The sequence below is a fragment of the Muscardinus avellanarius genome (genome assembly GCF_963383645.1).
Source record: "Muscardinus avellanarius genome assembly, contig: SCAFFOLD_43, whole genome shotgun sequence".
NCBI lineage: Eukaryota > Metazoa > Chordata > Mammalia > Rodentia > Gliridae > Muscardinus > Muscardinus avellanarius.
In genome coordinates, this window is record NW_027664485.1 from 109,776 (window position 1) to 179,889 (window position 70,114).

Sequence of the window (70,114 nt, forward strand, 5' to 3'; positions counted from 1 at the left end):
AAGTTGGAGAATTTGTCATTTCTCTTTCCAAATGGAACAGAAATCAAGATTTAGCCTTCTTTTAGTGTCAGTATGGATCAGTAGTGAATGTTAAGGCCATGAGTGGTGCATGAAGACATTTGATGGTTTTCCATTTGAGATTTTATGTAATATTGTCTGCAGCCAAGTTGTCATGTTTGAAGTTATTCATCCATGCTATTAATATGTATAGAGTGGCCGGTTTCCGGGAATCAGGGCTGTTGTATGATTGCATCGCAGCCTTTAGATGGTGGGCTGATCTCTCTGTGTACCATAAGCACAGATTCAGGAACTGCATCTGATGCCTTTTCTGAGGCCTTTGGGTTGTAGCTCTTTTTTTTTTTTTTTTTTTTTTTTGGTGGTACTGGGGTTCCTGGAAGCCCTTCTACCTCCGGGCTACACTCCCAGACCTATTTTAACATTTTTATTTGGAAACAGGGTCTCCTAAGCCAGCGCGCGTGGCTGGCTTCGAACCTGCATGATCCTCCTGTCTCTGCCTCCCAAGCGCGGGGATTACAAGCGTGTGCCACCACGCCCGGCGGGTTGTAGCTCTTTTTAACCTTGACCGTTACTTAACTAGTAGGTCTTGGATTTCTCCTGTGAAAATAAAAAGCAAGTGCAGAATGAACCCAATGATTTTTAAGGTCTTTCTAGACCTAATAAAGTTGGCATACTTTTTTTTAAAAAAAAAAACTAAATAGATGGAGGGAAATGAAAAAAATGAGGTTTCTGGTTGTCTTGGTTTGTGTTCTCATTCCTACAATTCAAAACAAATGCCTCCCTAGCTTAGAGAAAGGAATATTTATTTGTTGATCGTTTTTAGATATTTCAGGGTCAGCCCATGTTGGGCCTGTTCTGTGGAGATCAGGGCGTGCTGGCAGGAAGAGGAGAGAGGGGAACCTGAGTCTGCACTGTTACGTTGTAGCAGCTGGAAAGGGAAAGACAGAGACAGCAGTGAGAGTAGTGGGAGGAGAGCCCTTATAGAGTCTCAGCCACCTCAACTCAGTGGCCACGTTCTTACATCGCTACCTTGTTTACGTGAGGCACTGTAAATCCAAACGGTGACACCGGTGATTTGTGAATATAGAGATGACGTCCTCTGAGGGTTTTGTCTTGCAGGTTTTATGGCAGAATTGTGGAGAAGCCCAGTAAGTACGATCCCGAGACTTTGGGAGTCATCGTGGAGAATGTGAAAGGCTTGGCCGGCCTCTCAGGAGAGTGAATACGGGTGGAATCGAAGAAAATTCTTGTTGGCTACCATGTGAATCATTTGGTTCATCTCATCTATGATCTTGACGTGGCTCTACACATAGGTGAGAGCAAGTTGTAATGTGTCAATATTTGGCAAGGGAGTATCTGGTTGCAAATTTGATAAGGAACCATGTTTGGAGGCACATGTCTATGATTGAAGTATGTCGAGATTTGAGACCGAAGGACGGTGGGTTGGAGGGCAGCCTCAGCAACTTAGCGGGACTCTGTTTCAAACTACAAGTTAAAAAGTCCAGGGCAGGGGTACAGGTTGGTGGTAGAATATCCTTGGATTTCAACAACCCCCCAAAAAAACAATAAATCATTTAGCTTCAGAATTTTGGGGGGGAGGATTGGAACTTTTTAATAAAATATTCCAAGATAAAGCTTGTCGTTAGGGATCGGGAACAACTCACATTTGGAAAGTGCATCATGAGTTTCATGAAGGTTTACCATGTGAATTTGTTTCTGATCAAAAAGCAGGTTCTCAAGGAATGACACCTATGTAATCCAGAGGCCGAGTCAGCGGTCATGTGTATGAAACAGTTTTAGAAGATTTATGCTTGAAAATGTTTTAATAAAAGTTGTGATTAATACAAAGAATAATGGAATTTTATGGTTTGTCACATTGTATGGAACTTGAGTCTCTTTCCAACAAGTTAATGAATGTGGAGGGGTGGATTGTAGGATTATAGGAACTTTGGGTGGTAGGTCAGGAGTTTGGAGAAAATGTCTTGTGTGAAATTGACATTAGTAAAAAGTTATGAGCAGGCAGTTCCATAAGTGATTGGTTGAGGATGTGAGTGTTGGGTATTTTTTCATCTACAGGTTTACCTGCTCATGCCACCTTGGAAGAATTCAACCAAGTTTGTAAAAATTTTGAAGGTTGCCGGGCGTGGTGGCACATGCTTGTAATCCCTGCGCTTGGGAGGCTGAGACAGGAGGATCACTTAGGTTCGAAGCCAGCCATGCTGTTCCCAAAAAAATAAGTATGAAAATAGTTCTGGGTGTGTAGCCAGGAGGTAGAAGGGTTTCCAGGAATCCCAGTACCACCAAAAATTTTTTTTAAAATGTTGAAGTTTCTTCTCCCAAGCCCATGACTCTCTTGGCTTCATTATTCAAAGCACAGATGTCATGAAATTGGATTTGAAGTTGAAGGTTTCCAAAGAAGAGAAGAACATTGCCTTATTTATTGTTAAAAGTAGGAAAGACTTATTGAAATTTTGACAGATAGTTGAGAGCCCTTGAAGCCCTATCAAGACTACATCATATATGTAAGTATGTAGCAGGCTTAGGCACTGCTTTGAAGAAATTACTGTACAACCAGTAATAAAGATGACTTATTTGTAGATCAAGCTACTGCTATGTAGTAGTAGTTTTAAAATAAAGAATAAAAAATAAGAGTGGAGTTGTAGGTCAGAGTTTGAATGTCCCTGGGTTCCTGCTGCGTTTCCAAAGAAGAAGAGCAAAGATATAATTTATTCAGTGGATTTGTGTTATATTTATTTATTTATTTATTTATTTATTTATTTATTGGTACTGGGGTTCCTGGAAACCCTTCTCTGGGCTACACTCCCAGACCTATTTTATATTTTTTTTATTGGAAACAGGGTCTCTTAAGCCAGCACTGCTGGCTTCGAACCTGCGTGATCCTCCTGTCTCCACCTCCCAAGCACAGGGATTACAAGCATGCGCCACCATGTTTGTAGTGATTACTTATCATGGGACTGGAGAATCTGTTCTCATAGGCTAATTAGCAAGGCCTTCTGCAACTTTCTGAGACTTTGTTTCAAAATAAAGAATCCAACTTATGGCTGGGGCTTTTTCTTGGAGGTAGAATGCCTCTGGATTCCATCCCCAGTAACTTTAAAACACACACACACACACACACACTTTTATTTCTCATGTGTCCATGGGTGTCCCTTCTGACAGACGTGTTCAAGAGTAGCCTTCTTGATTGTAGGCTTCGTCATGTCCTGTCCTGTAGAATAAAGGACTCTATGCTGGATTAAGGTCAGGGTATCATTGCCAGCTCTACTGTCTGTCATAGAGTGCACTGTGTTACAGACCTCTGCTGCAGTTTATATAAACTCTATGGCATACGTGACCATCGCAGTACAGTTCCTAGGGATACCCCCACATATGCACATGCCCTTTGTTTCATCTCCTTCCCCGGGCCTGCCTTAATCAGCTCTTGTTCCTGTGACAGTCTCTCTACCGATTTTCACGATATCTGCTTTGGTCATTCTCGGCATTTCTGTCTTCCTTCAAGCCCTCTCTCTCTGTCATTGCTTGTGTTTTTCTCCACAGGGAAGGAACTTTCTCCCGTGTTACTTGTAGATTGCTCATCCTCTGAGGCCCAGTGTCCAGCAACACATGTGGCCTGTTAGAGAGCCGAAGCATTTATCTCACCACCCTAGGCACAAGGCCATCCAGGGCAGGATGACCTTGTCATCTCATCTGTCTGAAGATGGTTCTATAGAAATGGGCGGCCACAGTGATATCCCAAGGCAGCCTGTGTCGGTCACTCGGCAGATAGACCAGGCCTTTGGGAGTAGAATTCATCACATAGGCATTGTGGAGTCTGGATATCACCCAAAACAGACCACCGTCTCAGAAGATGCAAAGTTAAAGGTCTTAGTTCATGGAAGCGAACTCTGGTGCACCAGGGCTACATTTGGAGTCTGAACCTTCAATACACAGCCCTGAGCTGTGGCAGGAGCAGGTTTTATAGGCCAAAACGGCAAATCATCTGGAAGGTTCACAGAGGCTCCTTGGCACTGGTGGGCAAGACTTACCAAAGAAACCAGTTTGCTTCAGCCTGAACGTATGTACATCCAGATAAGGCTGTCTTCCCCCAAATCATAAAAGCATTAAGTCATGCCTTTGTCTTTTCAAGGATTGTGAAATAATAAATCGTAACTTTGTGTTTGTGGCCCAGGAATCAGGTATGGTTATCTCACAGTTCTAATCTGGGCTGTAGGGGGTGGGGCTGGGTCTGATGGTATATTTCTTCTTTATATAAAAAACTTGAGCCATTTCTGTGCCCTATACCATTCTCCCTTTCTTCTTTGTAACTGAGTCACATCATTGACTCTGGATCTATGTCCACAAGACGTACATCATATGTGCGTAACCATGAGCTTAACTGTGCTTATTTTATTTTTAATGGACTTAAGTAAGGCATTGATAATGCATGGCCCAATGATCAATCTTGATAGCAACAAGGCTAGCGGTCTGGCTGGGGCTCTAGACAGACCCCTAGAGTTCCTTTACATATCCATGTTCGGTTATGGGATGTCCTTGCCTAGGGCTTCTGCCTTAAAGGGACATACTGTTTATTAGAGCAGAAGTTTCCATGGCTGCTGGTTGCACTGTTCCTGCTCCCACCAGTAAAGACCCACAGCAGAGTTGCTGTCCAGAATCTGAACCCAGTCTGTGATGAAGGTGTTTTCAGCTTTTGCCTCCCTGATAGAGATAGACTTGGGGATAACAAAGATGGGCACACAGAGAGTTGGTACATGTTGTAACTGGTCTAAGGAACACTTTTTCTCTATTACTGTTTTAGCTCTGTTTTTTTGGAGTTCCCATACTCACTTTTGCAAAGGGCCATAAATTTTTATAGAATTTGGAGCACTGAGTGATACTGTAAAAAACAGGCCTCCTGTCTGAGTCTTGTGTTTAGTGGATGTGGAGTTTGAGTTAACTCTCCATCCACTGTGCTACACTGAAGACATCTTTAGCTGGGTGTGGGATTCCAGTGACCTTCATTCCTGTGGAGATAGGGGAGAGGCTGATGGAATAGGGTCCTTTCCCTATTCCTGAAGTCCAGGAGGGCATCTGTTTTACCCAGGCCAGGTCTCCAGGATGGAAGGAGTGTACTCAGTCTCCAGCAGCGGAAAGGTAGGAGCCTTTCAGCCTGGTGTATGGCCTTTTTGGTTTGCCAGAATGCTTGTAAGGCTTTCAGAAGGGAGTGGTCAGAAATCTCAACCTCTGGCACATCTTGTGATTCAGGGAGGAGAGGTGAGGGTCTTATTTTTTACCTGTCATTTTTTTTTTTTTTTGGTGGGTCTGGGGATGGATCCTAGGGGCATTCGAACTCCAAGCTACACCCTTGGCCCTATTTTTTATTCTTTATTTTGAAACAGGGTCTCACTAGGTGGCAGAGAGCCTCACTAAGTAGCTGAAGTTGTCCACGAACCGCGATCCTCTTGTCTCCGCCTCCCAAATACTAGGATTACAAGTGTGCACCACCTTGCCTGCCTGTTTTCCCTGTCTTTAACTCTGAAGTGTGTATACACAATGTAATTTCCAATTAATATATAAAGCCTTTTTCCAAGTCTGAGAGATTTTGGCCATGAAGACCAGGCCATCGTCAGCCCACCCTGCAATGAGAAGGGCAACCGCAACCTAAAGAAGTAGTCCCTGTAGTCATTTCTTGGTGACCGTCAAAGCAGTCTCAGTCAACGTGGGGTAAGCTTCCACCCCTCCAGAAAATGTGTCTACAGGCAGAAGAAGGTACGTGTATTGGCTTGACCTCTGTAAAGTCAGTTCCCAGTGCTCGTCTGGCATGCTGCCCCCAAATTATATTTCTTCCAGAGGTTTCTTTTCTTCTTTTGGATTCACCGTGTGCATGCTTGGCCTCTGGACTCCAGGTCTTTTGCAGTCTGATTTAGCTTTGAGGTGTAGCACCTGGGTCTGAGAGGTTGGTGGAGTTTTGTTGCCCTTTGGTGAGAAGTCTGGTGGGGCTGGAATATTAATTTTCTTTCCATTTTTTCCATCCAGTTGCATCCCTCACCCTGTTTCATCCAGTATCACTCCTTCCCATCCGCCCCCCCCCCCCGTCTTTCTTTTTAGCTGCATTTATTAGCTTTTGTGGTAATTCTGGCTGAGGATATGAGACCAAGATGGACAGGGGGGCTGCCACAGAATCTAAGGTACTGGTCACTTCCCAGAGTCCAAGGTCTCAACAAAGTTTCCCTTAACAATGCCCCGATTTTATCCACGAACAAATGGCAGGGCTTAGTCAAATCAGGGAGCACCAGGGTTTCAAGAGCTTCTGAGCTTCTGGGAATCGGTGCGCCGCATGGTCAACTTGCACCAGCTGAGCCTGGACCACAACCTGCTGGACCACATCTCCGAGGGTACCTTTGCAGACCTGCAGAAACTGGCCCGGCTGGACCTCACCTCCAACAGGCTGCAGAAGCTGCCCCCGACCCCATCTTCGGCCGCTCCCAGGCCTCGGCGCTGACCGCCACGCCCTTCGCCCCGCCCCTGTCCTTCAGCTTCGGGGGGAACCCGCTGCACTGTAACTGTGAGCTGCTCTGGCTGCGCAGGCTGGAGCGCGAGGACGACCTGGAGACCTGCGGCTCCCCGGGGGCCCTCAAGGGCCGCTACTTCTGGCACGTGCGCGAGGAGGAGTTCGTGTGCGAGCCCCCGCTCATCACGCAGCACACGCACAAGCTGCTGGTCCTGGAGGGCCAGGCGGCCACGCTCAAGTGCAAAGCCATCGGGGACCCCAGCCCCCTCATCCACTGGGTGGCCCCCGACGACCGCCTGGTGGGGAACTCCTCCCGGACCGCCGCCTACGACAACGGCACCCTGGACATCCTCATCACCACGTCCCAGGACAGCGGGGCCTTCACCTGCATCGCCGCCAACGCCGCGGGGGAGGCCACGGCCACCGTGGAGGTGTCCATCGTCCAGCTGCCGCACCTCAGCAAAGGCTCCGGCTGTGCCGCGCCCCCCAAGTCCCGCCTCTCGGACATCACGGGCTCCAGCAAGAGCGGCCGGGGAGGTGGAGGCAGCGGGGGCGGGGAGCCCCCCAAAAGCGCCCCGGAGCGGGCCGTGCTGGTGTCGGACGTGACCACCACGTCGGCGCTGGGCAAGTGGTCGGTCAGCAAGTCCGCGCCGCGGGTGAAGATGTACCAGCTGCAGTACAACTGCTCCGACGGTGAGGTGCTCCGACTGATGAGGTGAGCCAGCCGGCGGCAGGGCGGCGGGGAGGTGTGTGGTGTTTCCGCCGCACCGGGGCCGCCCGCGGGGCTCCTGGGGCCGCCATGTTAAATGCACAGGGCAGGATAGACACTACCCACACATTTAAGAAGAGAAGGACCCAGGCAGGTGCAGCCTGAGAGAGGTGTCTGCAGGAGCAGCCTCCCAGGCGGTGGCTGTGAACCTCTGAAGTTCTACTGTGCGTGAGCCCAGCCAGACAAGGGCCACAGGCGGAAGGATCCCAGGCCGAAGGAGGAGGGCCCTGGCCCTGACTCCTTTGCCGTCCTGGAAACAGCTTGAAGCCAGAAGAGTGGGGTTTAGATCCTGGCTCTGCCCCTTGCCGATCCTTCAACTCCGCTGGCTGTGAAATGGCTAGAACCTATGCCAGACTTCATGTGGACAGTTGGCTGCCGGCAGTTAAATCATACTGGCTAAGGGGGGGAGAAGGGGGAAAAGGAAAAGAAGTCAGGTGTAGTTGAAGTCCTGCCGTTAAAAGGTTAGAAACCTCTTTAGTTTTGAGCCTGGCTGATCAAATCTCCCGCACATGTCCTACATACATACATACATACATACATACATACATATATAGTACTAGGGATGGAACCCAGGGGCATTCTACCTCCGAGCTATACCGCCAGCCCTAATTTTTATTCTTTATTTTGAAACAGGGTCTCACTGACTTGCAAAGAGCCTCACTAAGTAGCTGAGGCTGTCTTTGAACCATGACCCTCCTGTCTCAGCCTCCCAGATGCTGGATTACAAGCGTGCGCCACCATGCCCGGCTTTGTCCTTCATAATTTTCTACCTTCCTTCAGTTTCCTTTTCCCCTGCGTTGGCTTCATCTTTAGGCAGTCTCTCCCTCTGGGACGTCTCCGCCGGGTCTCCCTGCAGGCTGACGTGTGGGCCAGTTGGGAGGAGCCACCAGGGGCTTAGAGGGGCCATCCTGCTCACCTGTCTGATCCTTCTGGGCTCCAGTCTCCTCATGCAAGTGGAGACACCGATGTTGACCTTGCAAAGTTGCTATGAAGGTCAGTTCCTAGGCCTGGTAGAAAGGCAGAGGAAGACAGACAAGGTGTGATACAATTACATAGCTCATTTGTATTGTAGAGCGACAGACAGGGGCCGGGCACGGGCACAGACGACCCCAGCCAGCTCCCTTCCTGTGCCCGCCGCGGTGTCTGAAACCTGAGGGATGGGGCCGAGAATCTTTCTGCTCATGGGATGCATGACTTCCTTCGAGAGCCCATAGGCTGTGTTGCTTTCCACATGTAGAAGCGTGTAGGATGCTTAGCCTGAGATCTGGGAGCGGTGGGCACGCTTGTAATCCTAGCATTCAGGAGGCTGAGACAGGAGGATCGGGGTTTGCAGACAGCCTCAGCTACCTAGGGAGGCCCTTTGCAACTCAGTGAGACCCTGTTTCAAAACAAAGAATAAAAAGTAGGGCAGGGGGTGTAGCTTGGAGGTGGAATGCCCCTGGGCTCCATCCCCAGACCCTCAAAAAAAAATGTTATTTGTGCTCAAGTCATTCAACTTCGACCGGAAGCGTTCACAAAGTGGCTGTCTGTATCAATTCTCAATGATATTTATGGTCAGTTTAGTGTACGATTATCCCTGATCCTTTATACACAACACGATAGCTCGCTTAGCCCCCCCCCCCCCCCAGTATTTCACCACTTGTCTGTACTGTAGCTTTTTTAACCAATCTTCAATCCTTGGACATCCAGGTTGTTTCCAATTTTCAATGTTAAAAGTAGCACAGTGACGGATATTTTTATACATAATTATGTTGGTGCAACCTCAGTGATTTCCTTCACATATTTTCCTAGGAGCCGAATTGTTGATTTAACAAGTAAATGATAATATTCGCAGGCTCCATATCCATCTTTGCTTGCCCTCTCACCGGTGATTGGTGATCGCGCCCTTTGGACCGCACCTCCGCCGATACTGAATACAGGACGCCTTTCATCTTGGCCAATTCCAGAGGGGACAAACGGAACTTGTTTTTAAGTTACATTTCTTTGATAACTTGTGAGGTTGACGTTTTGAAAATAAGTCTATTTTTCCAGTTGTGAATTTATTATATGGTCTTGACTTTGATAAAAAGTATCGAGGGAGAAAACTGCCATCTTGTGCTGCTGGGAGAAGCTGAGGAGACGTGGGCATCCAGGCTGCTGCTCTTGAGGTCACGGAAACGAGGCTCCTCCCCGGGGCTCTCAGAAGTCCCGAGGGGCAGGGCCAGGCTTTGGGCGCTGCGCCTGTAGACCCTCAACTTGGGAGTCAAATTGCTTTTATATAGTGATTGAGGGTCCAGTCATACTAGGTTTATAAATGTAATGAAAATAAAACAGAAGCCTCTGAAACCTGAGGGGGGGAAATGCAAGTGGCAACCAGACACAGCAGTACTCACCTGTAATCCTAGTACTTGGGAGGCCGAGACAGGAGGATCCCAGGTTCAAGGCCAGCCTCTTCAACTTTAGTGAGACCTTCAGCATCTTAGCAAGACCCTGTTTCAAAATAAAACAATACATAAAAAGGGCTGGGGGTAGAGCCCAGAGGCAGAATACCCCTGGGTTTAATTCCTAGTACTACAAATTAAAAAAAAAAAAAAAACAGGAAAGGATGGTGACTTCTTCGGGCCAGTGATGCAGATGAGAGAACACACAGTGTAGAAAGCTGTTCGCGTGGTTGGGGCCGTGGTGCCTGAAGGAACACAGATCGTGAGTAGCGGTAGATGAGTATTTGTATTAGTGGGAGTCAGTAGTGTAAAGCAAGACTATTATCTCGTCTGCCATCCTGGGGAGGAAAATGGAAGACAATGTTTCGTTAGGCAACTTAGTCTTATTTTTAAGAAGACAGGTTTCCAACAATGTGGGGAACAATGTAGCTCCGAGCCTGGAGCCAGGTAACAGTAGGAGTCATCACTGGCCGGCACCATTGCGTCTTGCCATGGGTGATGATTACCCGCACAGGCTCGGTCTCATTCCATCCTCCCCAGTATACCAAGGTGGATAGAAGGCCAAGGGAATTGAACAAAACCCCTCCGAGCTTGCGACGCCGGAAAGAGCTGAGACTGAGCTTATGATATGGCTTGAGTGTGTCCCCAAGAGGGCTGACCACATGTAAACGTGGCCCCGGGGCGGTGGTCCCCAGGTGGTGAACTATCCCCAGAAGAGATTTCGAGTGTCTCCCTTTCTTGCTCTGGGCAGTTTGCTTGGACACAGCGTCCTGCTCTTGCCAACCGGCGCCCTAACCAGAAGCCCAGAGCAATAGGAGCCCTGACCTTAGACTTGAACCTCTGGACCATGTGCTAAAAATAAACTTTACTTTGTTATAAAGTTGGTTTCTTCGGGCATTCCCTTGCAATGACACACAGCCAACCACAAAGATGGCAGCTTCAGTGGCCTTCGTGGCCAGCCTCCTGCTGCGGTCAAGACGCCCACTGTCTCCAATCGGAGCATGGCTTGGAAGAAAATGCAGTGTTCCCATGAGACGAAGCCAGGACACAGACTCAGTTAGCTCTCCTGAAACCCGGGTAAAACCCGTCACTCACTGTACTATGAGAGCGTCCCCGAGGTGGTACACAGCGGGGACGCAGTGGAGTAGGATGAATCCAGGCAGCCTGGCTTTGCAGAGCCTCCGTCTGCGAGGGGTGAGCCCTGGACCACAGAGAGGGGTGCCCAAGCCCAGCGCGCACATGCAGGTGTCAACCCTGAGTGTGGGCCTCCGGGCCCCAGAGGGTCATGACCAGAACTAAGGGATGCCGACGGGGATTTGCACAGGTGGTGGTGGCCCTGAGGTAGCAAAGACAGAGAGGGCTGCCTGCGATGGGAGAGTGTGGGGATCCTCTGCTTTCCCAAGAATAAGCCCTGTGAAGCTTAGGGTGCTGGGCTGGTCGTGGCATCCCTAGAACATTCTACACAAATGTTCTTAATGGGTGGCTAGGAGCCTTGGCAAAGAATGCTGACCAGTACGGGTTTGTGAAGGGCAATCCTGCCCAGATTTTACATCGTGTCTCAGGAGACACTGTGTATTTCTCCGCCTTTTTATCTCCCCACGACATTTCTGAAGAATGTGTTCCCTGAGACATCCCTCTATGCACTGCGACTCTCTACGAGGCCCCACCCCAACAGGGGAAGGGGAAAGCAGCCTAGGAGTTCCCACTGCCTGTGAGTCGCTACATGCATGGAACATATCACAGTTGTATCGGCATCTCACAAACGCCCATGGCGTCTCAGGGAGACAATGGAGAGACGCAAACTGGTGCAATGGGCTAATGAGACTGGTCAGGTAACCGCACTGATTGATAATTGACGGGAACAGGCTAGAAAGCCTCTGGCTTGTGCCCCACATCGGCCCCACTTCCGTTCTGTTCAATATGTCCTGTCTTTGACATGGATAATGATAGAGAAAAGATGCTTGGCAAATTGCCCTGTCCACAAGCCCGCCCTTCCTTCCTTCCTTCCTTCCTCCCTCCCTCCCTCCCTTTCTTTGTTCCTTTGTTCCTTTCTTCATTCTATCCATCCATCCACTCATCTATTCTTTCTTGTATCCATCCATCCATCCATCCATCCTTTCTTCCATCCATCCATCCATCTATTCATCCATCCTTCCATCCATCCATTTTGGTTCAAGGAAACAAGTGCACCTGTACCCGTTTGAGGAAAGGCAGGCCTGCTCGCCTGGAGTCTTCTGTGCCTGGGACCAGTGCTGTGGTTGCTGCGAAGCACATCACAGTGGACGCAGAGGGCTGCAGGGGCTGCTGAAAGCTTCCTCCAGTTTTTAGTTGTGTTTATAGAAATCCATTGCTCGGATCATGGAAGGTGACGGCTCTGCGGAGTCACTCCAGCTGGCCAGAAGAGGGACTGTAAGAGGTTTCATCCAGCATGGTCCGGGTTTGGGAGTTAACATCTGCCATGCCGTATCACAAGGTGTCCAGAGGTCATTTGATGAGAATGGGACTCTGGGAGCTGGCCTGGGGGGGGGGGTTAAGTGGCTCTTGAAATGAGAGGGTTTGGAAAAGAAACCTTGGCTCCTTCAATTTTTTTTTTTAAGAACTTATGGGTGGCCAGGCGTGGTGGCACACACTTGTGATCCCAGCATTTGGGAGGCTGAGACTGGAGTATCACGGTTTGCAAAGAGCCTCAGCTACTTAGTGAGGCCCTCCGCAACCTAGTGAGACCCTGTCTCAAAATAAAGAATAAAAAATAGGACAAGGGCTGTAGCTCAGAGGTAGAATGCCCCTGGGTTCCATCCCCAGACCCACACACACACACACACAAGAGAACATATGGGTGGAAGAGGGGGCACACACACGGGAACGTAAGCACTGGCCCGTTCCATAAACAGATGTCCAGCAGTGCTCACTTTCCACGCCTCTGCCGCGGCCCTAGCGTGGCTTCGTCTACAGCACCGGGCCTCCGGAGACCGAGTGCATGGGGACCCTGCAGAAACAGTGTAAGCTGAATCTCTGGAGCCAAGCTATCCCCTGAGCAAGATGGGTGGCATCCGGGATGCCAGACATGGCCCCTCTCTTCCCTTGTCTGGGCCTGGGCTTCTTCTCTGCAGAGTGGAGACGTCAGTGCCTATCTGTCCGTCTCACCAGACCGTGGCGGAAGTGGAAGGAGGTGACTGGGAGCAGGAGGAGTGGCCTCCCCAGGGCTAAATGTTTCCAGTAGCAGAGACCTGAGGACAGCGGCTTATCCAGGTCCAGGGACCGCTCTGTCACGTAAACGGAGCACTTCTGCTGTTGACGGGGTGCACATCACTGCGGCCCCTGCGAGGCTCCTCAGATGAGCTACCAGATGACACAGCTCCCCACCCTGGGCACGTATCCCAGGGAGACGAAGTCAGCAACCGAGAGGCAGCGGCACGCCCATGCGTGTCGCAGCACTGGTCACAGGAGCCAACATGTGGATGTAGGCTGCGTGCCCACCAACACGTGAATGAATACAGAAAATATAGTGTGCAAAGCCAGGTGTGGTGGGCACGCTTGTGATCCCAGCACTGGGGAGGCTGAGACCGGAGGATCGTGGTTCTCAGCCAGACTCAGCTACTTAGTGAGGCCCTTTGCAACTCAGTGAGACCCGGTTTCAAAATAAGGAATAAAAAAATAGGGCAGGGGGTGTTGCTCAAAGGTAGAATGCCTCTGGGTTCCATCCCCAATACCACACGGAAAGAAATATGGTGTATATATACTCGGTGAAGTAGTACTCAGCCGTAAAGAATGGAAGGGGAGCGTCATGTTAGTGAAGTAAGCCGGACACAGACGGACAAATAGCACACGTTTCCTCCTACAGACGAAAACTAAAAATCAAAACACAAAGGTGACCCGGAAGTAGAAGAGGGTCTGTCAGGATTTGGAAGGGGGTTGGTGCGGGGGGCTGAGGAGGAGAAGGAGGACGTGATCACAGCTTGCTACTGCCTGTGTGGAAATGCCCCTGACTGATTTGTACCATCAGTGTGTGAATAGCAGTGAGATCCAGGGAGAGGAGTCAGGGTGCTTTGGGAACTCCATGGACTCGAGGCCGGGCAGGTCAGGGGCTTTGTCCTGAAGTGACACCCTGCTTTTGTGCTTTCTGGCACTTCCTGGGACTTTCTCTGGCATGTCAGCTCACAGGGAAGCTGAGGTCCCCAAGAGCAGCCCCAGCCTGTGTCAGAGACAGTTGGAGGACCATGAACCCCAGCTTCCTCCACCCGGGGGAGGGAGGGACGGCTCGGAGGCCTGTCCTCTGCTCTCTGAGGTTCCTGTAGGACCAATCACCATTGACTTCATTCCCATTCCCTTACCCGCGCACCCGGGGCCTGCCTCCCACACAAACCATGGCTCCTTAACTCCTGTTCCAGGCGCTGCATCCTGGGGACCCAATCTGAGGCAGGCAGCACCCTCTGGGTGAGCCCCGAGAGGATGTCTTGGTTCTTGCCAATTAGCCCACGGTCTGGCATGTGTGTGACGCGAGTGGGCACCCTGTGGGTAACAGAAGGTTCAGGATGAGATGTCAAATTAGTGCCCATCATGCTCAGGAGTGCAGAGAGGGGCAGTGACAGGATGCACCCCCCCACCCCCCCACCCCCCGTGGGCCCTGGAACTGTGGGGCGGAGATGAACAGGCCCGCCTCTATTCACTAAGGAGAGCTGGCCCTGCCTGCGGAGGGTCCCGAGGCGGGTTCCGGCTTGCTCTGCGGCCGTGGCTGGTCATACCTATCTAGACGTGGGGACTCCTTCTGCTGCCTAGCAGAGAAGCCGAAAGAAGATCCATTAAACACTTAACCCTCTAATGAGACCGTGCGCTAGCAAGGCAAGAGACGTGAAGGAGCGTTTCATAATTAGCCCCTTCAAAGGTGAACGTGCAGGCAGGTCGCCTGGCAAGGTCTGTCCCCTCCAGCTTTGGCCGCAGCTAATTGACGGCACCCGGGCTTGGGGCCAGGGGGATGTACCTGGGGATTCGGCAGGAAGAAGGGAGAGGGTAGATGTCTTAGATGAGCAAAGGGGCTGAGGCGGCAATGGCCAGGCTGAGCCAGGCCCGCAAGGCCCGGGTGCAGGTGTGGTGGGCAGTAAGCCCACCTGGCAGGCAGCCAATGTCGAGGTGGCCGTAACCACTGACTTACTTTCCCTGGTCATACTGGCCATGTGGGTTGTTTGGAGTGGAACTGGCCCAGTGTGTTGGACAGTATTTGGTCATCATGACCAAAGGGCTGAGAATAATGTAGAGGAAGAAAAGTTGATCTGGGTTCGTGGTTTCAAAGTTCAGTCCATGACTGAACTCCATTGCTCTGAGCCTAAGGAGAGGCGGGGTGTCATGGTGGATTGGTGTGGTGGAGGAGAGTTGCTCAGAACCACCAGCATGTGGAGAGAGGCGGGGGGAGGGGCTGCGGAGACCAATCCTTCCAGGGCATGCTCCGGTGACCTGCTTCCTCCTGGCAGTCCACACAGCATCCTGAAGAGGTCAGATGCCTCACCATCCCCGTGCCTCGCTGTGTGGGTGACCATGTGGTCAACAGAAAACTTTTGGGGACATCCCAGGGCTAGACCATAATAGCCGGGTTGTGCTTGGCTCCAACTCCAGATTGGGCTGGGATTTTTTTGTGTGTGGTACTGGGGATGGAACCCAGGGGCATTCTACCTCCTTCTATACCCCCAGCCCTATTTTTTATTCTTTATTTGGAAACAGGGTCTCATTGAATTGCAAGGGACCTCACTAAGTAGCTGAAGCTGTCTGGGAACAGTGATCCTCCTGTCTCAGCCTCCCAAATGCTGGGATAACAGGCCTGCACCATCATGCCTGGCTTGGTTATTTTATTTCATTTTTTATTTTTTGTGGTACTGGGGATGGAACCCAGGGGCACTCTACTTGATCACCTGCTCAATCAGCCGATCTGTTTGCAGTGTCTTGTCAAGACCCAGGGTTGGAACAAGATAGGCAGTCTTTGCCTTCAGGGAGCTTACAATTTTACTGAAGATAAAAAGACAAGATTAAGAATACGCACAAGTGGGGTGTGCTGGCACACTGTGATCCCAGTGCTTGGGAGGCTGAGACGGGAGGGTCACAGGTTTGAGGACAGCCTCAGCAACTTAGCGAGGCCCTATTTCAAAATAAAAAGAAAATAAGGTTGGGAATGTAGCTCGGAGGTCGAAGACACCCCTGGGTTCAATACCCAGCATCCCACAAACACACAAAAGAACGTGCAGGAGACAGAGACCTGGCTATTGATTTGTATGGTACTCAGGGATGGTCGCCAGTGTCTTTGAGTGACATTGGAGCAGAGGCCTGAGGGGACCAAGAGGCAGAGCCAGACTGAGGAATTAGCACATGCCAAGGCCCCGGGGTAGGAGACACTTGTCCTGTTGGAGAGGCAGCAAGGACGCCCGTGCCCCCGGAGGAAGCGTGGCCTGGGCAGGGCTCAGGAGGCTGCGCCAAGGCCTCGGATCTTACCCTGGAGGCGGTAGGACCAGAGGCCAGCTAGAGATGCGCAGGCCTCAGCCGTGTCTGGACCCGCTGCGTGGGGCACGCACATCCACTGCGCTGGCAGGGGCGCAGACGTGAGCAGGCCTTCCGGCGTGGGCTGGCCTCCCTGCTGGCATCCTCGGGTGGCCGCGTCAGGCTGGCCTGGGGACTCCTGGAGGCTCGCAGGCTGCTGCGCCCGGCTTCTCCGCAGTCGCCCGCCCCGGCCACCGCGTCCTCTTGCTGGGATGTGGAGCTATTGTTTATGTTCTTGTTTAATTACCTCATTAGCCATGCGCCGGTGTTTCTGATAATTAGTTGCCTCCTCCTCCAGCCGCTCCTGCGTGTGTGGGTGTCGGTGTGGCCGTGGTGTGGAGCAGCGGTGGTGGGTATGAAGGGGGCCGGGGTCAGAGGCCGGGTGCCCTGTGCTCTGTCTCTGAGTGGGGGTAGACGGGCGGGGAGGCGGCCGCCGCGCCCAGCGTGGAGACAGGAGCTCTGAGGCTGAGGCAGTGGTGGCAGCTGGCATCAAACAGCACGGAGATATTTTTACCACCCTCAAAAGGGCACAGCATGAGAGCCAGAGCCCTGGGCTGCTTCCTGCGCTCCCCTCCCTACCGCGGGCCTTGGCTTCCCTGGGAAGACACCTGAGCCAGAAGGGGCCTGGGAGTACCCGGCTGGCTGGCTAGGAGTCAGAGTGACTCACCCACCTACCCACACAGGAGGAAGCAGGTGGGTGCCAGGGAGGAACTGAAGTTACACAGGTGGGAGAACTCCAGGGAGTGCTGACCATGAAGGAGCGTGAAAGTCGCGTGGTCAGCCTGGACGCTCATTGTTGGGAGGGGAGGGGAAGCGGGGGGGGGGGGCAGGGCAGAAAGTACTGTGCGAGCGTATGTGTATGCCATCGCCAACGTGATCCACATTACAATGTGAAACAACGGTGTACCCATTAAAAATAAAAAACAGAGTCTTGGCTTAAAAGCAGTCCCCCACTGCATGGGGGACTCCACCCAAGGCTGGAGGACAGGCATGTGCCCTTTGCCCCTTCCCCATGCAGGGAAAGGAACACCCAAGCCCTCGGGCCTTCACATGTAATTGCTGGCATTGAGCCGTGCTGCGGCCGGCCGTGTGCAGGCTGAGATGCACCGGGTCCTGGCGGCACCAGTGACAGGCAACCCAAAGGAGAGACCGGAGATGCACGGCTGGCTTGGTCTCTGCCCTCCGAGAGCTCCTGCGGCCCCCAGCTCCCCGGCTGAGCGGCCAGGGAGAAGCCAAGGGCCAGAGGATGGCGCCATGAATCTCCGACAGCCGCGCGGCTCCCGGCCCGAGGGTGTCCAGCAGCCCATAGATCACCGCTGGGCTGCTGACCTTGAGTCTTGAGCGAAGTGAAGAACAGAGGTCATATTTATTCCATCAGAGCCACGGGAGGCGTGAAGCACTGGGATGTAAGGACGGAGGTAAATCACTGGCTCCCCAGGACGCGGCGCCTCTGCCTTCCCGCCCTGTCTTCCCCGGGCAGCCAGTTGCAGCTTGCGCAGGTGAGGAGGGCGGAGGGGCCCCGGGGTCTCCAGAGCTGCTCTCTCGGGACCCGGCAGTGCTGAGACCCAGCCGCTGGGCACCCACAGGTCTCTAGAACGTGAGGCGTCCCTCGCTGTCCCCGGCACCTGCTGGACGAGTGTGGTCCTGCCTCCCTTGAAGCCCAGCCCGCGCTGGCCCCACGCTCTCCATTCTCAGCCTGCTGCTTTTTCCCTTTTCCACAGCACAGTCCAGGGTCTAGCAATCTAAGTTCCTTGACCGCATTGTCTGGTTCTCTCCCCCCACATGGAGCGTCACTCCACGAGTTGGGGGCTTGGGTCAGTGTGGTTACTTCCATACCCAGAGCCCAGGGCAGCGCCCGGCGTGCAGAAGGGGCCCTGTGAACGTCCCCTGGAGAAATGACTGTCTGGAAATTACCGAAGAAATGCTCTAGGTCCACCCAGTACACCAGGAGAGACAGAGATGTGCAGAGGAGACAGGGTGGCCCGGCTCTCAGCCTGACCACTGGGGCATTCAGAACCAGGCTCCTAAGACAGGACAGACGTGGGGGCGCACGCTTGCTATCCCAGAATTCAGGAGGCTGAGACAGGAGGATCTGGGTTCACGGACAGCCTCAGCTACTTAGGGAGGCCCTTTGCAACTCAGTGAGACCCTGTTTCAGAATAAAGAATAAAAATAGGGCTGGGGGTATAGCTCAGAGATAGAATGCCCCTGGGTTCCATCTCCAGTACAGAAAAAAAAAAAAAAAAAAAAAAAAAAAGACCAGGACCAGGTTTGGCTCCCGGCCAGGGCTCCAGGTCCTGCGTGGCCCAGCTGTCCCTTGCCTGCAAGTGCACTGTGGTCTCGTTGTGTCCAGCATCTCAGGGACCCATGAGCCAAGCAGCCCAGGGCTTGGCTTGCTTCCTCCTTGATTAAAAAATGCTAATAAATTTACTGGCAACATGCTTCCTAACCCAAACGGGGCCCAAAATGTGGCTTCCATGACTGGGGAAAATTTCTTCCTGAGAACTTTTAAGGGGTGAGGTAGGAATGGGGAAGAAGAATCTATTATTCACCTCCCCCTGTGGCCCCCCTGTGCTAGAGCCTCCCACGAACCCCATCCAGCCTCACCTCCAAGCCGCAATGCCGAGTGACCATATCTGAAGCCACAGGCCAAGTGCAGTTCTCAGAACATATTTTTTGCAGTACTGGGGATGGAATCCAGGGGTATTTTACCTTTGAACTACACCCCCAGCTCTAATTTTTATTCTTTATTTTGAAACAGGGCCTCACTAAGTTGCTGAGGCTGGCCAAAACATTTAATCCTCCTGTCTCAGCCTCCCGAGTACGAGGGCTACCAGGTGCCTGGCTAGTTCTCACAACTTTTACATATCCATGCGCGGAATCAGTCCAGCCCTAGTAAGCGGAGAGCTCCTGTGAGCGCCAACACCACAGGAGACAGCGGGGCCGTGGATCCTGGGATAAGCTCTCGCGTTCTGAGCACTGGACGGTCAGCAGACAGGACAACAGGGATCCTGCCCCCGGGAGGAGCAGCAATGCGTGTTGGGAGGCCGGGTGGTCATACAGAAAGAAAGAGAGGGGCAGGGCGGGGCGGGGCGGGCGTGAGGGGCGGATCGCAGGGTAGATGGGTGGCCAGGGCAGGGCCCTGTGCTCACATGTCCGCCCCATGTTTACCCGCGCATAGCTGCTTACGGCCTTAGCCAACACCCTTCTCTCGCCTCTGCTGGCCCACCCGGGACACTGGCACTCTGCCCTCCCAGCCAGGACCGACCAGGACCCGGGGCCTCAGTCCCATTGTGGTGTGCCGCTGGACAGAGCGCTGGGCAGACTCCCCGGCATTCCTGACCAGAGCGACTCTGTGGCTGCCCCTCGTGCGGCTGACCCACGAGATGGCGTTCCACTAAAGGTACCAGATTCCGCACCGCACGGAGGTGTGTTAGTGCCTCGTGGTGGCCGGCTACGGTCAGGACACTGTTGCTCTTAGAGGTGCCTAGGCTGCACCAGGACCACCGGGCCCCCTCACCTGGGCGCCTCGCCCGGACACTCCCAGTTGTTCATCCGCCCACCCTGCATGCAGGACTGTGCCAGGCTCCCCGCGCCCTTTGTCACCATGGAGCTCGCTCCTGCTGGGGTAGGGCGGTGGCGCCAGAGTTGTTTGTGGAACAGATAGATAGGTCGATAGGTAGAAAGAAACAATCAAGGGCAGATGACAGATGGAGCGGGGAAGCACTAGGTGGGTGGGTGTGAGCTCCTGTGCGCAGCCCAGGTCGCGGGCTGGGACCTGTCCTCCTGCACACGCGCACGGGCGCGCACACACACACACACACGCACACGCCGCCCCTCTTCCAGTGATGTCCTTGTGAATTCTAGAATGCCAGAGGGGTACACATGCACAGGGAAGGAAAGTGACGTGCCCTGGTCAGGAGCAGCTGTGCCAGGGCTGTTGAAACGGGCTGTAGGAAGGCAAAGGCGGAGATTCCTGCTGCCAGCTTCTTCCCTTGGGTGCCTGGGTGTGAATTCCACCCTGGCTTCTGCTTGGCCGCCTCTCCCTGTGCCTCTTTCCTTCCCGCCAGCTGCTTGGTAGAGATGGCGCTGTCTGGGAGGGGGAAAGGCACCGTGGCGCAGGACGATGCAGCGCTGTGCAGACACCATCCTGGGTCCACCTCCAGCACAGAGACAGTGCCAGCCCCGCGCACTCACGCCGACGGCTCCTCAGAGAGAATGGCAGCCTGCAGGAGTGAACGCCTGCCCGCAGGCGGTGCCCAAGCAGGCTCGCATCCCGTGGGTCCCCAGCATCCCGCAGGGAAGCCGGTGCTGTCTGTTGCTGTCCGACAGATGCTGAGGCCGAGGAGGACAGCGCTAACTCCTCAGACTCTGCTGGCCAATGGCAGTGACTTTTTTTTTTTTTTTTTGCAGTACTGGAGATGAAACCCAGGGGCCAGGGGCATTCTACCTCTGAACTACACCCCCAGCCCTATTTTTTATTCTTTATTCTGAAACAGGGTCTCAAACTGAGTTGCCAAGGGCCTCACAAGTAGCTGAGGCTGTCCGTGAACTGCGATCCTCCTGTCTCAGCCTCCCACCACGCCTAGCTGGGAACATCCTTTTCTCAAGGGCAGTCGCAAAAGCACCTTCCGCCCTCTCTCTGGGCCATGGTTAAGCCAGGTCAGCATTTGGCACCGGGACCCAGCAGAGGGAACTTTGTAACAGCGTAAACCCGTAATTCTGATCACTCTAACTAGTGGGCTCCCTCCCTGGACCAGGAACGCCAACTATGAGACACTGGTTTTTCCAGACACCTAGAACTCTGTCCCACCGACTTTGAAAACAGCCTCGGTGCCTTAACACTGGCGCCTGGTGAATCCTGAGTTGGAACCCAAGCGTGAGCATCCTGTGTGCCCTCCAGAGCCCGCTCCCTGGTTGGTTGCTTCCCGACTGCCAGGAGCGTGAGCGGCTGTGGTCGCCCTCTAAGCCCGGTCCGTGCCCCAGTGGGCTGTGTGAGCCGAGGGCAGTGCAGTCTGTCACGGACTCACGCTGAGAACATGTGATACTCTGGCTTGAATCCGGCTGAGCACAAACCCCTCTGTGAGACCGAAGGCGGTGCGTGTCACCCACCGAGCCTCAGCCTCCTCAGCTGTGCGGTGGATGTAACACCCTCATCAGGTCGCAGTGGGAATTAAACTGTTAATACCTGTAAACTCTTCAGAACTACTGCTCAATAAACATTAGCTGTTGCTGCAAAATAGCATATATATATATATATATTTTTTTCTTTGTTAATTGCTGCCCAACAGTCGTCCTCAATCAGAGGTTGCTTCCTGTTTACGTCTGGTTCTGCTCAATTCAGTTGAAGGGCATGCAGCACCATCAGCCCTTGGTGTCGGAGAGCTGGTTCCAGGACCCCTGCGGTGCCCCACCCAAGGATGTTCAAGGCCCTTCTGAGAAATGGCGTAGTATTTGCATGAGTCCTCTGGCACACTTAGAATACTCCAGATTACTCCTGATTCGTATTTGCATGAGTCCTCCGCACACTTAGAATACTCCAGATTACTCCTGATTAGTATTTGCATGAGTCCTCCGCACACTTAGAATACTCCAGATTACTCCTGATTAGTATTTGCATGAGTCCTCCGCACACTTAGAATACTCCAGATTACTCCTGATTAGTATTTGCATGAGTCCTCCGCACACTTAGAATACTCCAGATTACTCCTGATTCGTATTTGCATGAGTCCTCCGCACACTTAGAATACTCCAGATTACTCCTGATTAGTATTTGTATGAGTCCTCCGCACACTTAGAATACTCCAGATTACTCCTGATTCGTATTTGCATGAGTCCTCCCGCACACTTAGAATACTCCAGATTACTCCTGATTCGTATTTGCATGAGTCCTCCGCACACTTAGAATACTCCAGATTACTCCTGATTCGTATTTGCATGAGTCCTCCGCACACTTAGAATACTCCAGATTACTCCTGATTAGTATTTTCATGAGTCCTCCGCACACTTAGAATACTCCAGATTACTCCTGATACCTAGAGCCATGCAAATGCTATGAAGAGTGGGTGTCCGGTCTTGTTTGGAGACCCTGGAGCCCTGTGAGGGGGCAGACACCTACGTCAATGGCAAAAAGGTCACCGAGCCCAGCATCCTGCCGTCAGGTATGGCCGGGGCCATGAGAGGAAGCCCTAGTCCCTATGACCAAGCCACCCCTTCTACGGGTGAGGCCCCGGGGCTCAGTCCACTCCCAGCAGGCAGAAGCTCTGGAGGATTCTGGACAGTGGACCCGTTCTGGGCACCCAGGCCCAGGTAGAAAAGGATCTAGTCAGAGCGCTGGGACTCTACAGCGGGCAGATAAGGGACGGGGAGCCGAGGGTGGGACCCATCCAGGGAAAGACTTCCCCCAGGCTCAGAATGGCCATCCTGGTGGGGCTGGGCTCCAGGGCCAGGGCCGAGGGCCAGATGCTGGGCCAAAAGGAGGCATGCAGAGTGGCTGTAGGGCTGGGCTGGCCCAGCATCAAAGCACTGGTGTCCTGGGCTTTGGCCTTTCTCGGGCACCAGGGTGCACTTGATGTTGAAGGGGCCAGACACACAGAGCACCCTGAATTCGTGGGTGCTTTGCATGGAAGTGTGGGCGGACAGTTGTTCCCGGGTTGATCCTGCTGCCCCTGAGGCTCGAGGCAGAGCCGGGGCCAAGGGGGACACCTCGGCTTGTATGTCCCTCCCGGTGCTGAGCGTGGCTGCTTGTGGGGCTGAGGCTGGGGGTGCAGAGGGGCCAGTGAGTGGGCTGAGGAGGCCTGGGAAGCCCCCACCTGCAAACACTGGAGCTGGGTGGGGATGGGCAGACTGGAGAAAGCTGGGAGACTAGACCATCCAAAGAGAGCCTGTGCAGGCAGAACGCCCAAAGGCGAGGTGCTGCCCTGGGGGTCCAGCAGGGTTGCTGGGGTGGGTGGGGTGGACTAGTATCTTGTGCCCTGGGAAAAGGCAGCCCGCCCTGCTTCCGGCCCAGTGGGGTAGCGGGTGGGAAGGGGACCCCCGCAGTAGTGTTCTGCGGAGAGCCCTGCTCGGCCCTCAGTGTGCACACTACCCAGACCCTGCATGTCTGGGGGAGGGAGCGGATGTGAGCCAGGGGTGGGTGAGTGCCCACATCTCACAGGGACACTGGAGGTTACAGTGGGGAACCCCGGACCTGTGGGTGGCAGGATGTCGCCGGCTCCTGAGTGGGGCCTAAGGGATTGGATTCAGGAGAGGAGGTCGGCAGAGGGCTTGTGGCTGGCTCCTGGTGGTGGTGGCTGTCCCCAAGGTCGGGGGCGCTGGGAGGCCCAGGTGCAGGAAGTACTGCGCTCCTTCCTTCCCGGCCAGAGGGCACCTGAGACCTGGTCCCACGAGGCCGGCCTCACTTCTTCCCCCAGGAAACCGCATCATCATGGGGAAAAGCCATGTGTTCCGCTTCAACCACCCGGAGCAGGCCCGCCAGGAGCGTGAGCGTACGCCCTGCGCAGAGACGCCCGCCGAGCCCGTGGACTGGGCCTTTGCCCAGCGCGAGCTGCTGGAGAAGCAGGGAATCGACATGAAGCAGGAGATGGAGGAGAGGTAAGGCCCGGCTCTGCCCGCCCGGTGGAGGAGATGGACAGAGGTAAGGCCCAGCTCTGCCCGCCCACCCCGCCTCAGCGCCCCTCACCTGCCCCTGCAGGCTCCAGGAGCTGGAGGACCAGTACCGCCGGGAGCGGGAGGAGGCCACCTACCTGCTGGAGCAGCAGAGGCTGGTGAGCACCCCACCGGCCTGCTGGCTCTCCCCGCATTCTGCCAGGCCCCTCCACAGTGAGCCCACGGCCTTGGACTCTCTCCGTAGGACTATGAAAGCAAGCTGGAGGCCCTGCAGAAGCAGATGGACTCCAGGTACTACCCCGAGGTGAACGAGGAAGAGGAGGAGCCGGAGGACGAAGGTGAGGTGCCTCTGGGGCTCTTGTGCCAGGAGGACTGAGCAAGGCGGTGGCAGGGCTGGGCACTCCTGGAGGCCAGCTGGCAGAGTCCTCTAAGGATGCCCTCTTCCTGGAGCAGGCTGGAGCTGGGGTAGAGTGCACGGGTCAGCCCTACCTGTGCTGAGGGTCCCAGCCCCACGGCTGGCCTGTCACTGGCAGGGCTGGCCTCTCAGGGGAGCTCGTGTGTGGGGAGCCCAGGACCCTTTATCTTTGGGGCCCGAAGGACCTTTACACGCTGCCCGCTTGGCAGATCTTTCTGCTGGTGTCTTCTGTCTTCGCACACAGAACAGTAGTGTGAAATCCCGGACCCAGGCACAGAGAGGGAGCTGTCCAGAGCTCAGTACTAGGGAGGGCCCCACCTCAGAGCTTAGTCTTCATCCACCGGTGGGGGCTGCAAAGTGCACCAGGCACAGGATGGCCTGGGCAGTCCCAGGTGGGACCCAGCTGGGCTGGCTTCCTGGTGATCAGGCGTGGTGGTAACATGGCTGCTTCCCTTTGCTGACCCGTGTGGCCCTTCACACAGTCCAGTGGACGGAGCGGGAGTTCGAGCTGGCACTGTGGGCCTTCAGGAAGTGGAAGTGGTACCAGTTCACGTCGCTGCGGGACCAGCTGTGGGGCAACGCCATCTTCCTCAAGGAAGCCAACGCCATCAGCGTCGAGCTGAAGAAGAAGGTGCGGGACGCGCCTGGCTATGTGGGCGAGGGATGCGTCCACGCGCGGTGGGACACCTGCCTGTGGCAGGGCTTGGCTCGGCCCCTCCGGGGGGCAGTGGAGAGGGGCGTGGGCCATGGTGGACACCATGCCTTCCTGCCCGCGGAGATGCTGGCCAGGTGGGCAGGCTGCAGGTCTCTTTAGAGGCTGGCTAGGCAGTTCCAGTAAGCCGCGGCGGCCTGTGCAGTCAAGGTCTGAGCCTTCTGGGGCTGGGCCTGGCTCACCCGGAGGCTCATGACTGGTGTCTTCGCCCTTCTCAGGTCCAGTTCCAGTTTGTCCTCCTCACAGACACCCTGTACTCTCCGCTGCCGCCAGACCTGCTGCCCCCTGAGGCCGCCAAGGACCGCGAGACCCGCCCCTTCCCCCGCACCATCGTGGCCGTTGAGGTCCAGGACCAGAAGAACGGGGCCACCCACTACTGGACGCTGGAGAAGCTCAGGTGTGGCTGGTGGGCCCCGAGGTGGACAGCAGGGTGGGGCGGGCCTCCCGCGGGGTCACGCCGGGGAGGGGTCCCGCTCTCATAGACGGCACACATGGGATCTGTGTTAGCCCCCTAATGCTGCCTCAAGCATAAAAAACAAGTGTTAGTATTATCTTTAGGGGGGCAGGTGAGGTGGGGTGCCTGAACCCTTAAAGAGCACTGCTCGAAGTGGAGGGCAACTCCCTCCTGGGGTCTGAGGCCCAGGGGCACCCTGGGAGGAATGCGGGAGGGCCTGGAGGGTGGGCGGGACTGAAGTGCCAGAGCCCTTCCCCGCCCAGCGCACTCACTGGATGGTGTCAGGTCTCAGTGTATGAACGCAACAGCATGAAGACACAGGGTGGGCTCCACTGAGGGGAGAGAGGGGTGGCACTCCATGGCCCCTGGAAACGGGCCACATCACAGCCTGTGGGCCACGGCAGGGCCCCGGGCACCAGGGCAGGTCAGGAGCAGGAGGGTGGGCCCTGGGCTGTCCTTACGCTGCACGCTGGGTGCTCAGGGATTGGCATAGGAGGAGTTACGAAGGCAGGGCAGCCAGGGTTGTTGTTGGTTCGTATGTGAAAGGCAGGCTCACTGTCTTGTGGTTGGCTGTCTCAAGGAACTAGGTAGTCTTGGGAAGGGCTATCCAACCAGCAAGGGCCCCAAAGATGTCAGAACATCAGAAATATGGAGAACAGAAATAAAATGAGCGCACACTCAGATATGCTTTCATTTCCTATAGAGTCCCCATCCACAGGCAGGCACGTAGGTAGGCACACTTGGAGGCTCCGGGTTCCCTCTCTGCCCCCAGGCAGCAGCAGGCTGGCTTTGGGAAGGAGGAGTAGCCACCCTGTGTCCTGGTCCTGTAACACCTGAGCCCTGAGGGACAGCGGCGGCATCTTCTTCTTTCCACAGTATTGTCTGACCTAGGGATGTATGTTTGAAAACATTTTCCCAAGCTGGCCGTGGTGGCCCATGCTTGTAATCCCCGCATTTGGGAAGCCGAGACAGGAGGATCGTGTTTCTCAGATAGCCGCAGCTACGTAGTGAGGCCTTTGTAACTCAGTAAGACCCTCTTTCAAAATAAAGAATAAAAAAATAGGTCACCATAGCCAAACTATGGAACCAGCCAAGATGTCCATCAACAGATGAATGGATTACAAAACTGTGGGATATGTACACAATGGAATTTTACTCAGCCATTAAAAAAAAACTCAATTACATCATTTTCAGGGAAATGGATGGAACTGGAGGACATTATGCTAAGTGAGATTAGTCAGTCACAAAAAATAAGAAATCAGATGCTTTCCCTAATATGTGAGAGCTAGGGAGAATTGGGTCATAGGAGGAACTCTAGATGAAAAAGGAAATCCTATGGAGGAGCAAACAAGACAACCTAAAGGAGGAGAAAGGCGGGGGGGGGGATTCTCTAAAACACACAATGTACTTAAACATATCGAAGTCAGCCACTAAGCCGAGCAAGGGAAGGAGGAGGGAATGGGGTGGGAATTGGGTAGGGGTTAAATCAGTGATGTGTACATGTATGTACACACACAAGTTCTTTACCCCAATATGATGTATGAATATAATGCACCAATAAAAATTTTAAAAAATCGGGCTCGGGGTGTAGCTCAGAGGTAGAATGCTCCTGGGTTCCATCTCCAGTACTGCCAAAAAAAAAAAAAAAAAAAAAAAAAAAAAGCAAGAAAACCTTTTCTCAGTTTCCCACATCCCTGTCTCCACTCGTTCCCAGAGAGTTCAGGACTCTGGGACCTGAACCTCATGCCCAGCTTCGGTGGAGGCCCCTCCTCCCTGCTCCTCCAGGTTCCCAGCTGCACATGCCGCACCAGGTGCCACTGTTGCTTGATGGGCTCGGGGGACTGGGGCAAACTCACATATTTAACCGCAAACACGTCTCTCGTGCTTGGCCAGTCCGGGGGTCTGGAGGGCTTCTGTCCAGCTGACCCCTGAACCTGGGCGACCCTGAGCAGAACCCGTGGGCAGAGCTGGGTGGAGCCTGCTGTCCTGATGGAGGAGGCGCCCGCCTGAGCCCATGCTGGTCCTGTGCCCTGCAGGCAGCGCCTGGACCTGATGTGGGAGATGTACGACAGGGCGGCAGAGGTGCCCTCCAGCGTCGTCGAGGACTGCGACAACGTGGTGACCGGAGGGGACCCCTTCTACGACCGCTTTCCCTGGTTCCGGCTGGTGGGCAGGTGGGCGCTTTCTTCCTTCCCTGGTGGGTTGCGCCGTTGGGCCACTTGTCCACCCTTGTCAATGTGCGGGCTCCCAAGCAGTGGGGCCTTGGCCATGTGTCCAGCTCTCTGCTGGCCTCGGGGATGGCATGAGGTGGGTGGCACCCGAGCCCTGGAGGCCCTGGGGACCACCGCCTTCCTCCCTGGTCTCCCATCTGGGTCTTTGCCCAGCCCCTGGCCCACAGGCCTGTGGGGTGCGGAGACGTCACGTGGCCCAACTCAGGAGGCCTCACGGTGGCCGAGGCTGTGCCTGGCCATGACCCCAGTTCTGTCACAGCTGTCGGTGCCTTCTGGAACCTTCCAGAGCCTCCGGCTGACCACATATGTGGTTTTGTCCAAACCTGGGGACAGGGTGCATTTCTGGTTCTCTGGTCTCTTAAAGCTGCGTCCTGGAGGGGTGTGTGTGGTTGGGGTTCTAAACAGGAGTCCCCCTCACCATCTGCCCACCCCCTGCCAGTAGCTGGTGTTAACTTCTCTCTGTCTTGTCGTACTAACTCAGTTCAGTCATCTCTGGCTGCAACAGCTACCCTCTTCTCAACACATGCATGAGCGAACGCATGGCTGCTCTCACCCCCTCCCCCACCTCCTCGAGCCCCGACTCTGAAGCCACCGAGCCTGCCGAGGAGCAGAACGTGGGGGAGGAGGAGGAGGAGGAGGAGGAGGAGGAGGAGGAGGAGGAGGACCACCTGGAGGATGACGTCTTTCCGGAGCACTCGCTGTGCGATGGCCGGGACCCGTTTTACGACCGCCCCCCCCCCCCGTTCAGTTTAGTAGGAAGGTTGGTGAGGTCGAGGAGAGCATGCTGGGAAGGAACCAGCTCTTTTGCACAGGAGCACTGCTGTGGGCAAATCGAGAGTCAGGGTGGGACCTCGGGCCCTCCCGGCCAAGGCAGATGGAGAGGCTGGCCTCCTGAGGAGGGCCTGAGGAACTGGGGCTCCCCCACCCCGGAGATGGCTCTGGCCCAGCAGGGGAGAGTCCAGTCCAGTTATAGAGGCAGTGCTCGGGGAACAGAGCTGTGGCCTAGGGCTCAGTGCGCCAGGTGCTGGGCAGTGGGCTGCTGTATAGGGAGGCCATGGGGGCCCTGGGCATAGCCAGACTCAGGTACTCGATGGCCCATGAGCTTGTGCAGGGCCAGAGGGGTGTTGAGACGTGAGAACGGGCTGCCCAAGCTGGGTGCCCAGCTCCTTGTCCTGAGAATCAGCTCCCTCCACCGTTGCCCAGGAGAGAGAGGCTCCAGTGTGTGCTCAGAGCCACTCCATTTTGAGGAAAGGAGCAAGACTCTGGTCCAGCTCAAGGCAGGCAAGGGCTCGCCGCCTTCCTTGACACCGGGAGCCTGGAAGCCTCCCTCTGTGTGAAGGTGAGGGTGGCTCCATCTCTCCTGACCTTCCAGGTCATTATGACGAGGGATGGGGCATGGGCCCAGGGCCCTCATGGAGGGAAAGGTCCTCTTTGCAGAAAAGTGAGGGAGGTCAACGTTGAGAGATCACACAGTGGCCCTAGGGAAGCCCAGACCTGGGGCAGGAGTCTGCCCTGCAGGCGGACTTGGTGTTTGCAGCCACCATTCGTGCTTTTACTATTACGGAAGGGAATAAAGACGGGAAGGAAGCTGGGGCCTACCAGGCGTAGCAGCAGGACGCCAGCTCCTGAGCAGCAGTCTCCCTTGGTGGAAGGGTGCAGGTCAGTTGGATGGCAGCCATTCTTGGAGTCTGAGAGTGCGTGCTTGGTCTAGCAGACCTTGAGGCAGCAGCACTGAGAGCCACAGGCCGCGAGTCGGCTCCTGCGGTTCAGGGGTTTGGCCGGCTCTCCATCCTGGGTGGAGGGAGTGCCGGGAGGACCCATCCCCCCTTGGGAGGCAGCAGGTTGCTGTGGCACATGCCGGGGACTTAATCGGACCAGTTTTCCCTAACTATCATCAGGCTGGCACTGGTGTGATGAGCTGGCTTGCTGGATACTTGGGTGGCACCTTTCTCCAAGATGCCCTGGGTCTGGATTCCACTCTGCTGGGCCTGAGTGGGACATGTAGACCCCCAGGCCGGCTCCGGGCAGGCTTCCTCTGCCAGGCCTCAGGTTGCAGGGCCAGGCCTCCTGCACCTGCACGGCTCCGGGAGTGGCTCCGGGTGTCAGTTTGGCCAGGGGTCAGGGTGTGCAGGGGACGAGGACATCGGGAGAAACGGGGTGTGGGCTCTGCAGTCTCAGCCGGAAAGAGCTGGGTCCTTCCAATGTTTTTTTTTTCTTCTTCTTGTTCTTGTGGACTTGAGATTTAACCAAACTACCAAATGGAACAAAAGTCACCCATGAGAGGCCTGGCCCCACACTGCGGGGAGGCCTGTGCAGGGCTTCATTTGGAATTGGCCTCATCTTTTTGGTTTGGCAAGAATTGGCTTCTCCTGTGCAGCAGCTATGTACGCAGGCCGGCCCGGGCCCCGGCCCCAGCGCTGATTTTCCATTTATCCTCTGGTAGCCGCTGGCTCTCTCTCCAAAGCTTCAGCAAAATTGGGGCGCCCACTCTTGTCCCTCTGGAAAGGCTTTCCTGGGTCCCAGCATGCATCTCTGCACCTCACCAATCTGTGGTTAGCGCCGCCTCCTCCTCCTGCTCGCCACGCTCACCGCTCTGCCCGCCTCTGCTCCGCTTTGCTCTCCTCGGGCATTTCAGTCTGCTTCAAGGTGCCCTCGCCTCTTGACAAGGTGCCACGGGCAGAGCCAGAGCCAGGCCCCCGGGCAGGCGGGTGGGTTGATGCCTGCTGTCCAGTTTCCCCACCTGGACAAGACGGTTCCAGGAGGTGGACGACTCAGACAGAGTGGGAGCCACAAGCACTGCAGAGAGGGGGCGAGAACTGAGTGCCAGCGTCGAGGGGCCCAGGGGCAGGTAGGAGCTGGTGGAGGAGAGGAGGTGCCCGCCCAAGGGCAGGGTCCATGTCTGGCACTGCGTGGGCAAATGCTGACCCAGCAGGAGGCTGTGCCCAGTGTCCACTCTGTGCTGCCTGGGCTGCCTCGGCCTCCAAGCCAGGTCACTGTGCCCAGGTGCGCAGCCTGTCTTGCCAGAGTGTCTGTGATTTTGTTTCTCAGGCCCGGAGGGCAGCAGGGTTTGTGGGTGGCCAGGTTGGGCTGTGCTCTGCTCCCACAGTGGCCTGCACTGATGTTGGCTTGTCTCTGGCACCTTGGGGGGCAAGTGAAATGAGGTCCAGAGGACTGTCCCCCCTGGGCAGGAGCAGGAGGCCTGGCCCTGGTTGGGCTCCTCAGGGGCGTCTTCCCATCTTGCTTTGCACCTCCTTTGAGGCTGGTGTGGACACAGGGCGTGGGGGGGGGTGGCTAGATCACAGAAGTCCTTCTGGCTGAGTCCTTACCATCACCCAAGTGGACTGGGGAGGGGCCCCAGGGGGAGGGGCCCCAGGGGGAGGGTAGCCTTTGCCTTCTTCAGCACCGGCACCAGGTGCATGGTGGCAGTTAGCTCCATGGATCCTGCCCAGGGCTGGATCCCTGCGAAAGTCTTGCTGAAGTCCCTTGGCTGGTCATGCCTGTGCCCCAGGTTCAGAGATGGGGGAGGCTTACACCACAGACCCCAGGGGTCTTTTGATTGTGTAGCCACCAGTCTCCACCCAAGAGTCCCTGGGAGCCAGGCATTGTGGCACATGCCTGTAATCCCAGTGCTTGGAGGGCTGAGACAGGAGGGTCGTGGGTTTAAGGCCAGCCTTAGTCACTTAGCAAGATCCTAGCAGTGAGACCCTGTTTCAAAATAAAACGTCAAATAGTGTTGAGAGTGTAGCTCAGAGATAGACAGCCCCTGGGTTGGATCCCCAGTTACCCCCCAAAGATGCCCCACCCACGGGCCCCTCCTCTGAGGGAGCATCGTGGGCCGCATGGCATGGCGCCTGCTGGCTGAATGTGGGCCCAGGCCGTCTTGGCGCTAGGAGGCCCTGAAAGGCCAAGACAGAACACGGACTTCGTCGATTAGCTGTGTTAACCAAGAAGACAGGCAGTGGGGTTTGGAGCATAGGGGGCTGAGAGCTGGCTCTCTTGCCTCAGTTTCTCCGCCTGTGAAAGGGCCCTGGAGCCACACTGCGTCAGGTCTGAGGGCACCTCCCTACATCTGTGTGGCACCCTAGAGGGAGGGTCCATGCTGAGCTAAGGTGCTGCTGTGTGCGACGCCCCTGCCTCCCAGCTGTGAGGAGCAGCGTCCAGCCCCACCGTGGCCCCTGAGCCCAGCTGCGGACTTCCTCTCGGTCATTCAGTCTCATGATCTTCCAGGTCACAGTGGGATCATCTGAGCCAGGCGGACAAGAGGGGCCGGACTTGTTCATGAGCCCAGCCTCTCTGGTTGTGGGAGCCTGAGCCGACAGGTTGGCCGTGCAGGCAGCACCCACCCCAGGCTGCCGTGGTCTCCAGTGTGTTTGCCAGGGAGGGCCTGTGTTGCCACCTGCCATGCAGCTTCTCCATACCCCGCTTGAGGCCCCTGGAACCCGGCCTGGGAATAACGGGGAGGGCTGGGCCCTGGGTGGCTGTGGGCCTGTGAGCTCCACAGATGGAGGTCTCCTCCACTCACATTTGGGAGGCCCCGAAGCCCAACTCTGAGGACTCCAAGCAGCCTTGTGGAATTGCCCCTTGACCTTCCAGGGAGGTGGCCAGGGGCCTTTGAGGTGGCAGAGGTGAAATCCAGTCCTGGCCAGGTGGCCCTGGACAGCTGCTAGACCTCACCTGGCCCACAGCAGGAGGTGGCCTCAGAATCCCCCAGTGTTCTCTGCATCCGCTGTGGGGCAGCTCCCATGTGGCTCCTGAATGCCCTGTGGGCTAAGGGCTGGCTTCAGCAAGACTCCTGAGGTGGAGTCAATGCCTTTGACTAGGAAGAGGAGGGCGCTGGTGCACGGGCTCCCAGCTCCCTGCCCTGGTGCCCAGATCTGCACCCATCTGTCCAGCATGGGGTGTCCTTCAGGAACATGGGTGCAGGGCAAGGCCAGGGCACAGTGCGATGGTGTCTGGCCACCGGATGAGCAGAGTGGGCACAGGTGACCCACCCCTTGCCCATGCTCCTGCCCAGTGCCCACCAGGCCAGCAGAGTGACCTTCCCTCTCTGCATCACCTGTACCCCACCCCGGCTAAGACACCCACCCTTTCCTTCCCTGCCTCCATTTACCTCCTCCTACATCCATGCCCAAACCCTGCCCATCTCCACCCAAGCAGCGCCCTCACCAGGACCTCCTCGCCCCTCTGGCTGCCTGGAGAGGAGGCAGGTGGTGGTTGAGCTGAGCTGCCAGTTCCCACCACAGTGCTGCTCACCTGGGAGGCCCTTCCTGTGCCAGGTGGCTTCAAGCCCTGCAAAGCACCCCACTCCCAGAAGGAGCCCCATTCCTAGGAGGATGTTCTGCCCCCAGGAGGAGCCCCACCCTCAGGAGAATGCTCCCATCACTAGGAGGGCGCCCCACCCCCAGGAGGAGCCCATCCCTAGGAGCGCCTCCCACCCAGGAGGGGCCTTCAGTGGTGGGGGGTTGTGCTCTCTGCTGCCACCTGGCTGGGTGGCACAGCATCTTCCAGGGTCTGTCTGTCTTGGCTGCCTGTGTGACCTGGCTCATCTGCCAGCTCAAGGCATGCAGAAGTCTCTCCTGTGACCATGGGTGCTGCCCAGGCAGTCCTGGGTGGCTTGGGAAATGGGGCTCTGGGGGCCTGATGGGCTGGCTTAGGGGTCTTGGTGGGGTGCCTGCCTGGGTGACACAGGCTGCAGCCCCCACCCCATGTTTCTGCACCTTGCTCATGGAGGGGCTTAGAATGAGGGCACCCAGGGAGGCCGTGAGCTCAGGGTTCACTGGGAAATGGATATCAGTGCAGCCGAGGGTAGGGGCTCAGCACACCTGGTCAGCCAGGTCCTCCAGTCCTTGAAGCAGGCTGAAACCCTCAGCTGTTCTCAGACGGCTGTGCCCTCTGCCCACCGAGGTGCACTCCCGGGTTCTCCTCTACTCCGCCTCCTCCTGTGTCCTGAGCACCGAAGGCCCTCCCTGCTTCCCCCGCCGCCTGGCTCTGCTCCTGCCTCTGCCCGGCTGTCCTGCAGCTTTGCTCAGCTCTGCAGCTTCTGTGTCTCCGCAGCCGCTCAGGGCACCTGTGGGACAGCCTGTGACGCAGCCTCTGCTCCCCAGGGCCTTCGTGTACCTCAGCAACCTGCTGTACCCTGTGCCCCTGGTGCACCGCGTGGCCATCGTCAGCGAGAAGGGCAAGGTGAAGGGCTTCCTCCGCGTGGCCGTGCAGGCCATCTCAGGTGCGTGCGCCGGGTGGGGTGCGCTCCCGGGCCCCGGCCCACCGCGGACACAGGCTGAGGACGGGACAGAGCTCTGTGCAGTGGGCACTGTGCGGTTGTCTAAGACCCTCTCTCAGGTCCTTGGTCTCGCAGCCTCAGGCCTGTTCTGGAGAAGGCTTCAGAACCCCCCTCTCATGTATGGGCTGGAGGACACACGGCCTCCCCTGCCCAGCTCCTTCCCAAAGCCAGGCGGTAGCAGGAAGGGCCAGCTACAGAAGCCCCTGGCCTCGTTGGCCCACTGAAGGCGGGATTGTGTTCGACTGCACCCCGCCTGGTGGGCATGTTGCTAGATCAGTGGGGAGCATGGCTGACAATATGTGGCTGACCAGGAGTCTTCAGGGCAGGGTGGTGCTCCCTCTGTGATTGCAGTGGCAAGCTCCTGGTCCCTCCACCAAGGGCTTCATCCTCAGAGACTCCTTGTCTGCCCACAGCGCAGGGAGAGTGTGGTCAGAAAGACAGATGAGAGAGTTGTGTGTACTGCAGGGTAGCCCCTCGCTAGACAGGACTGCAGCTGGTTCCCAATGTGACAACTGGAGAAACAGAGGCCTGGCACCCCTGCCCACATGCCATCGTACCGACACCAGGGCCCATTTCTTGTCTCCCAAGGATTCTCATATATCCACGTTTCTCATATTCCTAGATTCTCACACCCCTTCCTGGCAGGTGTCTCCATCCCCCCTGAGGTGTCTAATCCCCTCTGCCTGGATAGCGTGGCCACCTCATTCTGCTTCATGAGTTAATTAGTAACTTGCTGCAATTAGCAGATTCTCATCACCACCTAATTTCTAAATGTTCTTGAAGCACCTCTCACCAGCCAGATCCCCCAGTCTCTGTGCCTCCCTCTATGCTGAGACTGAGGCCCCATCTGAGGGGGACTCAGGGAGAGGCCCAGACAACAGGCCCCACATTCCAAGCCCCCAGCTCAGGAATGCTGGGAGTATCACCTGCATCCCTCCACAGTAGTCCCCTGTCTGCCCGTGCTCCGCCCTGCTCCAGCAGCTCCAGCTCTTACTGGGCATCGCTAAGCCACCATGGCCACTTCTTCACACTGCCCCACTGAGGTGGGGCCATGCCAGAGACCGCGGGGCTGGCCCACCAACCTCTGGAGAGCACCACTGCCCTACTCTGCCCTGGGTGCGAGGGGTCTATAGGTGGCCTCCTGGATTTTGGTGAAGAACTCGAGCCCGTTTATGCCCTAAGAGGTATTCTTCCAGGGTCACTGATCTGTACCTTGTGAGGTCAAGGGGAGTCCCCTCACTTTTCAGATGAAGGTTGACTGTTAGGAAGCTCAGGTCTGTAAGCAGCTGCAGCCCTGCCCTCCCAGATTATAGTCAGGAAATGAGACTAGAATGCTACCCAGGACACAGTCCTGACCAGTGCTAGGTCCCCAGGCAAAAGATCCTCTTGCTGGACTGTTGTATTTTGGGTGACATTTCCCTGTCCATAGCTGCAAACAAGGGAACTTAGGGTAGCCATGAACTTACCTGAGTAGTCATAGAAGTCACCCTGCTCCTCCTGCAGCCATGGGCTGAGACCAGCTTATCTGTTGAGCCTTCTTAGGGGCAGGCTCTGGCCAGCACTGGCATGCAGAACAGGCCTTGGGTAGTGGGTGGAAGGGATGGCAGTGTGACAAATCTGGTTGGGGGGTGGGTTAAGGTTGGATGGTGAGGGTTTGTGGTGACAAAGACTCAGCCAGGCCCAGGCCCTGAGGCCACCCAGGTGGGTGGTCAGTGTGCTGGGGTGCTACTCCAAGTGTCACTGAACCATGGCTGGTGATGCTGGTTGTGTTAGAGTCTGGCCACCTGTCCCAGTTCCCATAAGCTCTAGGCCGGGTTCTGCCCATCTCGGGGACAAGCTGGATCTGACCACCTGCTTGTCTCTTCTTGCAGCTGATGAAGAGGCCCCTGACTACGGCTCTGGTGTTCGCCAGTCGGGAACTGCTAAAATCTCCTTCGATGATCAGCATTTTGAAAAGGTGTGCACGGTACCCACACAGTCGGGGCGCGGTACCCACAGTCGGGGCGCAGTACCCACACAGTCGGGGTGCAGTACCCACAGTCGGGCGCGGTACCCACACAGTCGTGTGCGGTACCCACACAGTCGGGCGCCGTACCCACACAGTCGGGCGCGGTATCCACAAAGTCGGGCGCGCAGTACCCACATAGTCGGGGCGCGGTACCCACAGTCGGGGCGCAATACCCACACAGTCGGGGCGCGGTACCCACACAGTCGGGCGCGGTACCCACACAGTCGGGGCGCAGTACCCACACAGTCGGGGCATGGTACCCACACAGTCGGGGCGTGGTACCCACACAGTCGGGGCACGGTACCCACACAGTCGGGCGCGGTACCCACACAGTCGGGGCGCGGTACCCACACAGTCAGGCACGGTACCCACACAGTCGGGGCGTGGTACCCACACAGTCGGGGCATGGTACCCACACAGTCGGGGCACAGTACCCACACAGTCGGGGCGCGGTACCCACACAGTCGGGGCGCGGTACCCACACAGTCGGGCGCGCGGTACCCACACAGTCGGGGCGCGGTACCCACACAGTTGGGTGCGCGATACCCACAGTCGGGGCGCGGTACCCACACAGTCGGGGTGTGGTACCCACACAGTCGGGGCGCGGTACCCACACAGTCGGGCGCCCCTCCCACTAGAGCCCAGGCCTCAGATACCAGCTGCTGGGGGTCCCAAGGGCTGCGCTCCCAGCGCGTCCATCCTTCCCATGGGCCCTCCTGGGCTCTTCCTCTGGTCCATGGGCACTGGCCTGCCCCATCCCTCCATGCCCTCCCCTGGCTTGGCCTAACCTGCAGGCCTCTCCATCTCCTTGGGGCTCACGTAGCAGGAGGATCTCTGGAGGCCATGCCCAGCCTCCTGTCTTTGACCTGGCTCTCCTCTAGGTGCCCACAGGACGTATCTCCAACCCTCTTCTTGCCTCTCTCTCCACCCCAGCACCTGTGAGAACCATGAAGGCCCTGCTAAGGCCACCCATGGTTGCCCTCATGGGACCAGACGTGGGCTCCCTGTGCTCTCGGGGAGTGCCATGCAGTGGCCCTAAACTGGCTCTAGGCTCCAGCCTCTCAGGGCCTCTTCTAACCTGTGCTCCTTTACCGGGGACCTCGGCTCAGTACGCTGGGCGAGGGCGTGTCTGTGCCCAGCTGTTCCCTCTCTTGGAGAAGGTTGTCAGTGCTGGGGGTGCACAGCAGGGGGCCTTGCCCTGCCCACAGGGGTTCCTGGCAGGTGAGGCAGAACTGCAGACCACAGCCATTGCCTGCCTTGGGAATACAGACCAGAGTCAAAAGTGGCCTGCTCATGGTTGGGCAGACTGGGGCCTAGTGAAATGGGGCCTACCTGAGGCCCCCAGGCTGCAGACCTGCAGGGGCACTGCAATAGGGCATCGGCCCCCTGGCTTCCAGCTTCCCTGACACTGTGCCCTGTACAGTTCCAGTCTGAGTCCTGCCCTGTAGTGAGTATGTCTCGCTCGGGCACCTCCCAGGAAGAGCTGTGCATCGTGGAGGGCCAGGGCCAGGGTGCAGATGCTGGGCCCTCGGCCGACGAGGTCAACAACAACACCTGCTCAGGTAGGTTTCCTGAGATCAGGGCTTCCAACCCCCGCCCATGGTACCCAGAGGTATGGCCTAGACCCCCTGCTCTCCCAGCCCTGCCCATGGTGCCTGAGGGTGTGGCCTAGACACCCTGGTCTCTCAGGCCCACCCATGGTGCCCAGGGGGTGTGGCCTAGACCCCCTACTCTCCCAGCCCCACTCCTGGTGCCCAAGGGTGTGGCCTAGATCTCCTGCTCTCCCAGCCCTGCCCACAGTGCCCAGGGGTGTGGCCTGGACCCCCCATCTCCCGGCCCCACCCATGGTGCCTGGGAGTATGGCCTAGACCCCCTGCTCTCCCCTCTGCTCCCAGCAGTGATGCCTCCGGAGGGCCTCCTCCTGGACAGCCCTGATAAGGCCGTGATCGACGGGCCCCTGGATGCAACCCTGGACCACCTCCGCCTGGGCAGCACCTTCACCTTCCGTGTGACTGTCCTGCAGGCATCCAGCATCTCTGCGGAATATGCCGACATCTTCTGCCAGTTCAAGAGAGCGGCTGCCCTCCCCGGCTGTGGGGAGGTGGGGCTGCGGAGGCGGGCCTGCAGGTCACAGGGCCAGCCTGGTCAGTGTCCCCTGGTGAGGTCACAGAGTGCCCGCACTGAGCGCCTGCTCTGCTTTGCAGCTTCATCCACCGGCACGACGAGGCCTTCTCCACGGAGCCCCTGAAGAACACGGGCAGGGGCCCCCCACTCGGCTTCTACCACGTCCAGAACGTAGGTCCAGAGCTGCTCTGCCCTCCCTCCCTGCTCAGCCCTTCTGGTCCTCTCAAACAGTGTCTTCCGCTGTCTCCAGCATCCACCCTCCCTGTCCTGAAACAGCCCGAGCCAGACACTGCCTGGCACGAGGGCACGGGCCTCGAGTGCCATGCGGGGACGCGGGCTTCAGCTAGGTAGCCGGTCCCTGACAGGCTCTGATAGGGTTGCGTAAATAACCTGCCCAAGAGCTCCCTCAGCCAGCCTTGGGCAAATATGGACAGCGTGCCCGGGAGGTCCTGGCTGGGACACAAGTCAAACCCTAACTTGGTGGGTGGGTGAGGGCCAAGGCTGGGACTGTAGAGGCACCACTCCCCAAGTCTCCTCCAGCCAGCCTGTGTCCTTGTGTGCCCTGGGGGAGAGGCCACAGCCTGCCCTGTGTTTGACCGGGGCCTGTCTATGGACGGAGGCTGAGCTGGGCAGGTGTAGGTGAGGAGCGCTGTCCCCCTGGTAGGTGAACGTGGGCCCGGCAGGGCTCCCTGACCTGGGCCTGGGGCACTCCGTTCTACATGGAGAATGGGTGCTTTCTGGTGAGATGCTTCTCCCTGCTGAACTGGGCATGGCCCTGCTTGTCCCAGATTGCGGTGGAGGTGACCAAGTCCTTCGTGGAGTACATCAGGAGCCAGCCCATTGTGTTCGAGGTGTTCGGCCACTACCAGCAGCACCCCTTCCCGCCCCTCTGCAAGGATGTGCTCAGGTGAGCTGCCCACGCCCCGTCTCTAGACTGCAGCACCTGTCGCCTTTGGACACCCTCCCGCCTGCCCAACAGGCTGCTAACGAGGCCTGCAGGACTCAGATGGCTCAGTGCCCTGCGCCTGTACCCAGCTTCCCTTTTAGAACTGAGGAGGCTGTTTCTAAACGACTGTCAGTTTCAGAACCCTGACCCCCAGCTGGACGTGGGAGCGTCCAGGGCTGTCTAGGGTATGGCCTGAGGGGCCCCAGGGCAGCTTGTGCGGCCCATTGGTGGCTCCCCCACCCATGAAGCCACCCAGGGGGCTCAGAGAGAGGGAGCTGGCGGAGGGCGCTCAGCAGGTCTTGAAGGCCTCTGGTGTGAGGTGGGAACCCTCCACCCCCAGCCACCTCTCCCTGGGCCCCGAGGGCGAGAAGACGTGTCTGCTTTGGGCCAGCTGACTCTTCCCAGGTGCCCAAGGGCAAGGGGGGTATGAAAAGGCCCTGGCCCTGCATCTTCTCCAGCTCCAGCAGGATGCAGGCCTACGGAAAGAGAAGGGCAGGGCCAGGCATTTGGGGTGGTGCTGGGCCCCAGGATCCCAGTCGGCCCAGGGAGTACAGAGAGTCTGGGACCCTCCTCTCCCACTGAGCTGGTCCAGGGCCTGTAATCAAGGCCTCTCCTGGGCCCGATGAGAGGCGGGAACGGGCCTGGGGTCATAAGGGTCCCTCATCCCGGGCCATCTTTCTGTCTTTCTCCGCAGCCCCCTGAGGCCCTCCCGCCGTCACTTCCCTCAGGTCATGCCGTTGTCTAAGCCAGGTAGGCAGGGTTCCCGGAGTCCACGGGGTGGTGAGGAGCACGGCTGTCAGCTGCAAGACGGAGTCTGGGGTGGAGGATGCTGTGGGGTGCCTTGCAGCTGCTCTGTCCCTGACCCAAGACCTCAGCTCCGTGGGGTTTCCCAGCTGTGTGCTCCTGTGTTGCGCGGTCTTCCCCGCTCTCTGCAAGGGAGGCACATACGGGGCACTGCAGAGAGGGCTGGTGGGGCTGGGTATGGGTGCTGATGAGACATTTCGGCCCAGGGTAGCAGGCTTGTGTACTAGAGCTCAGGACGGGCCAGGCAGCGTGCGGCAGCATCAGTGCAGCCAGTGGGCCTGTGAGCATGTACCTGGGCTGCCCTCTGGTCCTTGGGGGTCTCTAGCCCAGGTCTGTAGGGTCATATGCTCCTCCTGCCTGGAGGGGAGAGAAAGTGGGCAGTCACCTGGGCTCTCACACAGGGTGTGCGTTACGAGGCTGTGTGCAGGGGCATGGATAGGGTGCCTCACGGCCTTTGACCCCCCGAAAGTGTGCCATCATGTTATGGGCCAGGTCTCCACCGTCGCCCTCTCCCTCCTGTCCCCCAGTGCCTGCCACCAAGCTGAGCACGCTCACGCGGCCCTCCCCCGGGCCCTGCCACTGCAAGTACGACCTGCTGGTCTACTTCGAGATCTGCGAGCTGGAGGCCAATGGCGAGTGAGTGCCCTGCTGGGGTGAGGAAAGGGAGGAGGGCAGAGTGCAGAGCTGCGCCTGGGTGCTCGCATCACGGCACCTGGTGTGGGCCGGCCCTGTGGGTGCCGGGCAGGAGCGGGCCAGTGGCCCTGCCAGTGCTGGGCACCAGGTCCGTGAGGGCGGAGGTGGCATGAGGGCATTGCATGTGCTCAGATCAAGGACATTTGAGCAGACGGAGGTGGGAGGGAGGAGATGAGCCCGGGCTCCGGCCACAGTGTGAGGCCCCAGGAGGGACCACCCTGAGCAGACCTGGGCCCTGCCCTGAGCGGGGCAGGAGACTTGGGAGTGAGCAGGACCTCACCCTGGACCTCTGGCTGGGGGTTGTGGATTTGTACAGGGTGGGGGGACACCGGGAGACCTTGGGGCTGTCGCAAAGAGCCTCCCAGTGTCCCCAGTGGACACTTCCCATGCAGTGCCAGGGCTTGGTGGCCTGTCCAGGAGGCATAGCCGGGTTCTGAGCCAGCTCGCCCTGGCCCTGTGCCAGGCTGCCCGCTCTCCATCCGAGAGGTGGATGCCTTTCCCTGCCCCTCCCCTGCCCACTGGGCCTCGGGGACTGTGCTGGGGGAGGCTGGGCAGAACAGCTACCATGCCTCACCCTCCTCTCTCTTCCAGTTACATCCCTGCTGTGGTGGACCACCGCGGGGGCATGCCGTGTATGGGGACCTTCCTCCTCCACCAGGTCGGGAGCCCTCCCTGCCCAGCCAGCCCCCTAGCCCCCCACCGCGTGGCCCAGGGCTAGCTGACCCGTCCTCCCCTTCGCGCCCTGCAGGGCATCCAGAGACGCATAACCGTGACCCTGCTACACGAGTCAGGCAGCCACATCCGCTGGAAGGAAGTTCGAGAGCTGGTCGTGGGTGAGTGGGGCTGGTGGGGCTGCACTGGGCTGGTGGCCCTGCATTCGTGATACAACCTCTCTGTGCTCGGCCCTCTTGTGAACAGGAGAGCCTAGGGCTGGGGCGATGGCTGTCAGTGTTCCATTTACTCTGTGTTAGTTTTCTGGGGTTTCCATAGCAAAGCACCACAAACTGGTGGCTTAAAACAGCAGGGGCTTATCATGGCATAGTACTCGAGGCCACAAGCCTGAAAACGAGGTGTCAGTGAGAGCCACGTTCTCCCCGAAGCCTGGGGGCCCAGCCCTCCTCTCCCAGCTGTGGCCACATCTGGGCGCTCTGACTGTGAAAGTGTCAGGACGCCTCTGAGCCTCTCATTGCCACCTGCTGGGGACATCAGCCCTCTGGCAGGGCCCACCCCTGCAGCCGCCCCAACCTAACTGTGCCTCTGCGGTGCCCTGTCTCCACACAAGGGCGGAGTCCCAGGTGCTGGGCGGCGTCTGATGCCAACTTACCAGTTTTGGGGAGCGTGAGTCAGCCCCTAATCACCAACAGGATCTTAGGGCTTTCCCTCCTCAGCTCCCTGCCTTGAGCCCTGGCTATTACCTGCTTCCTTTGCTAAGCTGTAAGGATTTGTTCTTGAATTCCATTCTGGGACACAGACACAAGTCCACCCCAGCGTGTGTGGGAGTGAGGCGGCCGCCTGCCTGAGAGACAGAAGCCGTCTGCAGGGTGGGGCTCGGGGACTCTATCTAGGAGGCCCCCGGCACCAGGACAAATGCTTACTTTGCTAGTTGTGTGTCCAGTTTCACGAGAATCAGAGAAAGCACAAAACAGGCACAAACCCTCATATCTGAGAGCCAAAAATGGCGAGCCAGCTCAAAGGTGGAGACCTGGCAGGACGCAGCTGCTCCTGAGCAGGCTGTACCTCGGATGTCCTCTACCCCAAGGGGAACGCGGAGGTCTACACTAGCCGGGGCCGCCTCTGCTCAGAGTGCCCCAAGGCTGCCCCACAGCCCACCGTCTTTGCCCCTCCCCCTTCTCCCTTTCTTAAAATGAAAACATTTGCATCTGTCTGTGTGGAGGAGTGGGAATCTGAAGGGACTGGGGGTCCTGGTGTGACCACCGAGAGCCTCCCCACCCAGGATACAGGTTTGGTTCTGCCTTCTGGGCGTCATAAGCAGCAGGCCTATGATTGGACCCAGCCCCAGCCGGCTTCCTTCCAGGGAGGCAGTGTCTCTCTGCAGCCTGTCCACAGCCTTGCCTGGATCCAGGTCCCTCCCCAGGGGCTGTGGGATCGTCAGCCCTGGGGGGTGGGCGGTATTGTGGGACTGGCTTAGCAAAAGGGCTGAAGGGAAGGAGAAGCCCTGGGCATCCCTGAGCTGTGGGTGGGTGGGTGGGCTCTGGGGCAAGGTGCAAATGACAGTTAAGGGAGCCAGGCCCCTGCCCAGCCCCCACCATCTCTCTCCCTTATTGGTGGTAAAAGGCACCAGTACGCATAATAGTCATTGTGTCCTGAGGTGCTCCACGCAGGCAGAGAGCGCTCGAAGGCCTGTCTGCAGGCTCAGGTCCTGCTCTGAGCAGACTTCCTCATCGTGGGCACCCCGAGTCCTGGAGGACCCTGGGAGTGGCACACTGCAGGAGCCCAAACCTGCCTCTTCTCTGACCCGGATCCTTCAAAGCCCTGTCAAAGTTCCAGGGACAGGGCCTGCGGGCGAGAGCGCACCAACTCAAAATCTTGGCGGGAAAGGGAGCTGAGTAGAACGTCACTACCATTGCAAAGCCTCACTAGATGGAGGCCCCGTCACACCGATAGGCAGGCAGACCACGCCCAGAGCAGGTGTCCTGGAGGCCCGGTTAGAATGCCAGCCCATGGGGAGAGTTTATGGAACGGACAGTGGTCTTTCTTTCTTTGTTACTATTCTTTGTATTAAAAAGAAGTGGAAATGTTCCCTCCTTCTTGCCTGAAGGGCTCCTTTTCGAGCAGGGAGGTGGCCTGTGCTCTCTGGGCTGGGTGGTTAGAATCTCGCAGAAGGTGTTGATTGATTATGGTTTGCAGGGAAGAGACAGTAGGGGAGGGGCTGGCCACAGGCCTCCCCGTCCACCGCAGCCCTGTGGGGCCCATTTGCTCACAGGCCCCTGCCCAGCCTGAGCTGCCAGTGGGCCCTGCCACCCGCAGGGCTTCCTGGGAGGTGACAGGGCGATGGCCCTTCCCGCAGGTCGCATCCGAAACACCCCAGAAACCGACGAGTCCCTGATCGACCCCAACATCTTGTCTCTCAACATCCTCTCATCTGGATACGTCCGCCCAGCGCAGGATGACCGGTAAGTCCCCGAGGGACAACGGTGGGTGCTGGCCCCAACTTCCTCGGAACCAACACCGGCACCCAGTCCCACAGCCTTGCTGACCCAGCCTCAAGAGCTCCCGCGCTCCACTCTGAGGCCCGAGGGGATGGGGCAGCCACTGGAGGCAGGCCCCTGGACTCGCTTGACTAGTGTGTCTTTCTGTTCTGGAGCTCCAAGCCCGGGCTTCTGGGGCCACACTGCTGAGGACGGTCTGTGGCTGTCACGTCCTGGGTGTGGGGTCCTGCAGGTGGGCAGGAGGGCAGCACCTGCTTCTCATCATGGGGCTCTTCGCAAGCTCTTGAGTGGTGGCCAAGACCCGTGCAGCCTGGGCAGGCCCAGCTCCCAGAGTGGGCATTGGAGGGGGCGGAGCCCCAGGATGTCCCTGGCAGCCCTGCGGGGTTCTTTAGGAGTGGGGGGATGTGAGAGAGGCCACATCACATCTGGGGACCTCTCACTGGGGGAGGATTGTGGGAGCCATCCTGCCCTGGGGAAGATATCCAGCCGATGTGACTGTGTCTGAGAGCTGCTCTCGGTGGGGGGATTTGTTCGGGGTTCTGAGCCCCAGCTGAGCTGCTCCCTGGAGGCTTGACCTGGCCCAGCATGCAGGAGCCAGGATGTGTTTGTAGGGAAAATGTCTTCAGGGGTTGGGTGAGTTTGGAGATGGGTGGGGAGTGGCACCCCGTAAGGGAAAGCCAGGTCCACAGGACAGGGCCCTGGAGAGATGTCTCCTGATCTTCCATCTCCTTCACAGACACCCAGGAGGGACGGGAAGGGCGCATCCTCTGCACCAGAGTCACATGGGCAGCAGCTAGGGGAGCCGGGTGGGGCAGAGTAGTGCTGGGCAGCAGCAAGGGCAGTGGACCAGGTGGGGACAGAGGTGGCTCTGCGCGCCCTCAATGCTGCCCAGGAGGGTCTGGGTTGCTGGGATGCCCCTCACAGAGGTAACACCAGGAGAGGCAGGCTGGGGGAAGATGGTGGGTGATCTGGGGTCTCCTCTGGCCTTGTGTCTCCTGGCCAGCCATGGAGAAGGCTGCTGCCCCCGTGTGGGAGCTGCCTGAGGGTGTGGGCCACCGTGCCTGTCTTGAGGGATCAGGACCCCAGAGGGAACTGCAAGGGCCAGGAAGGCCTGCCTTTTGCTGAGCAAGCTCTGGGGCCTGGGAGGTGACCTCATTTTTCCCTGACCTCTGACCCCTCCTTTGCACAGGAGGCCCCTGGGTTTGGGGGGAGGGGGCGGCAGGATGAGGAGGTGGGGGCATCTTCTGAGCCTCCCTCCTTCGCTGTCTCCCTGTGCTGAGGGCCATGTTTCTGGGGTCTCCTCCTCTCCTGGCCAGCCTAGCTGCTAAGGGGCACCCTGGGGCAGGGGCTTGGCCCTGGCTAAGCACGGGGGACATCGGAGGAGTCTGGGGGTCTGGCTACACAGGTTGGGCTCTTTTCCTGGGGCTCAAGAACCCATCACTGAAGGGGTTTGGTTCCCCAAGGGCTGTAAGATGGGAGGGAGCGTCCAGCTCTGTGCCTGGGGTCAAGGCCATGGGTCCAGGGTGGAGGGAGGTGCTTCTGAGGTGGAGCTTAGACTGGCCTGGATGCTTTGGCCCTGCTTGGCTCCCTCCCCTGCTGGTCACCCTCCCCCTCAGCCCCCCCTCCCCCCTCCTCCTTGAGGGCCCTTGTGGGCTGTGGACCATGGCTGACGATGGGATCCCATCAGGGCCCGCACCGCTCCCAGGCCCGCTGCCCACAGAGGCGGCGGGCCCAGGCTGCCCACACGCTTCACCTGGGCCTAGGCCTCCTCCCGCTCCCAGGCCCCGCTTTCTCCCTCCCGCTGTGCCCGCCCGGCCCTGGCCTCACTAACTTCTGACCCTTTGTGTTTTCGCAGGCAGTTTCTTGATTCGGACATACCTAGGTACTATCTGTGTCCCTTGGTTTTATTTCGGCCCCTCTCCTTCCCTCCTCCTTCCCTGGTCACCCACACAACCCTGAACATTTAATTTCCAGCTTTTTGGTCCTTCTAAACTTGCTCACCACCCTCCTGTTTCTCCCTCTTTATCATTCATTTCCTTGGACTTTATTCTGGTTTTATCGATTCATTTGTTTTGCCTCCCCACCCGTCCTCTTGGCTGAGTCCCTCCCGCCACTCCTTGGTTTGGGCTGCTTCTGTAGTTTCTTGCCTCTAGAAACTGACCCAGAAACTAGGAGCTGGCTGGCCTCCCGCTCCTCCCACCCCTAGCCTGGCTGGCGTGGGCACAGGCGTCCCTGCATGCCGGTTGGCCTCCGGGCTGCCCTGGGCTGCCATGTGGGCCAGCAACTCCCTGCGAGGGCAGAATGGAGAGCACAGGGAACGGGGGCAGACAGAACCCAGCCATAGGAGACCCCTCCTCCAGCCCACCCCCAGCTGCCCTGCACCCCTCGCCTGGCCGGGCTGGAGGAGGGGTGGCGCTCCAGCCTGGATCCCCGGTCCCAGCCACGCTGGGCAGTACACCCATGAAGAGACCTGCCTCAGCCAAAGGCCTGGCAGGGAGGCCCAGGTTCCCTTTCCCCAGCTCAGAGGGCCCCTTCCCAGGCTGGCCCAGTGCTGGGGCTCGGCAGGGCCCAGGGACGGATGACCTCCAGTCCCTAATCCAGTGCGGCGGTATGATGCCACGGCAGCCCCTTCTGGGCCCCGTGGGATGCTTCGTGGACAGAGTTTCGTGGTGGTCATGTCGTGGGTTGGCTTATTGGAAGCCACAAACATTTGAGCCTTTAAGCCGTACAGCTGGGAGGTTGCCAGCGCCTCCTTGGACGGGGCCCCCTGAGGTCGCGCCCTCTTCAGGCCCTGGGTCTGGTGCGTGAGTGTAGATGGTGGCCATGGCTGTGCGTGGGTAGCTGCAGCGAGGCCCATGGTGGCCTGGAGGAAGCATACATGTGAATACATCTGCCCTTTTCAAAGGCTGCTGTGGGCCAGGGGCCCCACTGGGGACCTGGTTGGGTGAGACAGAAGCCGTGTCCAGAGACGACTGCTGTGGTGGCCATTCTCGAGGAGGCACAGCCCGCAGGCCCTGCTTCCTGCGCCGGCCAGGACAGGCATGCTGGAGGGCGGCTCGCTGGTCCTGGAGGCAAGCCGCCCCGGTCAGGCCTCGCTGTGCTAGCACCACCTGGGGCTGGGAAGCCTGTCTGCTCTGCTGTTTCCTGGGCTCATGGAAGCTTCCAGGCCATCGGCGTGACCCCGGGAGGTCACCAGAGTGTTCTCTGTCTTGAGGTGAAATGTGTCCAGATTCAGGCTCCATAGCCTCTGTATGTTTGAGGGGTGCTCAGCTGGTCCCAGTCGTCGGGAAATATGGGGGCAGGGTGAGCACAGTTCAACAGCAAGAAGGAGATTCGATTCTAGGATAAAGCCTGGGAGGAGTCAGCTGACCGGGAGAGAGTCCACGAGAATCAGGAGCCACTTCCTTGCAGACTAGGGCCTCTTATGGGTCGTTAGGAGGGAGCAGAGCACAGCAGTGGTGTATTCCTCCAGTTGGTGGGCTTGACACGGGGCCAGGCAGGTAAATTGATGGGGCTGGGGCAGGGGTAGTTAGAAGCATTTCTCTTTACTTTCCCTCCATTTCTGGAGTCTCTGTTCTCAGTCTCTTCCCGCCAGACCTCAGTCACACCTCACAGTGCCCACGCACGCCCCGATACAAACACCTGGCGCCTTCGGGAAGATTCTAGGTGAGGCGGGCCTCCTCTGTCAGCACCCAGGCCTCACAAGGCCACGCCCTGATCCTGAGTGGGGGTCCGGGACCCTCCTGTGTCTGTTCCCCATCTCAAAGATGAGCTGGTCCGTCCTCGGTGGGCAGCGGGCTGGGAGCTTGGCCTTCAACAGGAGGCCTCAAGAGGGGAACAGGGTCAGGGCTCCAAGACTGTTGAGCCTCTCAGAAACGCCATGGTGGTGGTACCGGCAACCAGCAGATGGCAGCGTAGAGGGGACAGAGGGCCTTGGTCTTGAGGGTTCAGAGGAGCCAGGGCCCTGCAGCCACGTGGCTGGGGCATGTGCTTATTGTAGAATTCAGACAAGTGGCCAGACCTTCTGGAACTGTGTCTTCCGTGCCACTGAGATAAGGATGGTAGCTGCAGGCTCAGGGTGCTGTGAGATCAACGAGGCAATGAGAGGCCGTGGCTGGGGCCCGGCACGGGAGACTGTGCCATCTACACCGGGTCAGTCAGCGCATAGCTCCTGAGAAAAGATGGTCTTCCTGAGAACCGCAGCCTCTTTGCTGGGGGGCTCTGCCGGGAGGCTGCCGGTGTCGCTCACACACAGGTGAGGACTGGAGCTTGGCACCCTGTCGTATCCATGCAGTCATGCCTTCCGCCCTCTCTGCGCGCCTTGCCCAGAGCCTCCCATGCTGCCTGCCCCAGCCAGGCTCCTCCCAGGACCAGGCGCCTGGAGGCTGAGGAGCAGCTTGGCACACCATCGAGGGAACTGATTTCCCCCAAGACGGGGCCGGCCCTGATGGCCGAGGCTCTCCCAGCCCCTGTGAAGGCTCGGCGCGGCGTCTTGTGGACACCCGTGTCCCCGTCTGTTTTCTAATGCTGTGCTGTTTGCCAGTCCTCAGTCCAGCAAGCCACCCTGCAGGGTGCATGACTACGTCCAGAGTGGTCTGTCCAGGAAGCTCAGAACTGGCCAAGAGCTCAGCCAGGCCCCGCCCACGGCAGATCCCCAGGCAGCAGGCCCCACCTGCTGGGACGCAGAGCGCTGGGAGAGGCGCCCTGCGTGGAGATCCCGGGCCAGAGACGGCCTCACACAGGGCAGGGGCTGGTGGGGCAGGCGGTCCCCACCGGGCTGAGGGCTGGCCCGCATCTCCCTAGGGCCAGGCCTCCTCCACGCCAGAGACCTTCATGTTGGGATCAGGAGAGTCATCTTTGTCTCCTGCAGGGCCAACCAACTCCAGGGCCAACTCCGGCTGTCCTTCTGAGCTGTAGCTTCGGCTCAAGGCCACTGCAGCCTGTGCGCCCCAGGCCTGGTGTGGACAGGGCACAGCTCTCTCCAGCTTGCCCTTTCTATCTGGCACATCTGCAACCTATGCCCCAGTCCTGGTGGCTTCGGCCAGCAGCAGTACCACCTCCTCCAGGCCGCCTTCCTGACCTGCCCAGCTCATCTCTCTCTGCCTACCCTGATCTAATGGATATGCGCCCCCAGCCAGGCTTCCAGCGCCCATGGCAGGGGTGGTTCAGTTCTCCAGCTTCCCGCAGCACAGCCCAGGGGTGGGGTACTGTCAGTACCTGGGAGCCACAGCTGCCCTCCAGGAGCTGGGAGGGTTCGGGGAGGTCAGCACAGGCCACATGGCGGCTTGGCCTGGCAGCCCTGGCAACAGCCTCTGACCAGGGAGGTTCAGGCTGCCCTGGGGTCTGCTGGGTCCTGGGCTGGTGGCTCTGGGGCCGTGCAGTGAGTGCTGGCCCTTGGCTGTGCGTTGCGTGGCATCAACCCTCTGAGCAGGATCTGTTCTGTATGACCTGCTGTGCTCCCACAGAGCCCTACTGGGACTGCATTCCAGGGGACACAGCCCCAGGAAGCCAGCCCTCAGATGGCCTTCCAGAGGCCCTGGGCCACTCCGGAAAGTAGCGCCTCTCTTCAGCCGCCCTTCTTGGCCACCAAGAGCTTCTGACTGCAGCCTTGCGTGCAGATCTTGGCGTTCGGATCTTTAGCAAACATAGTTGTGTGAGGGTGGCACTGACATGCCTGTTTACCCAGGACCCTGGACACTTGTAAGAAGAGCCAGGCGTCAAAGTCACCAGTGGGTTAGAGACACCTTGAGGAGCCCCCGGCAGCAGGCATGACGTACAGTATTGATCTAAGAACAAAGATTCTCTAAAGAGTGGCAGCAGAGCGTGGCAATGGGAGGACATCTACCACAGTGAGCGAGGGTGTGCTCAGGGAGGGGCAGGGGAAGCTGTTAGGTGGAGGCAGAACCGAGAAGGGCAGCAGCAGGTGTCCGAAGCACTGATCCTTGGCCACAGGGATTAAGAGCCAGGCTGCTATCAGCGAGGGCTGGACAGACAGTGCTGGGCAACATCCTTAGGGAAGTGCGTCTTGAATAAGGGTGTGGTGGCCCTGTGCACGTGCAGGTTGTGCAGAGTCTCCATGGTGTCACTAGCGGATGTCTGTGCCTGAGAGGGAGGGACAGGCGAGAGAGCTGGGCCCTAGTCTTGGCTGCTGGTGGTAGACCCTGGGGAGGGCCCGTCTCTGCCCTGGCCAACTTCCCAGCCATGAGACAGGTGGATTCCGAGGGTCTGCAGGATGAGGGGTAGCAGAGCCCATGATGAAACCCTTGCAGGGCCAGCTCAGTTTCCCAAGTGTTTCTGATGTTCCACATCTGGGCTGCATGTCCTCTTGTAGCTAAGGACCATCTATCCCTTCTGTGATACTAGAAAAGCCTCTGAGGCTGGGTAACTTCTGAAGGAAAGAGGCTCATTCCTGCTCACAGTTCTGGTTCACGTGGCTGGGCTGCTGCTGGTGGTTTTCTTGCTGGCAGGGCCCCGAGGTGGCCTGGAGAAACATGTGACAAGACAGGACATGCATGTGGGTGTGATCTGGTCCCCTGCTTATAAATCACAGGGGCTGTACTCGAACTGCTGCCCTCCCCCTAGCCACCTCCCAGAGGCCCCGCCTCAGGACCTGCCCTCTCAGACTCAGAACGGGGACTGCATTTCAGCCCAGGAGGCTTGGGGGTGCTCCAGCTACACTCAAACCCAGGCAGAGGGTTTGTCCTGAAGTTGGGATGGTTTGCGTGAAGAGGCTCTGGGGAGTGGGACGCAGGCTTCCTTCCTGAATCCTGAGCAGCTCCTGTGCCCACTTATGCAGTGGGAGTCCTGCATGGTTCCCAGAGGCCTCCAGTCCTCGTCCTGGGGTTCGCCATGGCGGGGAGACGTGGCTACCTCTCTGCTTCCCTAGCCTTGGTTTCCTATCGTGATGGAGGGTGCGGATCCATGGTCCCCACACAATGCTTGAGTGTTCCCTGGGTCTCGTGGCAGGCTACCCCACCCCAGTCCACCCACATCGTCCCCTCTGAGCCTCACTGATGTCAGGCAGACCTCGGTCTGCAGAGGCCTTGGGCACAGGGACCAGGTGCTGCTGCAGAGGACTCTCCCTGAGACGTCCCATGGTCAGCTGCCTGGGATTTGTGCGCCCCCCCCCCCCGAGCAAAGCCGGTGGCTGATCTCCATACAGATGGGAAACTGAGGCGGGACAAGCAGGGCCAAGCCTGGCAAGGATAGGGCTCTGCCACAGCCCAGCAGACACCCAGTGCTCACCCCAGGGTGGGCCTAGAGCAGCGCACAGCTGCGTCCTGGCCTCTGCCTGGCCAGCCCGGCTGTGTCCAGATGACCACCTCTCTCAAGACCCAGCCCTGCTCCGCCCTGGCCACCACGGCATCCTGCTTCTTGGCAGTGGCCCCTGGGCTGTCCTGGAATGTGCTGGCTCCCCCTTTTCTGTCTCTGTCTCCGTCTCTTCTCTCTCCGCCGTATTTCTGTCTCTCCATCTGTTTCTACTTCTCTACCTCCTTCCCCGTCTCTGTCTTCATCCCCCACCCCACCTGTCTCGAGAGGAGAGCTGAGGCATGAACAGGGACTACACTGAGATGTGGGGAGGAGTGCTGGGCATCTCTGGGGACCCTTGTCCTGACTGCCCCCTGGCCCTGCGCCCTTTGGCCTCAGCCACACTGGCCTAAGGGGTGACCGAGGGGCCCCTGGCTGAGATCCGCACCCAGCCCAGGCCCTGTAGGCCTGGAGGTGTGGCCTCAGAGGGAGGCCACCACACAGGACTGGCCCATGGGAACCGTGTGTGTCTGTCCTGTCCGCAGCTGGGCCCTACACGTCCGCCTTCTTCAACCCCACCCTGGCTGCCTCCGTGACCTTCACCTGCTCGGGACACAGCCTGCTAGAGTACGTCCAGGTGTACTGGCTGGGCCCCCTGACAGGTGAGGTGCAGGCGGACCCCAGGCAGGGCTAGCCTGGGCTGGGTGGGCGAGGGCTGGACACCTGGACACATGGGGCATTCCAGACCTCGGGGCTGCGCTGCCTCGTGTGCTGGTGGGGAGCTGGACTAGGGTGCCGCCGCCCATGCTGTCTGGCTGCAGGGTGCTGGGCCAGGGTTCCACATCCTGCCTGCAGGCTCCTCCTGCAGGCCGCTCATACCTCTGTTGTCTGAGCATTTAGTACTGACCTCCTCGTCCCCAGCACAGGCCTGAGGGCTTCTCCGTGACTCCCAGCGAGGACTGGGTAGAGGCGGGCCTTGCCCCTCCATCCACACCCCTGTGCTCCCTCCCAGGGTGCACGGCACCTCTGCCCTGCTGGGGCCGCTGGGGTCGGGAGCCTCCTTGACCGTGGGGAGCCAGGTGCCTGGTCCTGCGCGCCGTGGGCGCTGCCCACCTCCCATCTTGTCAGTGTTCAGTTCTCTTCATTGACCCAACACTAGGTCTTCCATTGTTGAAGCCTCCCAGGCTGTGGCCGCCGTGCTGGCGTCTGTGGCATCCGTCTTTCGTCCTGGGTGGCCCCCGCTCCACCTGCACTCTGGGCTCCCATTTTCCACATCTTCCCCTGTTTTTACTTACCCCTTCTTTGTTGAGCACATGTCCCCGTAGTTTCCCGAGAAAGGGGCCTGACCTCAGGTGTGGGGTGCAACCTCTCGGTTCTGAGCGCCACTGACCTGTTGGTGCGTCCTGGGACTGAGTTCTTTCTGGAGATGATTCCCAGAGCATTGGAAGCCCGGCTCCGCGGCCTTGGTACGCCTTTCCTGCACAACTACGGCAAAGTGACTGGCCTCACCCGGTGTGGTGCGGAGGGCCGAGTTGGAGGCTGAGGCAGTGTGCTGGCGCCTGGCTCCGCCCTCTGCCCCCAGGCCTGCTCCTCCCCTTAGAGGGACACCATTTGTATTGCACGGAGGGTCCAGTGTGTTTCATCCGAACTAATCACATGATCGATGGCTCTGTGTCCAGCAGGGTCCTGTTCTGGGGTCCTGGGAAGGCTGTGGGCTCGAGGGCACTGTTCACGCCAGGATAGCCTCTAACACCATAGCTGCCCCGTGAAGTGCAGAGCCTTCAGGATGGCTTCCGCAGCCAGGATCCGAGTGGGGAGAGCTGCCGGCTAGCATCGTCACCTTGGTCTGTCCTTGGGGTGCTGCTGGCCCCGAGCCCGCTCTCTCTGGGGATCCTCCCCAGGCGGCCCACCCTCCTAGATTAGTGGCAGGCTAGCCCTCCCACAGGGTCCTGGGCCGCCGCCTGCTGGAACTCAGGTTCTGTGGAACACGCGGCTGTCCTCCAGCTTCCTCGGCTGCCTGGGGAAGGGCTTCTTGGCGGGCTTGGGGTGTTGGTGGTCGGGCTGCTTTTCAGCCTCCAAAGCTCTGCAGCTGAGCTTCCCGCTGCCCCACCCGGTGGCCGATGCCTTTGACAGAGCCCCTCTCCACCAGGCCAGCAAGACAGAGGCCTGTACTCACTGCACCAAGTCTTAACCCAGAAGTTAGTGGTGAAAATTCACCTTGAGAGCTGGGGCACCAGCGCGCCCCCTGGTGGCCAAGATCGGAAGCAGTTCTTCTGGGTAGGGTGTGAATCTGCACCTGTCCAGCAGGTTGGGGGACCCTGGGAGGGTCTTCCCTCTCCGCCTGCCCCTGGGACGGGGAGTACTGTGGCTGCCACAGGGCACGAGTGGGGCCTGTTCTTGGGACCAGAGAGGCTGCCTCTGGCCACCAAGGCAGGGCCAGGCCAGGTGGTCCCAGCCAGGCCACCCTGACAAGGCAGAACTGAGCAGGCTCCTGGTGGCCCCACCACTCCACAGGTTAAGCCCTTCCGAGGTGTACAGCCAATGCAAAGACAACCTCCTGTCTTTTCCTGTCCTGGCAGGTTGAGCTTCCCAGTGACCCAGAGGCTAGAGGGAACTTTTTTTTTTTTTTTTCAGTACTGGGGATGGAACTCAGGGGCGTTCCACCTCTGAGCTACACCCCTAGCCCTATTTTTTATTCTTTATTTTGAAACAGAGTCTCACTGAGTTGCAGAGGGCCTCACTAAGTAGCTGAGGCTGTCTGTGAACCTGTCTCAGCCTCCCGAATGCGGGGCTTACAAGCCTGGGCCACGACGCCCAGCTGAAAACTCACTTCTTAACTCCTGGGTTCTGGGCAGAGCATGTGGAGCAGGAGGCAGCCAGGCCTGGGCACTGTCCTGGAACCCTCCTCTTCCTGGCCCAGGCCCATCTCCCTCCTGCCCTCAGCCAGTCTGCCTGACCTGCAAATAGTCCCACCGGATGCGGGACACCATCAGGAGGCAGCCTGAGGAGGAGGGACGCCCACACAGGACTCGCAGACCCTGGGTCCCCAGAACAGGGTCTAGAAGCGCAGGCCTCCCCAGGGGCTCCTGGGGCCTGTCCCCTCCCCCAGGGGAGGGCGCCTAGGGGAGGGGCACGGGTGGAAAGAGGGTTGGGTTGTCCAGCCTGCCCCTGTCTTGCAGGCATGGTCCTGGCCGTCCTGCTCTACCAAGGTTGACTCCCCCGCCTCTTCCAGAGAAACCTGCTCTACCGGCAGAAGAGCAAGCACCGAAGGCCCAGAGGGAGGCTGACCCCAGGTTCCGTGGAGCCCCAGGCACCGCCGGCAGGGTGCCGGGACCAGGAGCTGGGGCGGAGGAGGGGGCAGCCGCTGAGCCGCCTTGCCCAGTGAATACCACCCGGGCCAGCCCCAGGTGGACCAGGGGCCTCCTGCAGCTAAGGGGGCCCCAGGCTCTCCTCGCCAGCAACCATCTGTCAATAAACCATGGCGAAGGCTGCCTGTCTCCCTGGGCCTGGCGGAGGTTTCCAGAAGAGCAGGTGGAGCGAGCCCCTCTGTCTCCTGCAGCCTCTTGTTTATAGAATGAGAACCACAGGAAGGACCCGGGGTGCTGGAGAGCCGGGGGGGGGGGGGTGGAGAGCGGCCTGGCTGCGGGGCTACGGTCCATGGAGGCCTGAGACCCACTGGGGACATCAAGATGGAGGCAGAGCCTGCAGTGGAGGCTGTAGGGCCTGCTCCAGGGCCCGGCGCCCGCCCTGCTGTCCCCGAGGAGCCCTCAGGACGATGGCCGGCTCCTACTGCAATGCCAGGCAGCCTCCTCAGTCTCCAGGAGCAACTGCATGTGTGAACCCACTTGTTCCAAGACCTCTCCACACCAGCTTATTTGCAGGATTTGACAGGTCATGGAGGAACCCCCAGCATGACCTTGCCCCAGACCAGATCCAATGGGAATTCCCAAGAGGATGAGGTCCCTGAGGCCCCACCAGAGAGGGTGAGGCTGGCAGGCTCATGCCACAGTCCCCCTGAACTCCAGAGGCAGGAACCCCTGGGCCTCACTGCTCCGTGGTGGGGAGGGACCAGAGGAGAAAGCAGGGGCACCCCGGGGGGCTTTTCCCTGAGGATGTCTGTTGAGGCCGCCTCCTCTGCACCAAGGCCCAGTGAGGAGAGAGAGAGAAGGACCTCCCACCCCTGCTGAGGCCACCCTTACCCTCGAAGGCTGTCCATGGTCCAGCTCGGCACTGAGGCAGCTCTGCCCAGCCTCCTCCTCCCCCTCGTTGGTGTGACCAAGCTGGAGAGGGGTTGACAGGGAGCCCTATCCCTAAACGACCTGAGGTGGGGCCTGACGGGGCTCGGGGGTGGTAGGCGCCTGGGGGTAGTCAGCAGCACCCCACAGCTTCTCCAAGCAGGGGTGTGTGGGGACCGGTGGGGCTGTGGTGGTAGAGGGTGCAGCCCAGGGCAGCATCCTGGGGTCAGCGCAGCGCCCAGGGCATCCAGATGGCATGGTGGTCCCTGTAGCACGCCCTTCCCCCTGCCCAGGACAGAAACTCTGGTGCTCAGGCAGCCGGGTGGGTCAGGAAGTTAGACGTGGACCTTGCAGTGAAGTGAGCAGGAAGCCGTGAGGGTTGCCGGAGGGGTTCAGGATCTCTGTCTGAAAATTCAAAGTTAAACAAAATCTGGAGGTGTTGAAACCAAAACATTAGGCTTAAAGATCTCCGCAGTTGATGGAGAAGAGCCACACTCTCCAGCTGAGACTTTAGATGGGTTCGTTATTAACGAGGAAGCTAGTTTTCCCAGACAGCTGAAGACACCGGTAGGATTCACAAAGAGCCTAAATTGCATGGAAAGCATGAAACCACTTTCAGTTTCCAATTGACCTCCACATATTGCAAGAATCATCAGAGAAACCACAGCCACACTGCACAGACTGACACTTAAAACCACATTTGAAGCTGGTGTGGTGTAATCCCAGCACTCGGGAGGCTGAGATGGGAGGATCACGGTTCACGGACAGCCTCAGCTACTTAGTGAGGCCCCCTGCAACTCAGTGAGACCTTGTTTCAAAATATAGAATAAAAAATAGGGCTGGGGTTGTAGCTCAAAGGTAAAATGTCCCTGGGTTCAATCCCCAGTACCACAAAACAAAACAAAACAAAACAAAACATTCGAATTTGTAAAAACTGATCTGTAAGAAATGGCAGCATCTTTGAAAAATGGCCTGTAATGCTCATCAGCCCTTGAGGTACTGACATTTATGATTCAAACAGCTGATCAGAAGTGCGTGCCCGCCATCACAGCCTGTGGGCCATGGAGCCGCTCCAGCAATGGCCGCCTCAGCAGAAGGCCCTGCTCCAAATTAAAAACCGTCTTACATGTCCAAGAACAGCTGAGCTTCCCTTTTGATTAGATTAAGGAAAGAAAAGTTGCTGAAAATTTACATTTTTGTTGTTGTTGTTATTCAGGATTGAACCCAGGGGCAATCTACCTCCAAGCTATACCCACACCCATCCATCCACCCACCCATCCACCCATCCATCCATCCATCCATCCACCCATCCATCCACCCATCCATCCATCCACCCATCCATCCACCCATCCAATCCACCCACCCATCCATCCATCCATCCACCCATCCATCCATCCATCCATCCACCCATCCATCCACCCATCCACCCATCCACCCACCCATCCACCCATCCATCCACCCATCCATCCACCCATCCATCCACCCATCCATCCATCCATCCACCCATCCATCCATCCATCCATCCATCTACCCATCCACCCATCCATCCACCCATCCATCCATCCATCCACCCATCCATCCATCCATCCACCCACCCATCCATCCACCCATCCACCCATCCATCCATCCATCCATCCACCCATCCATCCATCCATCCACCCATCCATCCATCCACCCACCCATCCATCCATCCACCCATCCACCCATCCATCCACCCATCCACCCATCCATCCACCCATCCACCCATCCATCCACCCATCCACCCATCCATCCATCCATCCATCCATCCATCCACCCATCCATCCATCCATCCATCCATCCATCCACCCATCCATCCACCCATCCATCCATCCACCCATCCACCCATCCATCCACCCATCCATCCACCCATCCATCCACCCATCCACCCATCCATCCACCCATCCACCCATCCATCCATCCATCCATCCATCCACCCATCCACCCATCCATCCATCCATCCATCCACCCATCCATCCATCCATCCACCCATCCATCCATCCATCCATCCACCCATCCATCCATCCATCCATCCATCCATCCACCCATCCATCCATCCATCCATCCACCCATCCATCCATCCATCCACCCATACATCCATCCATCCATCCATCCATCCATCCACCCATCCATCCATCCATCCACCCATCCATCCATCCATCCACCCATCCATCCACCCATCCATCCACCTATCCATCCATCCATCCACCCATCCATCCACCCACCCATCCACCCATCCATCCACCCATCCATCCACCCATCCATCCATCCACCCATCCATCCATCCATCCACCCATCCACCCATCCATCCACCCATCCATCCATCCATCCACCCATCCATCCATCCATCCATCCACCCATCCATCCACCCATCCACCCATCCATCCACCCATCCACCCATCCATCCATCCATCCATCCACCCATCCACCCATCCACCCACCCATCCACCCACCCATCCATCCACCCATCCACCCATCCATCCATCCATCCATCCATCCATCCACCCATCCATCCATCCATCCACCCATCCACCCATCCATCCATCCATCCATCCACCCATCCATCCATCCATCCACCCATCCACCCATCCATCCACCCATCCATCCATCCATCCACCCATCCATCCATCCATCCATCCACCCATCCATCCACCCATCCACCCATCCATCCACCCATCCACCCATCCATCCATCCATCCATCCACCCATCCACCCATCCACCCACCCATCCACCCACCCATCCATCCACCCATCCACCCATCCATCCATCCATCCATCCATCCACCCATCCATCCACCCATCCTCTTTTCCTTTCGTTCTTACTGGGAATTAGACCCAGAAACATTCTACCTCCAAGCTACACCCCCAGACTATTTTTTTTTTCTTTTGGGACAGGGTCCTCCTAAATTTCTGAGGGTCTTGCTGAGTTGCTAAGGCTGGCCTCAAACCTGTGATCCTCCTGTCTCAGCCTCCCAGTACCGGGATTGCAGGTGTATGCCACTACACCTGGCTAAAGATTTTGAGGGCACAATGAATAAAATTGCAGAAAAACAGTCCAGGAAAATCCTGCGGTCCGTCACAACCTCCCATTAATAAAACATTGTCTATTGCACTGTATAAAAATCATACCAATCATATTTTTTGCAACATATAATTTCATGTCTTTGTTCCAGGGTCATCATTCCTCGATTATATTGGATTTTCAGCATTGGATATTTTGAAGGAGGGCTCTCGAGTCCGGGACACTCACGGGAGCCCTTCCTGCTCTTTGAACAAGACCTGCACTTCCCTCAGCAAGGATGTGGTGCAGCCCGCAGCCTGCCAGGGCTCTGTAAGCACGGGGCCTCCCGTCATGCCAGCCACGGCCTCCTGGACCTGGCCCAGGCAGAGGTGCCGGGCAACCACAGCTTGGGGGGCCAGGCTGTAACAGTGTGGTGGGTGGCCAGGTCTGGCCAGGCCCTGGGGATTGGTGCCAGCTGCTGCACCCTGTGTGGAAGTGCGCCCCCGCCGCACGTGCACAAAGGGGTCCGAGGCCCGCGTCTGAGCTTGTCCCAGGTTCCGGGGAACAGCTGCACAGCGGTTAGCGGGAAGGCCCCTGCACAGCACCAGGCGCTCGGCCCCCGCCCTCCCCAGGCCGGGCCAGGCAGAGGCAGGCAGCGGGGATAGAAGCCAGGTGAAGGCAAGAGGGTAGGAGAGGGCAGCTGCGGTGGTCACTGTGTGTGGAAGGTGGGCCGCCCTCCAGCTGGTGAGGGGCCAGGCTGGCTTGTAGAAGGCAGGGTCCTGGGCATGGCGGTGAAGTCCTCTCTCTAGGCATGCCTTGCTGCACTGAAGGGACCGTGGGCAGCCGGCTCTGTGGGCAGCTCGGCTAGGAAGCAGCTTGGGCCCCACCCAGCAGGCGGCTCCAGCCCACCCAGGCGTCTGTGTGTGAGCACTTGCACACTCCCTCTGGAGCACAGGAGAGGCGCACCTGCCAGTCCTCCCTGTACTGGGGACCCCAGGAGAGGAGCAGACACCCCTGGCCTGCCATGGCTGGGTAGGCAGCTCGCAGGAGAGAAGGCAGGGCCTCCCCCGCTGGCAGATGGGAGGCTTTCCAGCTGTGTCCGTGTGGCGGGGGGCCCCCGCGAGCAGCTGCATGTGCACAGCTGGCCTCCCCACGGGTCAAGGTCGAGACGCGTGCTGGCCCGCGGTGTCACACTGGAGCTCAGACACTGGAGAAGCCCTCAGGGACTGGACAAAAAGTTACCAGGGGCGATCAGTGGGACAGAAGAGGGCGTGCAGAGAGAGACCCCCACAATTGATTATTTATTTACTAATTAATTAATTAATTGGTATTGGGGGTTGAAATCAGGGGCATTCTACCTCTGAGCTACACCCCCAGCCCTATTTTATGTTTTATTTTGAAATAAACGTTCGATCTCCCTGGGTTGCCTTAGATCTCGTTAAGTGGCTGAGGCTGCCCTTGAGCTGTGGTCCTCCTGCCTCAGCCTCTCAAGTACTGGGCTCACAGGCATGCTCCACCCTGCCCCACTCCACACAACTGATGTCTACCAAGGTACAACAGCAATCCGCAGGAAAAAAGGCCGTGACTTCCACACAGTATATCAGACCCCTTGGGTGCAATGTGCCTGCTTCCCCTCCACCAGTGCCCACGCCGCCTTGGGTACCGGAGCTTTCTAGTAAGCCTTAAAATGGGCGGTGGGACTTATGTGGATTTTCTGTGTCAAAACTGATTCCAGTTCTTTTCCCTTTTCACACAACTTTTAGAATCAGTCAGTTGATATCTACTAGAACTTTTGAAAGAGACTGTGTTAAATTTTTAGGTTGCTTTGAGGAGAGTAAATCTCAACACTATTGAAAACTCAGACCATGAACCTGGTCTATGCATTTCACTTAGGTCTTCTTTGATTTCCCTTGTCAGTGTTCTGTACTTTCAGCACACAGATTTCATATATATTTTGTGAGATTTTTATTTCTGTAAATTCATACTTTGGGTGCTATTATTATAAATGATACTGTTTATGTCAGGTGTGGTGTGCATGCCTGGAAGATCACAGGTTCAAGGACAGCCTCACCAAGTAGTGAGACTCATCAACCTAGTGAGATCCGGTTTCAAAACAAAACTGACCGGGATGTGGTGGTGCACGCTTGTAATCCCAGTACTTGAGAGGGTGAGACGGGAGGGTCGTGGTTCCCACAGCGTCAGCTGCTTAGTGAGGCCTTCTGCATCTTGTTTCAAAATAAAGAATAAAAAATAGGGCTGGGGGTGTAGCTTGGAGGTAGAATGGCCCTAGGTTCCGTCCTCAGTACCATACATGCACAAAAGATACTGTTTTTAAAATTAAAATGGCTTCTTGCTAGTATATGGAAATAAAATTGATGTGTGTTGATCTTGTAGCTTGCAATCCTGCTAAACTCGCTCTTCAATTCTGTAGTTTTCTGGGGCTTATTTGGGGTCTCTACACAGGGATTGTGCTGTGTGAGAGGCAGGTTGTTTCTGCCACCTGGATCTCTACACCTTTTTATTTACCTTCTCTTATTGGACTGGCTAGCACAGAAAGAAAGAAATATCTTTTCTATGGAATTTGTAAGGTTGTATAGAACTGACTGGTATTCATTTAGTAACAGTAGCCTAGGAATCCATTTTGTAACTTATTGGTACAGGATCTGTATGCCCCACTATTTCTCCTTTGTTCTAAAGAAAGAAAAAAAAATTTTCCCAGTAGGAAACTAGCCAAGGATTAGACTGTGAGGTCTCACTCCCGCCAGCGGGGGACAGCTCTGTGGGCGGCATGTCGGGAGGATAAAAGGAGCCGCGCTGCCCGCACGGTGTCCAGGGTGCTTGTCCTGTGTGTGCGCCCTTCTCGTAGAAGGAAAGCACCTTGCTGAGTTATTTTTGAGCATGAGTCTCTGTTTAATACTCCCCTGCCATCTGTTTCCAGCACGCCTACGGTCTGATTTTGGACTAGACTGATGACAGCTGCTCCCGCACGCAGGGTAAGCGGGCTGATGTCGCTTTCATTGAGTAGGAAATGGCGGTAGCTTTCCTTCACACGCCCTTTATCGGGCTAAGGACGTTTTTTTCTGAGTTTTGATTAGCAATGAACATCAGATTTTGCCCAAAGCTTTTTCTGCAACTATAGAGATGATAATGCTGTTTTATTTTCTTACTTTGGTATGATGGGGAACCACATTGTTGAGTTGTCAAACCAAAGGTTTGAACTGGAAATAAAGTTTTATCCTGGGAATAAAGGGTAAACTCACTAAAAGAGTTTATTATTATTTATCCAATAGAGGAGTTTATCCTTTATTCCCAGGATAAGCTCCACTTGATCGTGATGTATCACCCCTTTTTATTATTAGATTCGATTTAACAAAGCATTACCGAGGATATTTGTTTTTGTGTTGGTGGAGGATATTGGCCTATAGTTCATTTCTATGTGTCTGTGTGTGATATCTTTGGTTTTGGTATCAAAAGCATTACAGGTACATGCTTGCCTCCATGGACGGCCTGAGGCATTGTCACTCTGTTTTCTTGAAGAGTCTGTAAAGAACTGGAATTACTTTTTCCTTGGGTAGTAGAATTTACTAGCTCAACCACCTGAACCGGAGTTTTATTTTTTAATTGAAGTACAGATTCAATTTCTTTAATACATAGGGCACTATTCAAATCATCTACTTCCTTTTCAGCGAGCTTTGGTGGTTTGTATCTTTTAAGGAATTTGTTCATTTTATTTATATTGTCAAATTTATGGGTATAAAATAGTTGGTATGAGTCTTTTATTATTCTTGTAGTGGCTGTAGAATCTGTCAATCTGTAACATGGTGCCTCCTTGTTCTTCATATTGCTAATTTGTGTAATTTTTCTCAGTTGTTTTAGCCAGGGAGTTATCAACTTTTATGAATAATTTTAAAAAACTCAGTGTTTAGTTCCATTGACCCTTTCTTATTTTTTTCTTATTTAAAATGTTATTGACTTTGGCTCTTTATATTCGTCCCTTCTTACACTGGGTCTAACATGATCTCTCTTTCAGTTTGGTGAGGTGGCGATGGCATCACGCAGTCAGACCCTGGTTTTCTCTAGGGAGCCCGTGCTGCCGTCCAGCCCTGAGCAGGACAGCTGCCCCCACATTTATTATGTCGTGTTTTCTTCCCACTAGAAGTATCTTCTGATTTCTCTTGTGGCCTTTTCTTTAACCCATGAGTAATTCAGGAGCGTGTTGCTTAATTCACAAGCATCTGTGGGATTTCCAAGTGTCTTTCTGTTATCAGTTTCTAGTTTAAACCTCTCCCAGCCGGGCGTGGTGGCGCACGCTCGTCATCCCAGCATCGGGAGGCTGAGACCGGAGGATCGCAGTCGTGGACAGCCTCAGCTACTTAGTGAGGCCCTCCGCAACTCAGTGAGACCTGGTTTCAAAATAAAGAATAAAAAATAGGGCAGGGGTGTAGCTCGGAGGTCAAATGCCCCTGGGTTCCATCCCCAGTACCGCAAAAAATAAAAATAAATAAATCTCTCCCAGTGTGGAAACATGTATGTAAAGCTCGTTTGGAAAGTCCCAGTGAGCAGAGTTAACCAAGATAAGCTTCAAAAGGAAGGAAACAGGGCCGTCAGATAGCACACAGGCCTGTGGCCTGCGAGTGCTCAGTGAGGTATAAGAAAGTTCAGGGAGAGACCCCCTTCCCCGCTGATTAGCAGTGAACTCACCACACCCTGTCATGGGGAAGCTTGGCTTATTCAATACGTGCTGCGGAGACCGTTTTGATAAAAGAGTCTCCCCAGTGTTCTCCCTAGCCGCAGGCTTAGTGCCTGGGCGTGTGCACAAGGCTCCTGAGCTAAGTACATGAACACAGTCACTCTGAGGAGTGGAAGAGGGGAGGATGGGAAGGAGTCTCCAGGTGGGCCTCTGTGTCGCTGGGCTGAGTTCCTGCGGCGTGCGCGGGCTGCTCACAGCTACTCACTGCCATGAGAGGGGGCTGTTGACGTGGCCCTGGACGAGGACTGTGGTCTGGGGGGCCAGGCCAGGGTTCCAGGCTCTCCCAGAGCCCGCAAGGCACGCCTCCTTCTCAACAGCCAAGTGCGGCCGCCGTGGGAAGCGTGGTCTGCAGGCGAGCTTTTGAGGGGCTGGCGTCTGGGTTTCTGTTGGAGCCTGGCAGGGAGGCACGCCCTGCGCAGCAGTCTCCAGGCTCCAGACTCCAAGCGCTTGCTCTTCACCGGCGGTGCTGTCTGCAGGCGAGGCACGGTGAGCCTGTGGTCACACAGGGCACAGCTCAAGGGGCCAAGTTCCCAGAGCCCAGGGCCACTCCAGGCCAGCCTTGCCGCAGGGCTGCAGTCAGGGCAGGGCCTCTGGATCAAGACCGATGTCCCTGATTCTAAAAAATAAACATGGAGCTGGGCGTGGTGGCGCACGCTTGTAATCCCTGCGCTTGGGAGGCTGAGACAGGAGGATCACACAGGTTTGAAGCCAGCCTCAGCTACGTAGTGAGGCTCTCAGCAACTTAGTGAGACCCTGTTTCCAAATAAAGTATAAAATTGGTCTGGGAGTGTAGCCGGGAGGTAGAGGGCCCCTAGATTCCATGCCCAGTACTGCAAAACAAACAAACAAACAAACCAACACAAAATCAATACATGTGGCCCGGCATGGTGGCACACGCTTGTCATCCCAGCATTTGGGAGGCAGAGACAGGAGGATCACGGTTCATGGACAGCCTCAGCTACTTAGTGAAGCCTTGGCAACTCAGTTAGACCCTGTTCCAGAATAAAAAACAGGGCTGGGGGTGTCGCTCGAGGTAGAATGCCCCTGGGTTCCATCCCCAGGCCCAACAAAACAAAACAGAACAACAAACTATATACGTGGCAACAGAATGAGACCCACGCAGTCACGTGCTGACGATGGTGCTCCCGTTACCAGAAGACTGCGTACGTGACAGTGCTCCGAAAGATGGTAACACAGCAAGGGTGCCTCCTGCCAGAGCACGGCAGCCCCGACGGCAGCCCCGACGGCAGCGGTGCGCCGCGGTGATGCTGACGTGAACGCACTGCCAGTCACACGTAAGCAGAGCTACACGGTGCGCACAGAGCGTCACGTGATGGCAGGCGAGTCCGTGGCTGGTTTCTGTTTTACTCTATTTGTATCATTATTTTGGAGTGTAATCTTCTACTCTTAGAAAACACTACTATAAAACGGGGCTCGGTGACGCCAGCAGCAGCTTCCTGCCCTGGTGTTTACTGCGTTTTTTTTTTTTTTTTTTTTTTGCAGTACTGGGGGTGGAGCCCAGGGGCATTCTACTCCGAGCTCCACCCCAGCCCTATTCTTTAGTCTTTATTTTGAAGGGTCTCACTGAGTTGAGAAGGGCCTCACGGAGTAGCTGAGCTGGCCGCATCCTCCTGTCTCAGCCTGCCGAGTGCTGGGATTACAGGCGTGTGCACCACACCCGCTGCGTTTCTTGATTTCATTGAGACGCCGGGCTGCGTGACGGCGCACACCAGCGAGCGTGCACGAGTACGCGGTGACGCTCCAGCAAAGACGAGCCAGTGCGCGGACGTCGGCCGCCCAGGAGCAGCGGTGGCTGTACAGGCGATTGCTTCCAAATGCAGAAGGACCCGGGGCCAGAGATAAAATAGAAACAAAAACGACCAATGGAACACATGAAGCCAATTCAGCCACAGGAATGAGCAAACGAGGACTGAGACGAGAGCGGCCACTGGGCTTCGTCCGTGAGGGGCAGCGAGGCCGGGCTTTGGGTCAGGCCGCGGCTGCACCGCTGTTTGCGGTGCTGATGACCTGAGACTGATCATCGTCGCGACGGCGCATCCGGGAGTGACGTGTTGCGAGGCCTTTGGAATGGGGCAGATTCATATTGTTGACAACATAAAATGCATTCTTTGTTTCTGAGTAAAAAGCGAAAGGTCCTGTGTGCCTAATCTACTTCCAGCAAAAACACATGCTTATTTGTAAGAAGCGTTGCGTTGCTGGACACGTGGCCCAGACCTGTAATCCTAGGACGTGGGAGGCGGAGACGGGACAGCCGCAGCGACTGAGCTGAGGCCTTCAGCAGCTTAGTGAGGCTCTGTTTTAAAAGAAAAAAGATTAGCCAGGTGGTGGCTAATTACAACTGTGTGGTGGCACACAGTTGTAATCCCAGCACTTGGGAGGCCGAGACAGGAGGATCACACAGGTTCGAAGCCAGCCTCAGCTACTTAGTGAGGCTCTCAGCAACTTAGTGAGACCCTGTTTCCAAATAAAGTATAAAATAGGGCTGAATAGCCCAGAGGTAGAAAGCCCCTGTGTTTCACCCCCAATACCACACAAAAAAATTAAAATTAAAAAAAGAAAAGAAAAAAATTAAAACAGGGCTGGGGATGTAACTTGGAGGTAGAATGTCCCGGGTTCAATCACTAGCCCCCCCCCACACACACACACAGTGTTACTTTACCACCCGCCCACCTCCATGTCTAGGGAGCTACTGGAATTAGTTTGGACAGGGCAGAAAAGAGCTTCCTTACTACACAGGAGAAGCGGGTGTGGGGTGCAGGGCTGGGGGGACGTGGCCAGGCAGCCCACGCTGGGGCAGATGCGGCTAAGGGGAATCTCCTGGGGAACCATCTGCCACCCATCTGCTCACCTTTCTCGTTGCTTGAAGCTTTGACAACATCTTTTCACGTGCCTTGAATGATATTGCTCTGAGTTCTGTTTTTCCTCTCCTTGTAATAAAAAAAAATGCCAGAGTTATTTTGGAAAATGTCGAGTTCTCATTTATCTTGGTTTGTCCGTGGTGTAGATAGGATATGCTGTCTCAGTGCTGGCCCTGCACTAAAGAAAGAACAAAGCGGCAGCGCAGACCTCAAGCCTGAACATTTCATAAGCAAAAAATAATTTATTTCTGCTGACTGCTTTTGCTTTTTGATAGAGTTTGAATTGAACGATGGTGCTGAACAGGTTTGTGAAGTTTGAGATTTAACATTGCAGACGTAAGGAGTTTGTAGGTTTATCGAAGTGGGCGCAAGTCTGCCTAGCAAGATAACCTGGAAATATTTAGATTAAATGACTTCCTACGGCACAAGTTGACCTTGATAGTGTAACAAGCATAGAACTTTGAATGTCTGTCCAGGAAAGAAAAGATCCCTACCTGCTTTTTAACAATTAACATTTATAATTAACATTATAATTGATATATGTTTTAAATTACCAAAATGTTTTTAATGGATGCACTTTTCTTAGTTTTTATACCTTTTAAAATAGTTCCTGCAATTGTTTGTAATGGTTTTATTGGTTGTACAGAATGGTGTGTTTCACGGTGCTCTGGTCGGCATTCTAGCAACTATGATGTAAAAATTGATCACATAACACAGAAGAAAGAAGGTATATTTTTGTGGCTTTGGGCTCAGTCCATGTGAGGCTGGGGATGGCAGCTCTTGGTGTATGGCAGCGGGAGGGAGACCACTTTGGCTGTGCTTCTCTCATCATAGAGCCCAGAAGCACAGCAAGCCAGGGCAGGAGGAACTATGCAATTCCCAGAGTTGCAGCCAGAGGGACCCCTAACTCTACTCAGACCTTACCAGCACCACCCAGGGAAGTCCATTAAGATGGATTTATCTGCTTCTGGGATTAGAAGTCTCATGACTTTATTACATCAGCTCCAAATATCAATAAATATGCTCTTTAGTGCACATTTTAACATAGGGTGATGTATTCATGCACACTTATAATATGGTCTGGTAAAATACATTCCATATCATCTTTCAACTCCTTCTCTGCCTCTCTGGTTTTTTTTTTCCCTGCTCCATTAGTGTCTTTTCCACTTTTATAACATCCTTCCTTCCTTCCCTCCTTCCTACCTCTGATGTATAAATATAATAGAAAACATATATATGATACTTGTCTTTCTGCATCTGGCTTATGTCACTTAATACGGAGGTCTCCAGTTCCATCCATTTTCCTGAAAATGGAATAATTTGCTCTCTCAATTCCTGAGTATAAATACATTGTGTGTGTGTGTGTGCTGATGAACATCTAGGCTGATTCCATACGTTGGCTGATGTGAACTGTGCTGCTATAAACATAGGCATATATGTATCCTTAAAGTAAGCTGACTTTAGATCTTTTGGGTAAATACCAAGAAATAATATGGTTGGATCATGTGATGGCACTAGTTTTAGATATTTATTTACTTACTTACTTTCACTAAGTTAATGAGGCCCTCACTATGGTGCTGAGGCTGGATTTGAACCTGCACTCTGCCTGACTCAGCCTCCCAAGAACTGGGATAACAGATGTGCGCCATCATGCCCAGCTATTTTTAGTATTTTGGGGACCCTGCGTACTGATTTCCATATGTGGCTATAGAATTCACATTCCCTTCCCCCATAGCACCTATCAGCCTTTTCTCCATGTCCTCAGTGGCATTTATTATTTGTGTGCTTAATGACTGGCATTCTGAATGGAATGAGATGGAATTCCAATGCAGTTCTTATAGGTATTTCCCTGATGGTTGATGATGCTGACCATTTTTTAAATATAATTTGTTGACCATTTTGTTTGTTTGTTTGTTGTACTGGAGAATGAAGCCAGGGGTGCTCTATTTCCAAGCCAAACCCTCAGGTCTTTTTAATTTTTTTCTTAATTTTGAAACAGGATCTTATCGGTTTTTCAGGCTGACCTCAAACCTGAAATCCTTCTGTCTCAGCCTCCTGAATACTGGGATTATAGATGTGCATCACCATGCCCAGCCATACTTTGTATTTCTTTTGACACGTTTCTCTTAATTTCATTTGCCCATTTATTGATAGAATTTTTGTGTGGTTTTCTAGGGATTTTTTTTGTATTCTGTATTCCTAATGTTTCTCTCTGTGGTACATTGAGTGGTTTGCTAAGTTGTCAGTAAGAGAGGCTTTGTCATCGTATAGAACAAGTGCCTGATGTATTTTGATTAATGGCCACAATATTTACTTGAAAACAAAATTTCATTACAATTCCCTTGCTAGATTTAACATTTTTATAACTCAGAAGTCAGTGGAGCTTCTACTACTGTGTGTGTTCTTGGACTCGTTTATTTGCTAGCATTTATTTGATATTAATTCATTTATAAACTATCATACACATCTGCTCAGTACCATTTTCAGGGAGAAGTTGTAGAGACACTGTCCAGGGTGCTGAAATACCCATAGGAGGCTCCATCCTGCTTCAGGGAACAACCAGTTTTGTGGAAGTCACTGTAGCAGTGAGCCAGTGTAAAATCCAGCACAGGAGGAGATGTGACTGGAGATGCAGCTGTGAGCCATACAAATGCTTCAGAGAAGAGCTGTGGAAGTTGAGATTGGTGGGGCTGAGTTTCTGTGGGTGGAATATACTCCACGATGCTCACATTGTTGTACAAATACCATGCAGCAGCCAGGTAACCCTTGTAAAGTTACAGGCTTGTCTAGTTGGGAGTAACAGTTAGGTTCACACCCTTTGGATGACAGCCAAGACTAAATTAGCAAGAAGTTCATGGTCGTTGAAGGTAAGAGTCATTTCTAATGCTCCTGGCCAGGCCAAACAGTGGCCTGTTTCACTTACCCTACTTTCTAACTTACTCTGTTTTCTAACTTGGTCCATTTCCTCATCAGTGAGTGGGGTAATAGCAGTAGGTGCTCTGCAAATATTTGCCTTAACATCCAAAGGAGATTATGTGTTTGAACACATCTTGTAAACTGAAAGGCCTTATGAAGTGTAACTGTTTTTCTACTATGCATATTTGTTCAGCACCTGCTATCTTCGATTTATTGAAATTCATGTGGAGAGTAAAGACTTTTTTGTTTTAGTTTTCAAAAGCAATGACTGTTTTATAAAGGTTATCAATGACCCTTTACTTATTTATTGCTTTGTGGCTCAGAAATATTCTTAAATATTTTTCCTAGGAATGCAACTTAAGTCAGGCTTTGATGCCCCAAACTGTGGCTTTTATTCATTTATTGACTTTGAATTTACTCACTAACATCTTTTGCATGTTAGTTCGATACTAGCATCAGGAATATACAAACAGACAATACCCTCATATTTTTCTTTTCTTTTTTTCTTTCTTTCTTTTTGTGTGTGTGGCTCTGGGGATTAATTCCTGAAAGGCTGTACCTTTGAGCTATGTCCCCGGCTCTATTTTGTTTTTATGTTGAAACATTCTCACTAAGTTACTGAGGCCCTTGCTAAGTTACTGAAGCCGGATTTGAACCTGTAATCCTTCTATCTCAGCCTCCATATTACTGGGATGACAGGTGTGCACCACCACAACCAGCTGACATTTCTCTCATTAAGACTGTGCTGACAGTTACAGTAATAGACACTGTGATAAGTACTCTGGAAAAGTAACTGTTGTCTCATGTGAGGTTATCTTCATATGAAGGTCCACTGAGGGGTGTTGTGTAAGCCTTTCTGACATTGAAGGAGAAGTGGGTAACTATGAAATGGAGAAAATGGATAAGAGAGTCAAGAGCATGCTGGCAGAAACCACTTGTACTGAAGCCCCACAGTGGAACGGAGTGTGGACAGGAACAAGACTGTTGCTGGTTCTGAGTAGCAGGGCTGCGGAGCACAAATGGAGGAGGGCTGGTAAGTAATATGTTATATTATATTGATGTAATCGTCCTGAAGACAGAAAGGAGGAATTTCTACATCTTGGATTGCCCTCATACCTTTTACAGTCATTATCACTGTTGCACACATGAACTTACCTAATTTACTTAGAAGTTAGATTTCAGGGCTTTAAACATATCTTCATTCTAAAAACAACTTAATTCAGAAAAATTTGGCAGTGATCTTCAATAAAAAAAGGGAATTGATTTTATGTAATTTATGATGAATGAATATTAATGATTGTTCCTTATGGTTCTATGAAATTAATTTCTTTTTAAAATTATTTTGGTGCATTATATTCATACATCATGTTAGGATAAAAAGTTGTGTA

At 55.9% G+C, this 70,114-nt stretch overlaps 2 protein-coding genes across 2 annotated transcripts; both read left to right on the forward strand.

Moving 5' to 3' along the window:
- Positions 1–5,762: 5,762 nt before the first annotated feature.
- On the forward strand, positions 5,763–12,749 carry LOC308279577 (leucine-rich repeat and fibronectin type-III domain-containing protein 2-like; the record flags this gene model as incomplete). Its single annotated transcript, XM_080720091.1, is given in 6 exon segments — positions 5,763–5,784; positions 6,321–6,479; positions 6,482–7,241; positions 8,152–8,332; positions 12,056–12,124; positions 12,651–12,749. Coding segments are annotated over 6 exon segments (1,290 nt in total).
- Positions 12,750–12,770: 21 nt separating this feature from the next.
- Positions 12,771–49,236, forward strand: LOC308279578 (kinesin-like protein KIF1A; the record flags this gene model as incomplete). The annotated part of the gene is made up of 25 exons (XM_080720092.1): positions 12,771–12,834; positions 19,492–19,637; positions 19,716–19,862; positions 22,320–22,395; positions 23,647–23,827; positions 23,928–24,000; positions 24,087–24,180; positions 24,740–24,888; positions 25,188–25,366; positions 27,460–27,597; positions 28,136–28,414; positions 33,759–33,877; positions 35,806–35,891; positions 37,366–37,504; positions 37,838–38,012; positions 38,147–38,237; positions 38,855–38,973; positions 39,707–39,762; positions 40,344–40,452; positions 41,101–41,167; positions 41,258–41,342; positions 43,538–43,643; positions 45,535–45,561; positions 47,275–47,345; positions 49,145–49,236. 25 exons carry the CDS (start codon positions 12,771–12,773, stop codon positions 49,234–49,236), a joined length of 2,868 nt encoding a protein of 955 aa, XP_080576218.1.
- Between the last annotated feature and the right edge of the window lie 20,878 nt (positions 49,237–70,114).